Genomic DNA, 72,089 nt, shown 5'->3' on the forward strand with positions numbered 1-72,089 from the left:
GATGCTTACCAATTACAGAGTTGACTTTATGGAAACATGCATCATTGTTTCATGGGTTATCGGGGCGATTGATTTCTGAAATATTTGCGCCAGTAACTAGCACACTACAGAAGCAAACGCGCCACGAAGTCTGCAGCTGCGTTGAAGAGCTAAACACATAAGCATCCGATTAGCACATGTAAATCTTCAGCTCACTGTTTAGAACTCCCTTTGTCCGCCAGAAGTACAGTATTCACGTTGTATGGGTAGGTCGATAAATTCCCACATAGCCATGATATTCAAATACATAAATTTCAAGAGCACCGACTTTTGGGCGAGTTAGTTCTGCACAACAGAACACTGCCAAGCGCACGCGAACAAGGACAGAGGGCTTGACAGTGTTCTGCTGTATTCAAACAAACTCTCCCACACTGAATATGAAGTTTTTGTTAGGGTTAAATCAAAGATTTAGTGCTCAGTATACTGAGCACTAAATCTTTGATTTAGTGCTCCTAAAGGTATTAATGCTTCAAAAAAAAAAAAAGTGCAACGCACGGATGCGCAAAAGAACACGAACACACAAAACCTTTGAATTTTTCGTCATTCTCTCTCCCTGGTAATGCGCTGCACTCAATGCTTTTTTGCAAAATTCGTGATGAACAAGCTAGTCGAAAAAGCTTTTGGCAAGTAATAAATGGCGCCGATGATATCGCACCTTATTTCCTTATTTCACTTCCCTCATCGCTGTGTTGAACTGTGACCTTTCTTGTAGCCATGCTTGGCGCAGATCACGGGCTCTGAGACTGTACGTCCCACAAAGAATGTGTGTGCGTGGCGCAAATGGTCCTTGACGCCGCCTACGTAGACTGGAAAGGAAAAAAAAAAGATCACTCCGTTCCATTTTAGTTTCTTCTCTGCCACATGCACTGACGCATGTGAGACCCGGCTACCTTGTCGTTCAAACTTGGCTGAAAAGCGCACCAAGGAGCCGTAACACATTTTTAATATGAACACAGCTGGGCTTCGAACGCCTGCAACTGAACCTCGCGTATGCGCACCGATCCTTGTACAGAGTTCATCGATAGGCGGACTCGGTAATGTGGTCTTGAAAATGTGTCAGTGTTTCGCAGTGCGCCATGGCGAGCCTCTTACAGGAGATCTCAAAGAGAAATTTTGCTTCTACTTCCTTTAACACGGATCGACACACTCGCAGAACACCCACGCACGCAAGCACGCCTCCATCATGATCGTATAGTCATAAAAGCGCCGGAATATAAACTTTTCTGGGCGCTCCTTGACACCATATAGTAAAACCGTCGTGCGTTTACTTTTTTCTTGAACCCTGCCTGGTAAAGGTGCGTGGCTAAATCTACGATCTCTCAGGGGGATGAAACTATTGTTTTATTTTGTTGTGTACGGTGAAACGACCCGTAATTTGAGTTTCGCAATACTGCGTTTTGCTTTTTTAACGGAGAAACAGCGCTAGAACAGGACGAAGACGAGAGGACACAAACACAGCGCCGTGTTTGTGTCCTCTCGTCTTCGTCCTGTTCTAGCGCTGTTTCTCCGTTAAAAAAGCAGCATGTACCAACCAGCCCAATTCATGACGTTGATAATATATTTTGCTCTTCTCCATTACTTGGATTCACCTTTTCAAGGAAAGAGAAAGAAAATAAAATAAAGAGCAGAATATCCTGAATGCCGCGAGCAGCTAAGCTCCTCAACCAGCAAAGCCTTGCTTTAGTTCCGTGAATGTTCCCTTCATTTTCAATGACCTTGTTGATGCGCCTAAGGACGGAATTTACAGACGTGCACCGGTGATTAGGTATTTCCTTCTTTTCTTTTTTCGTATTGCATAGAAAATTCGAACGGCGAGTTCCAGATACATTTTTGCTTTGAGTTCGCTTCTCCACAAATTGTAAAACCGGCAGGCAGTGTATTTGACGATGTGTATAGATTGGAGCGAAATATTTGCACTCTTTTCCATATCATTTCCACCTTCTAAAATGACCATATCTAAACCGTGCGTCGCATTGTTTACGTGCTCTGTTTGAATAAATTATTCAGTTTTAAAAGGCGCGCTAAGCTGTTTGTCTTACGAACCCTTACGGCTCTCAATATAAACATATAAACAGACTTCGAGAAGATTACAGATGTGCTTTCACTGAACGCGAGAAATCTCTGCTCGCGTGGTACTACTTGGACGAACGTTTTAGGACGCACCGAACGCTTACCAGATTACAATGACGTTTTCTTGACATTTTTTAAGTACTTCTTTATATCTGCCTTAAGTAGGCTTAAGCCTTGCTGCAGAAATTTAGGGAATAGGGATTAAGGTGGTCGGGGAGGGGGGGGGGACCCCAGTTTTCATTGATGTCTGTTGGCCCTGTCGTGCTTTCGGGGAAGTACCGGCAAGCCCCTGTGGTTCCTGGAAGAACTCCACGAAAGACTGCCAATATCTCTGAACAGCGGTTGGTCCAAGGTCTAGAGGAGGATCGGTCCAGTAACGTAGTGTCTGAGGTCTTTGTGCACCGAGGGAACGAAGCGCCCTCTCCCGCACGGCCTGAAACGCCGGGCACGACCATAGAAGATGTTCGGCTGTACCTTTAGACGGACAAGCTGGACATTGGGGACTCGAATAGGTCTCCCGGTTGATATGGTGAAGACTGGCTGGTGAGAGCAGCGTACCAGTTTGAGCGCGGCGGAGAACTGCCTCTGCCCTGCGTAATTTGCTTATTGGTTTACGATAACGTCCTTCGGGGTTACAAAGATGCGTGAGCGTGCGGCGGCGGTAGTAATGCGCTCGCTGCCACGTCTCCGCCACATCCATTACGGGCAAGTTAGGCTGGTGGAGCGCAGTGGACATCCATGCATGGAAAGCGAGTTTGGCCCCAGGCAAAGATGCGGAAAGAGCATCGCTTGAGGGAATCGCGGCTTTGGCGCGCTGTTCAGCGCTTATGCTCGCGCCTTGTCCGTCGGCGGCGTGTACACTAGTTCTCATTGGTCCCGCCAAAAGTTGATAGGCGCAGCTGCTCTCTCTCCGGTGATTTCAAGAATGCTCACTACATGGCGCGTTGCCGCTCAAGGCGGCGCACCGGCGCACACCCCCCTCGGCGCGTGCGCTAGTTAGATAGGGGACCTTGAGGGCCGCGCCTCTTGTTTGGCGCTCGTGTTTGGCGCGCTTCCTTTCTCTTCGCCGAAGCTCACTCAGTGAACACTCATCGTTGCCGCTCCGCTGCATGAGCACCCCAGCCAAGGCAGCAGCGCGGCGGGCTCGCAACGCAGCTGCAGCTCGGGCTCGCCGCCAAGACCCTGCGGTGAGAGCCCGGGAGGCCGAAGGGAAGAGGGTTCGCCGTCAAGCAAACCCGGAGCTGCGGGCCAGCGAAGCAGAAGAGAAGCGGGCGCGCCGTCAAGCGGACCCTGCGGGGAGAGCTCGCGAAGCAGAAGCAGCACGGAAGCGGCGGCAAGAGAACCCCGAAAAAGTGCGGGCGCGGGATGCCGCGGCTAAGCATCAAAAGCGGTCGCTACCTGAGGTTGGCGGTGCCGACGCGCGCTTCAAGCGCGATTTCCTCGACCACACGTTCGGCCACAGCTGCACAACGTTGTCACGTCTATATATGATGGTAGAGGAATGCGTACGGACGTTTCTCGGGTTACCCGATGACCTCCGAGCAAGCTCCTCTAATATCATTCACTTCGTGGATATGGCGGTGATTTTTAAAACACTGCGGGATTAAACTTGACGACATTCAGTATGCTAAGCTGAATGGAGAAGCAGCATTTGCTGAGCTAACTGCATGTTCTTAGTGTGATATCTAGCTAGGCACGCAGTGCAAGTTTTGCAAGCACTTGACCGTCTTTCTTCTTTAACTTATTGCTTATTATAATACAGTGAAACCTCGGTGATACGAATCTCACGGGGCTACCAAAAATATTCGTATCAACTGAAATTCGTATCACCATAAAGCATGGAAAATTAGCATGCGACAAAAGAAAGCTGGTGTACATTTTCATTTATTGCTTTTCAGAGCCGCAACAACGTCAGGAAGAACCCTGAATGATTGTCAGTTAAGATTTTAGATGTCGGCAATCATACCAGCCCTCGTAAATATACGGCTCATACGCACGTATTTAATTAATGAACATGGTGCATTGTGACCCGCGACAGCAGTAGCCCCTTCCAAATTTTAGTATGCTTTTTTGCATGACACTATAGTACTGCAGCGAAACTAACGAACGAAGCGCTTTGACGCGATGGATCAAGGCCACAAATTTACAGAGCCACGGTCCTGTGTTACGATTTTGCTATTGCGGAGATGTTGGGGATGTTTCTTGGGACATTTACGGCCGTGTCCGCGCAAGTGCGACCTCAACGGTCGCGCATGTTGACGTTGTGAGGCCTGACTCCTTCGCCAAGACCGTCCTCGCCTCTTTCGGTCCTCGTCCACCTTTCGTAGGATGTCTGACGCACGAGGCAGGCACGTGTAAACACAGTACAACGACAGCAGCCCGCGTCGACGCGTTAGAAAAAGAAACATGGCGCTAATGTCCTCTGTAATCTAAACGCGAAGGCACACGAAGGCACATAAGAGCCTCAAAGATTCGCGGACACAATCTCGGAGGCCGTGACGCGTCTCTGAAGGTTTATTCTGACCGTAAGAAAAGTGTTTTTCTTACACCGTGATTCTGACGATTTGGCGGTGCGGCGTGCATGCCCACTCTTGCGTTCCCGCGCTCGCACGTGCTTGGCGCGTCTTCCGCGACAGCGCGGACAGCACCTCCTCGTATCTGGGCGGTAGCGTACGTTCGTATCAAACGTCGCTGGGTGAAAATCGGTTCGCAACAACCGTACTCCATTACATTGCAGGCCAATGGGCCTTGGCCGGGACCAACGAAAAATTCGTATCACCCCGAAATTCGTATGAGCTGTGGTCTATCACCGAGGTTTCACTGTATGTAGAGTTCTAGGCTGCCTGTTTTCCGTCCTCGGTCCGCTTCGGGGGCACAGCGGTTACGATGCTCGGCTTCTGACCGAAAAGTCGCGGGTTTCGATCCCAGCCGCGGCGGTCGCATTTCGATGGAGCGAAATGCTAGACGCATCTAGAGGCCCATGTACTGTGCGATGCCCTTAAAGAACACCAGATGGCCTCAATTTCCGCAGCTCTTCACTACGGCGTGCCTCATAATCGTAAGAACCTAAATATTATCATTATTGTTATTATTTTCCGTCCTTAGTTAACCTCTAAATGACACAAAATAAAATAAAAAGACGTCATCCGCAATCCTTGCAAGATAGTGTAAAGAGAAACTTCCCCCTTACGAAACTGTAGTGAACGCAGACATACGTTTGGGATCAATACAAGATTGGCAAGATACGGCGCAGAATTTATAACGCGGATACAAGAAAGAGGAAATAACACAAAATAACGCAGGATGAGCGCTGTTTCTTTTCGGAAGAATGACGGAGACAGGCCATGTTCTTCCGGGAGTGCCTCAGAGCTCACTGCTTTGGTCGTTTCCATGACCGGATGTACTTGGTCAGCCTTCGCACTGTGTTATTTCATCTTTCTTGGGCGCGCGTTATCAATTCCGCGCTGTATCTTGCCATCGTTTTCCATTACCTACTCGCCCAACTGTGCATCCTTCTGTAAATAGAAGGTTGTCGGACGATGTTCACATTCTGCCCATAATTGACAGGCTGTCAATGAAGCGTATGAGCTACCACTCTCTTTACAACCTGTCCAGAAGCTGCCTTCATTAAAGTGAACGTTTTTATTTGATTCATTCGTTACTCACTGATGTCTGCAAATGCCTGCAAAATAATAGCACGGAACCGCGCGTAACAAGGTGTTGCGAAGCCTCGTCGCCTATGAAAATAATCAATCGAAATAAGAGAGCGCAATATTACGCCATAGCCGTTATTTCCACTTTTCTTGCGTGTAAAGCCTTCAAGTCCAGGCTGACTGAACGGAATAATCATGGTAGCGAAGCTTCCATAGAAGCCTATAAGTTCAGAAAATGGCTGCTCATCAGCTGCTCATGGGGCTTAGCGCCATCTGTGTGAGGAGGGAACACTTCCGGCGGAACAAAAAAATAAAACGGATGTGACGCAATATCCGGTAAAAAAGTGACGTCATTTTGTTGGCACTAGCGCGAAATTTGACCTCAAAATATTTTTCTTAGGCCCCTGATCGCTAAGGACTCGCGCTACGGCGAGCCGACAAGCCCTTGGCGAATGCGCTTGAAGCCAACGCTAGCTAAACTAATATCGACCCGTGACTAAACAGCGGTGTTTAAGTGTACCGTCGTGTAATTCGCCTTGGTTTTACCAGGAAATTTTATTCTCTGAGCTTTTATTCTGCGTTCGTGTAATCTTCCACGGCGTGAATAAAGTAGGCAACAGCGTACCTCTCATGTTTGTAGCGTTGCTTATTTGCTTCGCACATGCGCAGGGGACTTAAGAGCGCATTGCATGTGTCCTTCAGTCCTAACGAGAAGAAATGACGCCTGGTCACGACAAAATAATGATAGTTCAGTTTTATTCAATGATCGCAATAACGCAATTTAACACACCCTACACAATGAGCAACAAATGTCATAATAAGTACAAAAAGTGCGTACACTACGTGCACTATGTTTTGCCTTTTGTTCCGATAAATTAACCTTACGTGTAACGTATCAAGACATGCGAAATGTAGTGATTGTAGCGGGACAGATAACTTAGCGATCTGCTCACCGATAACAGGAAATATAGTAGGCACCGCGTGTTCACGGAGGAAGCCGGGCAGCAGGAATACTGGTCCATGAAAATCCAGCAAGCACACTACTCCGAACCGTTGCCCCGCTGTCTTATCTAGAAGAGAGGGCTCGCCAGGCGTACGCGTGTTGCTATTGCATCCTTGGAACACCACATCGTATCCGCGAGTACCGAGGAAAGCGTTCGGCGTGAAATGTCAGCCGCGTTGTCCCGTTGCCCGTTCAACACCGTAGCCAACAAGTTCACCAACGATGAAACGCACCTCGCAACTGCGTGCACACCAAAATCAAATTCTCACCACAATAATTCACAGAACGCATGCAAGTGCGAAACACCAGAACACCTGAGGGGGTGTGTCGCCGCAGACGAACTTACGAGCGCGCCTTTCCATGCACCGCAAGAACTGCACTGAATGACAATGACGTGTGCCTCTCTTCAGGGGGTGCTAAGAAAATGTTTTTCGTAAGAATTAAACACTGTCGTACATTCTTGGCACATTGCGCCTACATAATATTGTTCGGGAAATAAATGTAATTTGTAAAACATAAAGATTGCTATACGTTTGAATAAAACTTGGTTTTTCGCTATTAGTGTTTGTTCCCTCCAAACATAGTCGCACTTCAATCGCAGCACCCATAATTCCCCTTGCTGGTGTCGTTGGCAATAGGTTCTGAACCGTTTTTCGCCTGAAGCTTCGCGACCTATTTGGAATAATCGCGCCAGATACCGTGCGCACGTATCTTTACTGAGGGCATGACGTCACTCGTTTTAGGTTTGTCTTCGTTTATATTACTTCCGTTCGGTCACCATCTTCTGCCTCTTAAAAACAGATATCCTTTTCCTCTCACTATGCAAGCGCTACGCTTTCGCCTCATAGGCCGACTTCACCATATGCTCCTGACGTGAATACAACGCGCTCCCTCGTCACCGACTGTCGTGAGAACGGGGGGTAGTACGCCGATTGCGGACGTTTTAGACTGGGTCCGCTTTGGCAGAGAGCTCGTCTCCTGGGGAACTGTTAACAGGGTAGTTTCTTCTAACTTGTCCAGTTACGAGTCGATGAGAAAAAATTATTTCGGTAAAGCTCACCCTTGACGGCGCCTTGCAACTTTCATTGCGTGATCGAAATTTCCAACGGATCCTCTCCATTACTATATAGTTCAGACACGTTGTGGCTTTCGCTGAATCTTGCGCTCCGAGAATTCAATGATGCTCGTCTGCAGTGCCTTTCTTTAAATGCTAAAATGGTTGTTTCGGCATGATCGCTTCTATCGCTCGCGTTTCATTGCAAAAACTGACGTATATTTATTACCCCAACGGCAATCTATACGGTTATCCGACAGCACTCTCAAACATAACTATGTCCGTTACCTTAATTATGTGATACAAGCAACTTAATTACACTATTTGCAACTAACTCAGTGTAGTAAATAGACATGTGGGAAGTATTCGTTTATAGGCGCTATTGCCCAAGAAGAAAATATGATCTCACTGCCGAATTGCGTACATTTTTTAGACTATGCAAGTCTCAAATTTGTGTGTCGACTTTGCCAGGGAAAAAAAGTTTGCACGTATGCGGCGCCTTATGAAGAATAACATATGCACTTTACGCAAGGATCTCAGCTGAGAACGTTAGCTCACATATATGCACGCAAAACGCTGCGCACGTGTAAGAACGATGTTTGTGCTCCCGCAATGCCACCTGCGCCTCACACTTCTCTTGTCCAACAACGCTAGCGTCTTCGCCAACCAGGCTTCTAAACCTTTCAGGCGTATATTTGCTCATCTGTATTGCGTTTTTAATACCTGGAGGTAAATCTTCCGTTTGTGCCGACCAAGCATCCGAGGCTCGCAGACACGTATTTCCTCGCTTGCTTGCGCTTCTTTTTATGCTTATATAGGTCGAACTTACATTTTGGAATGCACAATTTCGGCGTTATAAATTAAATTATAGGGCTTTACATGCCAAAACCACTGCAGGTTACGAGGGACGTTATAGTGAAGCCCCTGGTTTAATTTGGATGACCTAATGTTTACTTTTTTCCTTTCTTAGCGCGAACCCAAAGCACGACACCACAGCGCCGTGTCGAAGCTGTGACCCGCTGCGTGCTCTCAGTAGAAAGTCAAAGCGACTGAGGCACCGCCCGGCGGGCACAGTCCTAGTCCCTCGACAAAAAGGTATAGGGCGTACAGATTCGTTGCATGCGTGGAGTGGGGTAGAAAGCACTCCTTTGCTAAGATGTCGCACTCAAAAATGCAATCGTCCCACTTACTCGTATGTCAAGCCCACACGCAAGCCCACACGTGGAAGCCCGGGCTTACACGTATTCGCAACTATACAGCTAACGGTCCTCACGGTCCGTTAGCTATATTATGTGCAGATTTTAGTTTTTTAAGAACGCATGTGTATGGACTCGGCATGCTGAGTTGAGAGATGGTCATTAATTATTACACAACGTTATCTGCGAAAACTATAGTGCGCGGGTTGATTGGCAGTTATAGCTGATGAGACGTACGTTAGGAATTCTATGGCGCAGACACATGTGCACAAGCACAGGAAGTAGGGATGGTTATGTCCATTGCGTACCAGTAAAAATGGCATCATGTAGATAAGATTTTTTTTAGAAAAATAGCCGTCATCTTCCCTTATTACAGATATATTCTTCATGACAAGACACTCTCTTTTCTCACATTTTTTTTAGGCATTTCTTAAAATGAAAGTAATGGAATCTCATCTTCGTAACATGTAAGATTTCGAATGTTTGCACATTGAAATACGTTTTCGATGACAATCTCAAGGATAGTTTTGCTACGGTATACCTTTATTCCTGTCGTTATACAGACAGTGCTTCTTGAAACGCTCTGGTCGTGAGCTTTCCGAACGGCATTGCGCACTGGGCTTTGAGACTTCCCTATGCAACGGCCTGCCAGGTAACTCACGCCTATGGAGTTGTGCTGCTGGTTTCTAGGTCACGGGTTAGGTTAAATTGTGGTGACCGCTTTCCTACGGGTGTGTGATGATAAACCCTCATTTACTTCTATACATAATATGCGTAATAGTGCCCATTTGGCTCAAATGAATCCCGATTCTTTCACAGCGGCATGACTCATAACTAGAGGCCGGATTTTTAGGCACTAAAAAAGCTCGTTTTAGGCGCCAAAAATAGGCAGGCAGAACAATGTTTTAGGCTTCCAAAATTGTAAATATAGGCACAATAAATTTTCACATAAATGCAAGTAATTTCAAATGAAGACGTGCACGACCTTTATCTACGACAGGAAAACAAAAATGTTATTGCTTAAGATGACACAAAGGCGCCAACAGTTGAACATAGCCGTACAATTGTCCCGCACGGTGCGCCCGTGTTCTGCACGATGAGTCAAGCGTCCAATGTCGATTCAACACACTCCTCAGTATCATTCCGGCATGACTGAGAAGTGCAGAGCAGGAGCAGATTGCTAAAAGACCAGAAGGGAGGGATTCCTCCCACTGGCCGGGTCAAATTGCGTAAAGCCAATTTCTCCCCTGGCAGTGAACCACTGGCGTAGCCAGGAAGGGAAGGGGGGTGTTCAACGTCCCCCTCCCCCTAAACGTTTCAGCTTTGCGTGCATGTATACACGCACATACAAACGCATGCACGAACATATATAAAGTATGGTTGTCCACCCCCCCCCTAAAAAATTTCTGGCTACGCTGCCGCGGTGGAACACCTTTAAGAGTAAATTACAAACAAAAGAAAAGCTGCGCGCGCATCACATTTTTCTTTCTTTTTTTGCTCTTTACCCTCCTTTCCGCTGACGGCTCTTCGCATTCGCCAACCGATGGGGCCATGTCGGCGCGGCGGCGGATGCTCGCCGGCGTGTCCCGCTTCACTTCTGCTAGCTGTTGTTGGTTGAACTAGAGGACTAGGTTGAACCCCATAGTTCCTAACGGTCAATCTTACGCGATAACATGAATAACGGTCTCAAGCAGCACCCGGGATAAAAAATCGAGGCTAAATAGCGTTCATATAAGCGCATATTTGAAAAATAGGCATTTATGGGCATTTGTAAGCATTTAGGCACGAACGCCAAAAATAGGCATTTATAGGCACTATAAAAACACTATAAAAGCCCTTCTTAACCTCTAATTTACGCTCATATATCAAAATGGCGCGATAGGAGCGCGAGGAACAAAATAGGCATTTGCCTAAAATCCGGTCTCTACTTATAACCTTACTTCGCGGTTTTCGCACGAAGAACTGCGGGTTATTTTACATGTAATTCGATAACAAAAAGAAGTCGAGAGGCACAACACCGGCGAGCGCAAGTACGCATACGTCCCCATGCAGAACTGACTACGGTGAAAATTCGCTACTTTTAGCTCCAGTTGATGCCTCCAGTTGCTGCCTTGACGATGATTGTCGAAATGTTGGCTCCAGTGACATTCCCTTTTCAACGAGTTTGCATCGCTTCAAGCCTCCACCTTCCCCTCAACTTCTGTTTTGTTTAGATAGCTCCATCAAGGTTTCACATGTCTCGGCTTTAGAATGGCTGGGCATCATTCAGCAAGTATATTGTGCATTGAGGATCCTGTGTGATGTACAAGAGCTCACAGAATATTTCGGAACGCCGGACAGGCGGCAGCTCACCGGTAGAGCGCGCCAGTGGAACAAGATAGCCATAGTGCCATATTCTGAGTCTGAGATATCGCCACGCGATCGCTTTCAGTGCGCACTGATTGGCTGCTTGAGAAAAGGCGGGCAAACAATCGCTCCAGCCATCGGACAAGCGAGATTTTACGTCGCGCAAAGCGGCATTGTCGCCGAAAGAGATCGTCACAGAAAACGGCCCCATGGTCCGCGCTTGCGCGGTCTCCCCAGGAAACAAGCCTCGCTTCGTAATCTAGAATGGCGTTGCTTGGCGCAAAGAGGGTTGCGTTGTGACAGGTGGGCTGGGCGGATGATGTCTGTGACACACTGTGTGTGCGCGTTCGTGTGCTTGGGCACCTTTTATTCTTTGTTAGGCAGGGCGCCAATTATCTTTCCGATACCACTTGCCTGATTGGTCAGTATATTTACGGTGCGCGACTGTGACTAGCGCTGGAAAAGCCCCGCGTTTTGACTAGCGTTAAGTGGCACCTAACGCTAGCTTTGACGCAAGGCAACGCCAATCTAAGAGCGAGGTTTACTCTCTAGGGATGCCGTGCACGCGCAGACCATGGCACTATTTTTCCACCGCACTCTGCCGGTGAGCGGCCGCCTGGCCGGCGTTCCGTATTATTCTGTGAGCGCCTATACGAAATAATATAAAATTTACCCTGCGATTGAAACATGTCCGGTTTAAACATGTGTCCGGTTGATGCTCGGTTGAAACACGTGCACTTGTTGCTAGCTGTTTCCCTCTTGAAGGCTGACCTTCGTGCAACATATAGACGCTTAGTGGAGACGTAATGCTAACTTTGCCTCTTCTGAATCGGATTGGCACATGCCATGATGTTCATGACCATTTTACTTTCTTACATTCTTGGCACGTAATTGGTTCGAGTGTTATCTATGTAGGTTCGAGTGTTATCTATGGTGTCAGGTACGCACATGGAGCTGTTACCTAAACGTTTCCTTCTTAACAAGCGGGAAAGTCTTCACTGTAGCACGCTTAAAAGCACCGCTCAAGTGAAAAGAAAAAGCATAAGAAATGGTAGTTTCTCAACGTAAGTCTTTGCGATATTTTCAACAGCCCGTTTGAGAACATAGAATGCAATTCATCCTGCTGCACACGACAAACCGTAGGTTTTATATGTATTTATTGAATAGCAAGAGGTAAAAAAGCGGTAAAAAAGAAAAAAAGAAAGACATGCAAGCGTTTCGCACTTGTTCAGATGTCGCAAGCGTTTGGTTCATCTATGACTGCTTGCGGAGCCGGCAGCCAACTTTTTTTTGGCCATTCGTGCACGTGATTTCCAGTTTTCATATATTTTGAATAACCCTCCAAAATTTCTGTACAAGAGGAAGTGGTGTCTGGCTGGACCTAAATGCCGACATCGATATTGATGCATAGGTCGACGAAGTCAGCCTTCGTGGATGAAAGGCTCAAGAAAGCTGACGGCCATCTTCACCTCATCGCTGTCGTCGGGCAGTTCACTTTCGTCCTCTTCCGGGAGAACCTCGTCGCCGAACACCGTCTCGTCCACCACTCCCGTCGTGTCCCACACAAAAAGGCTGCCGTCGAACGAGCCGGTGAACAGCTTGCCCTTCACCACCTGCGAATGCCCGCTGCACTCAAGCTCACGCTCGTATTCCGAAATGCGTTTACTCTTCAACATGGGCATAGAATGAAAGGCGGGCGGTAGATCGATTGGGACGCGAAGTTTGGAGGCTTCGCATGTTTTTAGGAAACGCTTACCCTGGGATGAATTTCTGCCGGCGTACAGTTGTTAATAAAGGTCGACAACGATAGCGCCAGGTCCGCTTAGAACTCGACGCTAGTCAGTTGGTGCTCATAAATCTTGTGGCCCAGGGTCTTCCCCCCTCCGCACAGTAAACGAAATAGAACTGCGGCCGTTACGCTAAGGCTCTTACAAACAAGAACCTACCCGAACTCGCTGTGAATCAACACGGCCTGTCCGGAGTTTCTTATACTACAACATACGATAAATGTAACGACACCATAAATCTTAGTTACATGCTCTTGCGTTGCTCCACGTTACGCAGCAACAAGGACAACACTGAAGAGCGGTGGGACGCAGCTCTCCGCAATCTGACGTTTGAGAAACAGATATGCATTCCAACGGGCCCGCGAAGCTAACGCGACCTAGTGGACCTCAACAAAGTTTTTCCATCCATCCATCCATCCATCCATCCATCCATCCATCCATCCATCCATCCATCCATCCATCCATCCATCCATCCATCCATCCATCCATCCATCCGTCCGTGCATCCATCCATCCATCCATCCATCCATCCATCCATCCATCCATCCATCCATCCATCCATCCATCCATCCATCCATCCATCCATCCATCCATCCAGCGCACACGTATCACCACAGATTACCAACAAGTCAGCATTGCCAAAAGCAGTGTGGCTGGCGTACACAGACTGAAGCATCAATGCGGCGCTATAGCACTGCTTCCTCGATAGCACTAACCCACTTATATAATACGGGAACGTGCGTCGGCACGCCCGCTGCTGCTTCTGAAGGTCATGCCTTTGGATGCAGCTAACGAACGCGGATTTGAGGGTTGCGGAAGAAATGCTCGCGCTTTAACTGACCACCGGTTATCTGTCTTGCGTATTATGCGGCAAGGCCAGTTTCTTTTGCAAAATGTGAACTGGAACATCGGCTACACCTATTTGTGCGCTGACGAAGTTTGCTGTCTTCCGATGTCTTATTTATTTATTTATTTATTTATTTATTTATTTATTTATTTATTTATTTATTTACAGTACCTGCAGCGCCCGAAGGCATTATTGCAGGGGGCAATACGCAGGGTAACATATGCTTCAATAAAGGGATAACCATGAAAACAAGATTAACACAAGAACAGAAAAAAGAAAGAGATGTAGCTATGAGCGTAACAGTATGTCTCTGAATGATGTTTTAGTGCGACAGTCAACAATCTCCTGTGGAAGCTGGTTCCACTGGAAGATTGTGTGTGAAAAAAAAACGAGTGTATGCGTATACGTTTGTTCCGCAAAAACTTTCTCATATTTTTAGAGAGTGGTCACTTTTGTGAGACGAGAAATGGGGAGGTGAAATGTTAGATTCTTTATCTATTTTAACCAAGCCATGAAAGATTTTGAAAATCATTTCTAATCTAATGTTTTTTCTACGTGTATTTAGTAATTCCCGCCCCAACATATCCTTTATTGCGCTAACACTAAACGTGAAGTCATAGTTAGAACTGACAAAACGGGCTGCACGGTTTTGTACCAGCTCGAGCATATTAGATAGGGTTTTACTTTGCGGGTCCCAAGCCACACATGCATACTCTAATATAGGTCTGACGTTCGAAAACTAAAGTAATTCTCTGACTTTGGGAGGAGCTAAGCGGAAGTTTCGTTTAACAAAATTTAACATTCTACAATATTTCGCTGTAACAGACTCAACGTGTTTAGTCTAAGTAAGGTTTGATGAAAAATGGACACCAAGGTATTTATAATCAGTTACTCGCGTTAGATGGACCGAGTCTAATGTGTAATCAAACAGGTATGGATCGTGTTTACGAGTGAAGGAGACGCATTGACACTTACTAGGGTTCAGCGACATACGCCACCTAACACACCAGTGCATGATACTATCTGAATTGCGTTGCAAGTACTCATGGTCAGAGACAGATCTAATGCAATGGTATATCACACAATCATCTGCATACAGGCGCACTTTGCATGAAACATCTTGAGCAATATCATTGATGTACGCCTATCATTGCCCGTTCCATCGCACGCTGCGTGATCCTTAACCTTTTCTGGAGTTTGTTATCCTTCAAGTTTCAGCTCCACATGTTAGCACTGGCTATATGCAAAGATTGCCAACGACTGAGCCCGGTTAGGTCACGTTGCGGGCCTAAGTGACGGGCTTGGAACTATCTTACGTCCTTGAATTCAAGACTGTGGGAGAGTTACGTTACTAATCAGCTTGTCATCTTCATTCCCCTTTTTGTTAACACAACTTCGTATTGTATTTTCCGTTTTTAAAGTAATTTTTCTTCGTCTATACCTCGAGGTAATGTTTAATTAAAAATTAAGGTGAACCAAGAGATTTCGAAACCCTATTCCCGAGCTCCAAAACCCAGCATACGCAGCTATAAAATGCTTCACAATAAAGGTAGCGTCTCTTTTGGTGTTGACCGTCAAGTCAACTTCATGCAAATTTATTCTTAATAACCGTGACGAAAGTTCATTGTCAAGAACGTTCCATTGCTGGATATAAAGTATACGGCGTGTCGAATTTTTATCTTCACAAGCTACCTTTCCATGGCAAAATTTGCGAAGAGAAATAGAAAAGAGAAGGGCTTGTAATGAGATTTTTTGGCGCATATTAAGAATGCCACGTCGTTCAATTAAATTCGGGGACTTGCTCTTTTTAGGGCGTTACTCACGGCACCGGTGCAGCCCCTGTTATGAAAAAAAGTTGACGCAGATGTTTAATTCAGATAGAAAACATATACGGTAAAATGAACTAGCTTCTTAGTTTTTTTCCTTGACAGTTATGTATGGATGATGGATGATTAAAACCTTAAGATGACGCACGGCGGTATGCAAGAAACTGCGGTGGCCAGTAAATTTGCCCTTGTTCATAAAGTTAGACGCGAAATTTTTTTATCAAGATAGTATCGTACCACCGCTGAATTATGTTCGGTGTTTTATCAAATATAGAAAATAAAAAGAGAAAGTGAAGTGAGGTTGCTTGAAAAAAATATATATATCTATATATATACGCGCATGTAGCAGGCGGTCGAGAGATCAATCAAGCAAGGCTGTTTCTTCTCCAAAGAAAGTGCGACCGCAAGAACACCACGAAATCGCTCGCGTCTTGTGCACGTACGTTGAGTTATACGCCTTGCTTTGATCAGCGGAGACTAAGGCGCTTGGGAGCGTTTCCACCAACACGGCACAAAAAGCTGCTTTGCCGGCACAACGTACGCCAGCTGTGCCCTAAGGCGGTAGTCGTGAGCGGGGCCGTAGATCTCGCAAGAGGGCTAGTATTGTTTACCTTCTTCAGCTGCAAGAACGAAACAAACGTGCACTCCATTTATTTCTGCAGTGCAGACGTTTCGCATGAACGTGCTGAACAACACACGTATACAGGAAAACAAACACCGTTGGGGTTGTTGACTTACCACAAAACATTTCTATCGTATCGCTGATCTAGCTTTTTCTCATGCATGTATTATTCTAAAGCAATGCCGATGATGTTCACTCGCAGATAAGGCATTTCGAAAAAAAATCTCGTTATCACGCCTCCGACACAAGTGTTGGCAATCAGAAATTTTGTTGCGTTGAATTGAGATAGTAGCAGAATCAATCAATCAATCAATCAATCAATCAATCAATCAATCAATCAATCAATCAATCAATCAATCAATCAATCAATCAATCAATCAATCAATCAATCAATCAATCAATCAATCAATCAATCAATCAGCTCGGCGGCCTGCTTGTTCAACCCGTCCGCTTATTCGCATTTTGCTGCTGATTTTTCTATTTAACATGTTCTTAAATATGTATTCACGTCATTTGCCTAATTTACCGCTCTGCTCAATTTGTTGTACCCGTGCTGTTCCAGTAGGATGCAGGCATGCTTCATTTAGCGTCCTCTATGCTTGCACCAATCTGTGCCGCTACTTTCTTGAAGCGTTTGCTGCCACATTTTCAGTTTTGCGAATATGAATAAAGCGCTATCGTTAATATATAAAGTCAAATGATAAATTGTCCGTTTGGAAGAAGGGCAACCTTTAGATTCTACCAAAATGCAAGACTTAGAACCAGCTTTCCTTGATCCGAGAGCCTGTGGTACTGGCCGCACAGACTTACGCTGTTTCTTAATAGCAATAACAGACAATAATTCCATTGCGGCGTGGGGCTAGCGGTTAAAGTTTTATGTTTAGCTGACGCGGTCATCGTCCACACACACACACACACACACACACACACACACACACACACACACACACACACACACACACACACACACACACACACACACACACACACACACACACACACACACACACACACACACACACACACACACACACACACACACACACACACACACACACACACACACACACACACTGAATTAGAGAAATTGTGACGGAATATGATTGGCACGTTAAACTTATCGCAGCTATTTTATACGCGCAACGTGGTATCTTGCAATTGTTAGCAAAATTCAACAATAAACGAAGTTATAAAGCAACCAGCACTAATGCGAAGGATTCTACAGCTACGCGTATGTAGCTCATACCGTATAGTTCTCCCCTTATATATTAAATGTAAGATCAAAATGCATGAAAAATGACTCTGTCTGTGCCTTCTAATTTCTTCCTGTGAATTAAATCTTGCGCCATATGATCCTTCGTAAGGTATACCAATGAAGTATGTGTTGCCGGTGATCAGCCGTTTATGTACTAAACATTCTATCACATCGTCGAAGCAGCGCGAAAAGACGTAGACAAGGAAGCCACGAGCACGCAGGACGGGCGCTCATTCTGTGTGCTCAACCCTTCCTTGTCTACGTCTTTTCGCACTGCTTCGACGATGCATTTGTACCAAGTGGCCCAACTTTCTAGCCTGTTCTATCACCCTCGCGAAAAACGCTGAGCGCGTGGCTATACGGTATCTGTCGACTCGGTGCAGTGGCATGGCCAGAAGGGGGGAGGGGGTTGAAACACCCCCGAAATTTTTCAATTTTTCATGTGCATATAAAAATGCACACATACAAACGCACACACAAGCACACATAAAGTATGGTTGAACGCACCCCCCCCCCCCCCTCCCCAGAAAAAGTTTCTGGCTACGCCACTGACTCGCTGTGTGAGTCTGCGTCGCAGAACCGCAACGGCCAAATGGCATGATTCGCTACGCGAACGAAAAAACTCTTCACGTTCACGCGTATACTCACGGGCTGCAGCTTTTTGATAGCAGTTATATTTCTCTAGCACTGCCTGATACCACGAACTTTTGTAGTCCATAATCTGATTAAAATATGTTTGTTGTGTGTCCAAAGTGACTCTGATTAGGATACTGCCCACAAAAGGCAGTAGGGCGGAACAAACGCGCGAGAAACGTTGCGAGGATTTACATGTAAGTCTGTCACACTACAGGGTTTCATTTAGCCACTTGTGACTCCAAGGGAAAGTGCAGCGTTTGTGACGGTAAGCACACATGCGGATAGTAGAGCACCAAGTCGGGCTAGTTGGTTCACAATAATTTTAAAGGCCATTAACTGCGCTAGTAAACCCGGAGTGTCTTTCCTCGTCTTTTTCCGTGTTTACTAGCGCACTTAACATGCGGATAGTTCACTCCGTACTCGTACGTACTTGCAGAGAACGACAGAAAGGGATGTAGTTTGCATGGTTTCATCGTAGAATAAAGTAAGGTGCATCGAGTCCTCTGCAAGGGGACGCATACTTGCTGGGCTGCAAATGCGTCCCCGTATAGAGAGAAGGCTCTTGCAGCGAACGAGCGGACAAACCCTGACGGGAGCCCTAGCCACGTCCCCTGTGTCGTCACTACTTGTCATCGAATAATGTATGTGTAGGTTTCAGTGGCAAATGACCGCAATGCGTTGGGAGAGCTATACCGTGACACTTAGCTATGTAAGGGAACTTAGTCGTGACTGGGTGTTCGACGCTTTGTATGGAGACAATGAACACCGCATTAAATATACACGGTACGTTTTTATTATGCTGTCTCCCCTAACAAGAGGCAAACAACGGGGCCAGCGAAGGCAGAAAACTATTTTCTTTAATTTCACGGACTCGTGGAAGCAGCTTTCAGACGTTTAGAGACAATTATAGCAGTGCGATAATGTCGAAACACTGCGTTAACGAGTAATAAATGTAACTGTACTAACACGGCAGAGACCTTTAAAATTGGACAAAATCCTTTTTTTTTCTTTTCTGCGAATACCTAAATAAAAGAAAAGAACCGAAAGCGCAGTCGATCATTGGGGATGGGCAGTCTACGCTGTTGTAGCTGAGAAAACCTTTCACAACCGTCAGCTTTCGTTGTGCTCCTAATAGGACGCACGAAGGACGTGTCTGCGCTCGCGCTGCTTGAATGATAGAACAAAACAAGCAACGCACCGAGCCCAAGTAAAAGCTTCGCCACCAACGCAGCCGTTGAGAAACGCACTTGGTCGGACGGAGGATCAGCGGACATGCGCTTTCCTCTGCCATTACGCGTGCCTGACAATCGCAACTGAGACACTTCGTTTTACTGAGTTCAATGCCTGTGCGCTATTTCAGTGCACGCACTCTATCCCGCGGCGAAGTAGTGTTTTATCCACAGGGAGCCCGAGGAAAGATCCGATTACGGAGGAGAAACTTTTTATATGCGACGGCATCTCTCGAGCATTCAGGTTCATTCCTTGATATCTCCATAGGAAATGCCAAGTAGGCCTGTGCTTGGCGCTGAACGAGAGAAATCTTTCAAGACGTGTGCGTAGGTGCGAACGGGGACTGTTCTCGAGAAAAAAAAAGAAAAAAAGGAAAGACTTGCCAGCGTCTTTTTTTTTCATTTTTTTTCTCCTTCATAGAGCGGGATCACTTCACCTGAAAAGATCTTACGCTATAACTGTTCGAAGGATGAAATTTTCAGCCAACTACATACATTAGCGAGGGTGAACGGGCAGTAGCAAACATTACTTACAAACACACATGTTTTGTGAATTCTGCCCTTAAAGGGGTGCTGAACCACTTTTCCGTCGAATGATCTCAGCATCGGAGTTTATTGGCTCACGAAGTAGTTGCCGCAACAAAAATTTCGGACCCGTCAAGAACGGCAGGAGTTACAGGGATTCGTTTTCAGTCCTGTAACGTCCTCTATTCTTCGTCCCGACGAGCGCGTTGGAAGCTACACAAGAGGAAGGCGGGGAGGGGATGACAAAACGGCAAGGTGCTACGTCAGCCGCATCATGAACTTGAGCGCGCGTCATGGAACGCCTTCGCCCACTCACAGTTTTATTCCGGTGCGCGCTAGTGCTGCTAGTGTAATTGTAACACACTAGAATGCGGCGCCGGCATGTAGCGGCACGTCGTGGCCAGAAGGGCATCTAATCCAAACGCCGCTCTTGATTTTTGTCACCTATGCTTCGAAGAGAGGGATGACCGGCATCTGTATGAAGAGAAGGTACTTGAGAAAGGGGCAACTTTGCGCTCGGCTTGTAACCTCTACGTGCCGCACACGACCACAAAATTTGGCGCAGCTGTTCATTGTGGGTGTTTTCTGTTCATAGAATGTGTTTTTTCACCAAGCCCGATGTGTAGTTCAGGACCCCTTTAAATATACATAAGTCAGCTTACGTAAAAACAGGGTAGCCGACAGTGTGAGGAGGATTTCAAGGTGCACCGATCTCAAGTTGACGAGTGAAAGCGTAAGAAACGGCACAAGAAATTGCTTACTATTGATTGATGGAAACCTGTTTGTTATACTTCTGTGATTTGACTTATATTTAGAAACGGAAAGAATGGATAACGACAAAAGCAAACATTTTATTAAGTTGCAAGTTGGGATTGTTCGTGAGTCAGACTATCATTGGCGTAGCGCATCCAAGATGGGAAGCACGCACGCACGCACGCACGCACGCACGCACGCACGCACGCACGCACGCACGCACACACACACACACACACACACACACACACACACACACACACACACACACACACACACACACACACACACACACACACACACACACACACACACACACACACACACACACACACACACACACACACACACACACACACACACACACACACACACACACACACGGGTTCGCGTTCTACTCTGGTGCAGGAAAGGAAGGACATAAAAAAGATGAGAAGGAGCGAAGAAAATTAACGGTAGAAAGACTTTTCCGACTTTTCTGTCCACCTTGATAGGACTGGCGAATTTCACCAGAACAGTGACATTGCGGTAAACATAACGACAGACGAGGTAATGAAATGAAGGGTTACACAATCGAATGCCAGTGTGTGTTCTGCCCCTTAAAGGAATCAAGAGTAGCGTTACAGCCACTCGGATCGAGGCAGAATTATACATGTCAAAATGTCCCTATTCCTCCATCGCCACTTGGCTGTATATGGACCATGAGACAAAACTTACCCTACAAAATGGTGCAATTAGGTTATTGGAAAAGAAATTCTTGCGAAGCTGTGTAATGACTGAGCATGAGGAGCACGTTTATTGCGTAGAGACGACGCCTATCGCACTTGAAAGCCATTGTTTCTTGTTAATGCGCTCTGATGGTGCACTTGCAAGCGCCGCGTTTCTTTAGTTCCTTCCTCTGAAATTCTTGCCTGAAAATTTTGGGCGCAGTCTTTTTTATAATGTCGAGATAATAATACGCGAGAATAGTGTAAATGAAACTTTCGAATTTACGCTTTTTGAATTTATACCTGGCGCAGGTGAATGCTCAATGTTTGTTTTGATGCAACATCGGTTTAGTGGTAGATTAGATACTTACCTGAATACAGACAACGCCATGCTCATGGCCTCGAAAAGACCGCTTCAGCGTGCCCGATTTGGCTTCGAACATGCGGGCAACCTTGTCTCCGGAGCCCGTGTACACTGTGATAGGTGGTGAAAAAGAAAAGAAGGCGCAGAAGATTAAAAAGAAAAAAACGAAGTTATGCTTGACTTGTACCTTTTTGTTTCGGAAGGCTTCATTTATTAGCGTTGAACTATTGCTCATTAATCGACAAAAGTGCAATTAGGCGCCGAATAACCCTTGATTCTTTTCTATCACGTAAAAACGACGGCGCCCCTTACGCAACAGTGTGTCATTGAAGGCGGGCTACCTTATTTCGAACGGAGTGGGCCGTCCGGAAGTAGCGCGCAAGAATGCCCCTCATTACAGGTTCTTTTCTAAATCACGGTATTTTCTTTTTTTTTTTCTCTTGCTCGACAAGACATCGTTTCACCTATGTCGCAACAGCTGCGCGGATTATCTCAGCGTTACATGACGTCACCATCTGGCATGCCAGGCTCACGCGTCGTCGGTTAATTACCACCAACGTTTGTGAAAAGTGACACATGAACTCTGATACACATCAGACGTCATTTATAACGAGGGTACCGACTTTATTCGTTAGCATCAGGAAGGCCTTATGACATTCTCAAGAAATCACACTTGGGCGACGCCACGATGATTGGACGAAACGGCGGCCCAGGGTGCCCCGGTACACACCGCTGCGATTTGTCTAAGATGCCATTAGTCGCAGCTTGAACAAGATACACGGGCAAAAAAAAGGCACACTATGAAACAGACGCGGCGCTACCATTAATATCATTCTTTATTTTCAAAACGCGAGGAGACTATATACCGCATGCGCCATAGCGAACACAGATAACGTGGATGCACCGAGACATACGCGAGGAAAACTACACTTAGTAGGTCTAAACACCACGATCACCAGCGATAACAGCACCGTAACAGACTGTCACCGCTTCCGCAGAAAATATAACTCTTTATAGGCGACAACGCGATCGACGGCTTGGTTATTGCACTTGTAACCAAGTACGTCAATAAGCTCAGCCTCAACAATCAAGCGAGTAATCTCTTCCTTACATCGATCTAAGATGACGGTTCAATTTAAACAATGACCGGCAACCAGACGTCGGAGTGTGGTAGGCGAGGAATCCGTCAGGCGGGAGCTTTCTTGCATTGTTGATGTGCTCTCTTACCATTCACTTAAACATCTGCTAGTTTGGCTGACGTAGTATTTCCCAAGGGAGTGCGCTCTCCAGTGGGAAATACTCGTCGGCCAAACTAGCAGATGTTTAAATCAATGGTTAAGAGAGCACAAGAACAATGCCAGGAAGCTGCCGCCTGACGCCATCTTAGATCGATACAGGGAAGAAATTACCCGCTTAATTATTGATGTTGAGCTTATTGACGTACTTGGCGACAAGTGCATAAACAAGCTATCGATGGCGTTGTTGCCTAAAGAGTTACATTTTCTGCGTAAGCGGTGACAATATGTTAAGGTGTGGTTATCGCTGCATGGTGACCATGGTGTTTTCTAAGTGTAGTTTTTCTCGCGCTTGTTTCCTGGTGCATCCACGGTATCTGTGTTCCCTATGCCGCACATCGTATATACACTAGTCGGGTTTGGAAAATAATGAATGTTGCCGCTAGTAGCGCCACGTGTGTGTTTTTTTCTAGTGTGCCGTGCGTCGTGTTCGGGCTGCAACTTATACCCCTGTTACACAGGCGACCTCAACCGCGGTTAACGTGACTGCGGTTATCGCTAAACGCGGTAGCACAGATGCACAGCTGGAGAAACGGTGGTTGGGTCGCTAGCCGCGGTTGAACCACCAACTGAGCTTGGCAACCTCGGTTTAGTGCAACGGACATTCGAACGGGCAAAATGGCGGACTGTACATCTCTGAACAGTAGCGTTGGAGCTTCGCAGATATCTTCACAAAAGCGTATAATTTGACCTGACGTGAAAACGGAGATCCTGATACACATTTGGGAAGATAATCTGATCGCTGTGCGCTCGTGCAGTCGAAATGTGCGCCTCTGTACCGAGATCACGGCTGGTCTGAACGCGACTCTTCATGCCGGCGAAGGATCATACTCGACCACAGCCTCAGTCAGGGCGCCTGAAGCGCGACAGCATGAACAAGCGTTATCGGCAAGTGAATATTGGGAGAAACGCCGTGCAAGAAAATCTGCACAGCTCAGAGGACGCGGCATACGCTTACTGGTTCTATTGAGATACCACCCGCTTAGGTCTATAGATAAGGAAGAAATTCAAACAGAAAAAGACGCGCGTTGAGACAAGTCTTTAACGACCAGCAACGCGTGAACGCAATTGAACGCGTCCGAGCTTTGCTGCACGGACCGGGTAGCCCGTGTAACTCCGGCAGACTAAACGATTGACGTTAACCATGGTTGACCGAGTTAACCATGGTTAAGCCTAATCGCAGTCACGCTGCCTGTGTAACTAGGCTACAAGGAATTCTTGATTCATTTATAAGCCAGGCTACGCAAAGACGAGAAGCACCGTGAAGTGTCTGTTGGAAGATGAAAAAAAAAAGAAGAAAACGCAGTTACTATACAAAAAAAAAAGAGAAAGAAACAAAAGACAACACTAAAAATGGGAGAAGAGGGAGAGAGACAAACATAACGCTGACTTGTAACTAATGATTTGTTTGCGCGGCGCAAGGTACGCATACGAAGTGTCTGGATTGGTAAATAAATCTGCAGTTGCAAACACTTCTTGGGATTGTTGCTTTCAGTTCCCCTGTTTTCCGCGTTGTCTTTTTCTTGATAACATTTTTAGGCCTGACAACTAGCCTAACAGCAAACCCGGCTGATGTAATTCCCTGGCACAGTGGTAGACATCTGAATCGCATCGTCACAAGGGAGTGCGGAAAAACAAGAACAAATGACGACGAGGGAAGTCCACACTGGCGAGCATAACTTAAACATGGGATTAACTGTTCATGAGGCAACGAGTCGCTTGCGGCGCATTTGCGCGCCAACATTTTGTATTGCGTCGATAAAAAAAACCAATTCATGATATGCATAGTTCCTATAAAGGTACGTATACATGTAATACGCGTACGCAGCCACTCCCTTTATCCTCCATAAAAATATGTGCACAAAAAGAAAACAATAAAATTGAAATGCCCATCGGTATTGGAATGTTGAGTTATACTAGCCAACGAGAAATTTATATATATTTGGCGGCACCGTTCGTGCGAAATACTCATTTACGAAATACTCTTTTTTTTTTTTTCGTTTTTGGAAGCGTAAGCATTTCCCTGCCGACTTAACGAGAAACTTGCGCGTGCGTCCGTCCGTCTGTCACGCAGGACGAACCGCTGTAAGAAAATAAAAGTGTAAACCAGAGTAAAATTTCTTGGCGGCGCTACGTTTCGAACCCCTACGCACTGAATCCGAGTGTCTTGCCCACCGCACTAAACACCCACGCTTCTTGCAGAACGCCAAAATATCTGAACCACATGTACGCGTGTGCCGAAGGCACAAAACAAACGTTAAAGGATAATATTTTCCATATGAAGGCTTCGTTGAAATATTTCATGGTGTTGGGATAAAAGCCCTCTCTAGGACAAGATGTAAAGCCGCCATGGAGGATAGTTACATACCGGGAAAATTTCGACTTTGCGAAACTGTAATGCCAAACGCGCGTTTCGGTGGTCGCGAGATGCGCTTTTCGTGGGGCTATTCCAGACGCTGGAGAACGCTATAAAAAGATGATGAAAGAGTCCGTGCCAATGCCACCCGACTACAACGTTCCAGGGAATGCCGCAACCATGGAGTTTAGTGCTACAATAAAACACTACGCTTACGGATCACTTACGCAACTTCCTAAGAAGATTCTGCGAGGTGTATTTTTTTTCTCGTATATATGCACACGGGTTTTCTAGTCCGAGCTTAGCACGAACGGTTGATTAACATTTCGTTGCCTCTTCGCCTTATTGGGCGTCCTTGTTGGATATTTCGCAAGGCTTGAAGTGCTCCTTTCTGCAAGCGCGAGAATAAATTAGAACAAGGGAATGGGCCAGCATTTGTACCGTGGTCCTGCGAACTCTGGTTGACAAAGAATGAAATTAGGCCTTAAGTCTACTGGAAACCCGAAGTTGCCTGAACACAGCAGCCCTCAACCGGCTGCCCACCCACGCTCCGAAAGTGGCCAATGGATAGCGTACGAACGTTGTAGTTATGCCGCTGTTCGAAAGACTCAAGTCCATGCGTGGATAATTACGCTTAAGTCGGAATGAATCTATATATATATATATATATATATATATATATATATATATATATATATATATATATATATATGATTACACGTGTAACGGACCAGTTACATAAACATAGCAAAAAAAGCAATAGCAATATATATATAGCAATATACACATAGCAATATATATATATATATATATATATATATATATATATATATATATATATATATATATATATATATATATATATATATATATATATATGTATGTATATATATATTGCCACGCTCGCTTTTTTTGCTATGTTTATGTAACTGGTCCGTTACACGTGTAATCACTGTCTTGCGCAAAGCCCGCCCGAATGTCTGGGAACCTTCCAGATTATTCCGGAATTTTCTTATAGGCTTGAGCGCGCAAACGCGAACAGTTGAGTTCATTCTACAACTAACGCGGCCACCAGCGATAAGGCTCGAATTTTCGATGCCGCATGTATAAATGCCGACACGCCTTACCGCTGAGCAGTTTATCGACGGCCGACGCCCTGTTCGCCGATCATTGTACAGCGAGTATTGCTGTAGTTTGAGTTTTCATTTCCCGGCCACAAGTTCGGCCAAATAAAGAGTTTCATCTTGAACACGCGAACTGCTGTCTTCGTCGACGTCACGCGAGTCCGTGACAATCTATATATATATATATATATATATATATATATATATATATATATATATATATATATATATATATATATATATATATATATATATATATATATATATATATATATATATATAATTACTTGAAACAGCTGCTACAGCTGCTAGCAGCTCTTTCAAGTTGTACAAATAAATGCTCATTTCTCAATAACGCTCCTTCCCTAATGTATTGACTTTCTTCGTGAATAAAATTTCCTGCACACCTACGGCTACTGAGCATATTGTTATTATGAAATCAGTGTATATTCAATTGCAAAATTAAACTTCACTTTGTTTCAGGTCTTGCTTGAGACTGCAGTAGTCTGTCAGATTCTACAGCCGTTTGTATAGCTCTACACCTAAGCATAATATAATAATTGCTGGGGTTTTTACGAGCGAAAACAACGACATGATTATGAGGCGCACCGTGATGGGGACTCCGGGTTAATTTCAACCACCTGGAGTTCTCTAACGTGCAAATCTAACCACACGGGTGTTCTTCTGCATTTCGCCCCCGTCGAAATTTGGCCGCCTTGGCCGGTAATCGAACCCGCGCCGTCGAGCTTACGTTTAAAAAGAAAGGTAACCCGACATTATTGCAATGCTCGATAATACACTAAATTTATAAAGTTCCGTCAAGGGAGCATCTTCCGGCAAGACTTATCCAGATCGGTTCATTGTTAAAGGAGAGGGAGAAATTGAAGTGATGCGTTGCCATACTGCAGGGAGATGAGCTTCCCTTCTCCCTCGACTAGCGTCCACAAACTCTCTACTTTCGCACTTGCTATAGAGCAGATCTAGGGAACGTGGCACGCTCTCATCGGTAGCCCGCAGCATGCTTTAATATTCTTTTTTTCATGCGCCGTGCACTCATAGTGGCAGTACGTACTTAGTGCATCGGATTATCTACCGAGGCCGCATGCCATAATAGGTGACGCAGCATGGAGGCCGTCTTGCGCTGAGGCATTTGTGCCTGTGACATTGACTATATGACAGGCTTTACAAATAGCACTGAAAGAGTACTAGAGTTACCTTATTCAATGTTGACTGTTTGTATATTGACAGCCCATTTCCTGAAATTGTTATTGAGGTAGGAGTGTTGAGAGATCTTTTATATTGGCCACTAAAATTTTACCGGAAGTGCATTGGGCTATTAACTTCTTTTATCCACCACCTAGACAGCGTTAAAAGGAGAAATATGTTAACAAGACCAATATTTCTTTAAAATGAGCCAATACATATGCACGATAGCTCCCTCAATGCGCTTTGTATATCAGTGGCGATGTATAAAAGGCGATGTTTTCTTCTTGGTGTCGGGTGGAAGTAATGTTGCAGTGGTTGCACCCACCTGCGTACACGGAGGCTATACTTGGTAACGTTTTTGTGCGGGTACTGCTGAGGTTAACTAAACTTTCTTTTCTGCGTCCGAGGGTCTTAGGTGCTGCGGTCGGTTCTGCACTTCGACTTAATTAGAAAAACAAAGGCAAAGAGCAGAATATAGAGGCGCTGGTCAGCTGCTTTGTGTAGTGTACGCTTGAAGGTGTCATTGTCCGCTCCTTTTGTGCAGTTGTGACAAAAAAGCCAACCTCTCGGTTCGGCTATCCCGCGCTCATTCGCACTTATATACACCGATACTCAATAAGAAGCGAGAGTAAGTCAACGTGATTTCTTCGGATATAATGACCTTATGTCGTGCAGTGCTGAACATCAACACGCTAGAGAATTCGGTAATTATTGGGATATTTCTGCAAAATTGTGCTTCCAACTTACTCGACGATACGTCAAGAAAAAAGTGACCCGTCATTTTTGTACAGGACGCGCGCCAGGGCCGTACTTCCACGAGAGGAAGTGCGCATGTGATTCTGTTTGAAATTAGAGCTCTTTTTGTGGAGTGTGAGACCGATTGATACTTTTGCAGACACGATCAGCACAACGTGATCAGCGTACCGTGCTTGTCGGTTTGCAATCCCCGATGCTAGTGAGAGGGCTCTTAAATATGATGTCTTTGCATTTAGTTTGTGTCTTCTAACGAAGAGACAAATGATTAACTGCAGAAAACAGATAGCTCATGTCATTGGTATCGAACACTCACTATACCGCAAGCGTCAGATCAAGTGATCAGTCAAGTAACCACAAATTAATGATATGCACGATTCTAATTAAAGGAAGGCATGATTGGTACTTATTTTACCATAGATTACCTTGTTCTGCACTAAAAACAATGGACGGCCAGCACACCTCCGCCTCCACAAAAACTGAAGTTACGCATCTTCAAAGTGAGGAAGCCTTGCAAGACAATTTCGCCATATTACTCCGCACATATCTGATCGTGGAGCGGAGTCTGCCCACAATTCGATATCGTAAGACAGTCCGCGTACTCTGCGCTATCCGCTAATATGGTTTACAGACGTTTGCAGAAAAAAATGCAACGAAAATATTTCATATGAGCTTTCTCATAACACTGGTCTCCGCAATAACGTTTTATCATTGTTCTGGCAGAAGACAGATTCGTCTTTTACATCTTCAGAAGGTGCAGTTGCTTCGCATCTAACATCTTTACAAGGCGCATGGTTTTACTTTCGTCTATGTTCGGTCATCAGTGAAATATTCGCACTGCCATGATAAGTGACATGTTTGTTCATCAGAAATTGCGCAGTTCAAAGCGAAATGTTAACACTGAAGAGAAGATGCCGTTTAGCCTGAATAGTGCAGCCTAAAAAAAAGAGGAGCTAAAAAAAAAAGAGGAGCTAGAGAAAAGCGAAGCGATGACGCGTTACTGCTGCATTATGATATCAAAGAGAATAGGATCAATCACTTTTACGGGGAGAAATAAATTTTTGGCCACTTATGGCACCCCTAATATTGCGTCTGACTTCCCTTATATTCAGCATAGCATAGTTTGATGTCAGTAAAATATGCAAGCATGAGAAGGGCACTGGGCCATGCCGGCTTTCAACCACTTAGTCGGAGCCATATTTTGTCAGGCTTTTCCCTTAAGACTCAACGCGATGTAATATGTGGCGTTTTTTCTTTTCTAAAAGATCCAAGTCCGCTTTAACTGAAACTGAGAAAAACACGGTTTTTTGCCAGTGTGCTCACGTCACCAAAATGCATCAAATCTATATTGCGGCTAAAATATATATAGCCCACTATCGTCGGTAGTCAGGAGTAAAATTTGGACTTGGCTCTTATAGATTGAAACATTTCATTCGGACTTGAATTAGCGTAAAACAAGTCCAAATCGCAGCGAATGAACGAAATAGCAATATTTTGTGACAAGATTAACACCATCCTTGTGCTTCCGTCGGTGCCGTTCTTTGTTGCATGGGAGTAATGGCGATGACTAGGCTTGTAGAGCGAGTGGTTCTTCCAGGCAAAAGGCGCACCATTCTGGACTGTCGGCAGCGTTTTTCTTGTTCTTGGCATCTATTGAAGGCCTTCAAGATATGCTTCAGCTCTTCTTATTCTTTTTAGCTCCTTTTATGCAGCGCCGTTTAAGATCACTTCTTCTTCAAGGAATAGATCGGTGCCCAATATCTTCATTTCAGTTGTCTTCTATTTCAAATATACCGTCTTGGAGCGAAAGAAGGACATGATGCTGTAGCGCAAAATTCGAAAAGAAACACCAAGAGGCAGAAAGAAATAGGAAAGTCGGCCTCTTACTCTTCATGTTCGAGTTTTGCCCAACGATATCATGTCCTTCAATAGGTACCAACTCGGCCAAGAAAAACTAACTCTGGAACGAAAGCACGATAGCAAAGAAACTAGGAGACAAATGAAGCACATTGGACGCGGTCATGTTGGTTGTTTTGGTCACGATTGTTGAAGCAGCGCTGATTTAATGGATCTGGCTCATTTTGATTCAAACAAATGCAGGATGTGGCTAATTTTTTCATTGGAAACTGACTTTTTGAGTTCACGTTACAATCAGGAATTGCTCCATTTTGATTACAATTGTTATTAAAGTGAAAGATACTTAGGCGCGCTTTTTTAGCCCAGTTTCAGTTTCTGGATTTGGCCCTTTTAGAAAAATAAACGCCACATATAATCTGTGTCCACCGGTGGCTTATACTTCGCCATGCTCCTTACCATGGCTTCGCGGGAGCCAATGGTAAGGAGCAAAAATAATGGAACACCAAAGGAATGCTTATTAAACACGGCTTCTGTTACTACGATGGGCCTCGGGTTATTTCAGGAATTCGATTATTTTTGGTAGCAAAACGGACGTGCGTCTGGGTAACCTGCCTGCCTTTCCTTGCTTCTTTTTCAGTTATTTTTCTCCATGACTGACCGACAAAACTGCAGTGTGCCAGAGCCACACCGTTGTTTTAAACGCTCTTTCGTCATATTTAGGGGATATATGGCAGTTGCTCTTGCTTTATTCGATTTCTTGTTGTTTCACTTTTGTGCGTTTTTTTTTTGTTTAAGTCAGTAGGCCGATCAAGGTTTGTTTGCGCGGTAACATTTGCTTCCATAACCAAGATTACCTAAGCACCGTGGCACGTTTGAAATCACTTTACTAGCGTTAGTCGATAGGGTAAAAGAGAAATACTGCTGTATCTTTACTTAAAGTTTTGTATCAGTTCTCGCTATCCCAGGTAAAGTTCTTGGAGGAGGAGGAGGAAAAACATTTATTAACAGAAAGGGGTTTGTGATGCTCGGTCCGCAAGTACCATCTAGCAGTGCTGGCTGCCCTCAGTCCAGGACGCCACAGGCAGTTGCCGCCCTGCGTGCCCTGTCGATCAAACTGATCTGATCATCAAGGTTATCGCTGGCCAGCAACTCCTCCCACCGCTCCACACTAGCTTGGTCAATGGGGGGCAGGGCGGGGATGGCCCGGCAAGTCCATATAATGTGTATTAATGTGGGTTTCTCAGAGCACCATGGGCAGCGCGCAGGGTATTCTATTGGGTGCATTTTGTTGAGAAAATGTAAGTTCGGATACGTTCCGGTCTGGATTAAGCGCCAGCTGGTAGCTTCCTCCTTTGTGAGCTTCTTATGGGGGAGGGAGTAGATACGTCTGAGTCCCTTGTAGTGATTTAGGATGGCCGCATACTCACACGGGACCGGGATAGGCTCCTCGGAGGCCGGGTCATGAGGTGCTCGGTCTGTTGTGTACCCTCGAGCCACCCTGTCTGCCTCCTGGTTCCCCTCCAGCCCCATGTGACCAGGCGTCCATATTATCCTGTGCCGGATGATGGGGTTTCGTGTGTCAAGAGTGTCGTTGGGATCTGGTGCACCACGGAGAATGCTAATCACCGCTTGACCGACTCGCCCTCGTCGTCAGCAGAGTGACCTACAGCCTTCCTTATCAGCGTCTCACTAAAGCGGAGGTAGACCAGATAGACGCTATGTTACGACGGGCTTACAAGGCAGCCCTTAAGCTCCCTATAGGAACCTCTAACAACAAACTTTTAAGTCTCGGCGTTCACAACACATTTGAAGAGTTACGGGAAGCGCAACTGGCCACCCAACTCTCCCGGCTCGCGCAGACTTCTACCGGCAGGGACCTACTGCGGCGCCTTGGGCATATGGGCCTCCTTCGAGATATCGCTAAACAACAGCCTATTCCATCAAACCTCCAAGCAACCTACAAGGTTGCCCCCATACCCCGTAAAGTTCTTGGAGCTGGGTAGTTGCCGGCCGATTTGACATCATATACATTTTGCAGGGAACTGTGCGTCGCGATTTTGACTGCGCAGAATGGTATGAGGCCATCGAGAGGATGATTTTAATAGTTTCGGGAACAATAAATTCCTTTCGAGGATGCCGGTGTAGAAACTCTTGAATGGACCCAAAGGTCCAAGCCTCGAACAGGCCTGCTCCTGACAAAGGAATCACGGCTGGTGCGGACAATGGAAGGTTCATGGCCTTATCTTTGTTTCTGCACGCGAGCCAGTCGGCAGCAGGCGGACAAAGAAGTTGAGTCCCCTGGGGGAAGTGCGAACAAAAACGTGGGCGTGCTTCCAGGAACGGTTCGCAAGGGGCAAATAATATGTGGAAGAGGGGCCCACTATTTTTCCTCCAGGAGAGAACTGTGAGAGTTCCGCAATTTATCAACGTGGCGCAAGGCAGCAGCGGCGGAAGGCCCGCAGTATTAATTGACGCCGTCTTCTTATTTGTACTTTTCGCCGTTTGTAGATCCGCCTGTCGCAGCCAAAGCGACGTACACAGACGCACGCAAATAAGCGTGCTTGACCAATCACGCAATTGACGGACAGGCGCGCTAGGTTGAGCTGGGGCACCCTATAGCGCTGCATGGTTAAAGAGCGCCTATCGAGCGGTACTTAATCAGATAAAGCAAAACTGATTATTTGCCTCCCACTTTGTTTCACTTTTTCGAATCTAGACGTTATGTGCTGGGAAAAATAAAGCTGACAGAGATCCGAAACACAATAGCATGCGAACAGGCAAAAACAACGCACCGTAATAAAAAAAAATGCTGAGCTGGCAGGAAGAGTGGGTGAATGGCACTTAAGGGAACCGCGCTGATGCTCTGTAAGTCGGATATTCGGGCGCGAACAGCCCCGATAGGAGCGGTGCTGGCGGCAACGACACTTTTTTTTCTTATTTAGCAGTACGTTAAGCTTACTTTACAACTGTTGCCTTTCGTAGTTGGGAGCGCAGTACACAAGATGCATTTTAACTTACGAAGAAAGGGCCGAAAAGTGAAAGAAAGGTAGTACACGTTTAGTCTTATATCGTCCAGTGCAAAATTCCGCAACGACTTTTATCTAGAATGTTTCTAAATCAGGACGCGTATTAACAAAAGTTTCTTAAGCTAGACTAGTTCGTAAGAAAATATCCCGGTGAGTGCTAGTGCTGGAAATGGTATTAGCGAAGTCCCAACCATCCGGAACCCTCCACTACGGCGTGTCTCATAGCCTGAGTCGCTTTGGGACGTTAAACATTTCACCCCGTGGCAAGGCGCACTTTACAAATGAGGGACCACATTCATAAAGATATATTTTGGCAAGTGCTATATGCCTCTGGCTGGCCCTTATCGATTATAATGTACCCAGTAGCCGCCGCAGTGGTTACGGTGCGCGGCTGCTAACCCGGAAGACGCTTGTTCGATCCCGGATGCGGCGGTTGCATTCCGATGAAGGCAAAATTATAGAGTCCCGTGTGCTGTTCAATGTCAGTGCATATTAAAGAACCCCGGGTGGTTGAAATTATCCGGAACCCTCCACTACGGCGTGTCTCATAGCCTGATTCGCTTTGGGACGTTAAACATTACAAACCAACCAACAATGCACACAGTACAAGGAGTGACTCAAACTTCCTGCGGGGAAAATTCGAACGTAAGGTTGTTTTTTTTGTGCGTATGCGGGCCCAGGTAACTTACGGGGACATGTTTTCCGAAACAATAATTTCGTTGGAATAACTTCGTGGAACAAAAATATCTCCATCCACCCGACTATAGCGCGATGCCACAGAAGAAACCCATGCGGTATTCAATGAATGAAAGCTTTCTCACGATTGAACAGAACAATCGTCCAGGTCATGAACTTGGAACCACTGTCGTTCCGGAGGCGGTAGTTCTACCATCTGAGCTAACCTAGATCGCAATCAGGATATCGGATAACGAGCACGAATGAATGAGAACTCGAAGCACTGGGACACTTAATATGGCAAATAAGTGCATTAAAGCCCGCAAGAAGCAGGAAAGCCCACGAAACTGAATAATTTCTCAGCTGCCTTTCGGTTTTCTGTATGCTGTTGATGGAGTACGCTTAGAGCTGTGGCACGTCTGCAGTGCTTGCTCCAATTCCTCCTGTATGTCGGTTTTTTTTTTTGCATGCACGTTCCTTGTGCTTATTCTCAGAACTTACACGGCGCGTGCGATCGAGTCATCTTGGAACGGACAAATCGGAATGCTGTTTTTTTTTTCAAACCGGAGGAAGGAAACAGAAACAGAAAGAGAGAAGGACGGGAGGTTAACCAGAAAAACTTTCGGTTTTGTATACCCTACCCTGGGGGGTTGGGGAAGGGGAGTAGAAAGATGAGAGAGAGAGCGAGGAGGGATGAGAAAAAAGAACAGAAGCAGAATAGAAGAAAAAAAAAAAGAGAGAAGCAGTGAATTCATTGCAGCGTGCGGGACTGCACCATAAGTCACAAGCGCTTCTTCAAAATGCACAAGAGTGCCTTCACTGCATTGTGACCCATCGTGAGATGACCCGAAGGTCCCCGTATCGAATCCCGACCGCGGCAGCCGCATTTCGATGGAGGCGAAATCTTAGATGCCCGTGTACTTAGATTTAGGTGCACGTCGAAGAACCCCAGGTGGTCGAAATTTCCGGAGCCCTCCACTACAGAGTTCCTTATAATCATATTGGGGTTTTGGGGCGTAAGAACCCGACAATTATTGTATATCGTATGTTCTGGAACTTACGCGAAGACCAACGATAACGCTTCAGTGGACCATGACGCATGAGTAAAAGCCGACTCGTATCTCCCGAGGGGCCCATTTTGGACGATCGACGACTGTGCTCGCTGCTATCGTTGTCTGCTGGTTTTCTGGCATGTCTGGCAAAATAAAGCTCGATTCACGCGGTAGACCAATTTTCGTGCACGAGCATCACGTGGCTTAGTGCCACCGAATCATGTCGCTGACGAGGATGCCGCAGGCGAGGTTACGCAATTTGTTGAAGCTGAACCGCTTAATTCCCGCCTGTGATTTGAATCACTTATCCGGGCCTGTTTTATGAATTGGGTTGCTATGCAGGATGACCCGAGTTTGGCGAAACTCGGGATCTTTCCGAGCTCTGGCGACACCTCCTTCTGAATGAGCTAACAGTACGCGAAGGTGAAATCCATCCCTCAGCGCGCGCTCCGTTCCATTGGATACGATGGAACGCGGCGTCACGCCAAGGGCGGTCGAGAAGGTTGGGTGGTGTCTTCAAACTAGAGGCACCTTTGTTCATTTGTTTGTCGTTCCACTGAGTGCAGAAGTGCACCCATGCAAGAAAAGTGACAGAAAGTTCTACTAACTATATTTTTTATGTGTGCGCGGGCCGTTTGAATTTATTTTCAAGCGTTTAATGTCTGCACTAAGTACCCTTTAGAATAATCAGCACCGTGGCCTCCGAGATTAGTTCCGACCGAGCGCCTTACAACACCGCGGCTAGAGCTAATCGCCGAGGCCTCGTGTATAATCACCATTGTCGGCCTCTACATTCTAGCGCGTTGCTAGAATCGCCCTCTTCGTCTTCTTATTAATCGTCTGCTCACTCCCCGAGCACATGCGCCCGGCTGGGCGGTATACCTAGCTAAGTCAGGACATGCTATGACGAAGCTGATTAAGCCAAATCATGCTAAGGCCGAGCTAATTAAGCCACGTCTTACTAAGACAATGCTAATGAACAGCGTAAAGCTAAGGACGCGTAAAATTTTCCGTTTTCGCAATGTAACCAAGGAAGAAAAACGTACGCATCCGGTCGTGGTAGCAGAGACAGTCGACCGTGTGCTGGTGGCCCCGGTAGACGCGGGTGCATTCGCCGAACTCCATGACCCATGCTCGGGCGGTGTTGTCCGAACTGCCCGAGTAGAGCATCTTGCTGTGCGCCTGCACACAAGTTCAGTTCTGTGCCGCTCTTACAGAAATATTCGAGCCATCACGCCAAGGTGCAATGCGGGCCGCACTCCTGCGAATGCTGCGAGAGGCAATCAGAACGCTAAGATGCAGTGCGGCCACGGCATTCTGCCATGCGTTCCTAAAATGCCGAGAAGTATAACTTATCTATAACTGCTACATGCATAGGAAGGTTTACGGTTAACGAAGATTACGGGACACCAAACTGCTGTTTTATTAATGGAGACTTGAACTATGTAGTGAATAATACACCATTGCTATGACTGTCTGAACAGCGAAGCTGTTTAACAAATCGTTCGTGGTTCACCCCGTACCAAAAAAACTATCGGAAATGGCAACGGCGGCTGCGAGAAGACCCCGAAGAGGTGGAAGGCCTACGCCAACGACGACGTGCCCGTAGATCTATATGAGAGGTGCGAATGCTTGGTTTCAGCGCGACGTTCTGTCTCTGGAGTTTGGACATCAGTGTCGTGTCTGTGACTGTCTGTGGTTTAACTCGAACAGCGCTGAGACTCCACGTAGAATCAATCTAACATCAACTCGCTAAAGCCCAGCTACGACCTAGAAGCAACCTAGAAGCAACCGAAGGTTACTTTTAAGGGCTCTTTGTTAGCCACAATATTAATGAGAACTAACTGACAATAATGCCAAGGAAAGTATAGGAAACGTTATTTGTAGTAATTAGAATATAAATGTGAAGAAAGTAAAGTGGAAGAAACGATAACTTGCCGCCGGCAGGGACCGAACCTGCAACCTTCGAATAACGCGTCCGATGCTCTACCACTGAGCTTCGGCGGCGGTCATCCTCCCGTCCACTTTGTGGGGTATATATGTGCATTTAAACCTAGGCGTGTTAGCGCCGATCGCAGCCACGTTGGCGTGTGTGGAACACTTTTTTTTCTGCCTGTTGGAGCCACGTAGTACGTGATCTTTTTACGAGCTGGCCACTAACCAATAATCCCTTGCATACTACCTGAAGGTAGTAGTGGCATTATTGTCTGTTAGTTCTCATTAATATTGTGTCTAGAAGAAACCTGTGTCACCTATAGCTAAGGCCTAGAAACAACCTATAGAAGCAACCAGATTAGTCTTCAAAATCGTCCAGTTTCGCCGTTTCCAGCCTTGCGTGGCTTAGTGGAAGCTTCGCCTGATTTTTTTATTGTTACAGATAACGAACAAAGTTGCGATGGGAAAAAATAACTAGGCATCCGTCTTTCTGTGTCGACCCATCATGTTCACATCGTAGGTATCGTACGCCATCCTAGTAGCGTTGACACATTCCAAAGAGCCAGAGGTGGTGAACATGAATCCAAAGTGCACTCATGCTCAGGGTGTTGTTTGGAAAGTCAAAATCAATCAATCAATCAATCAATCAATCAATCAATCAATCAATCAATCAATCAATCAATCAATCAATCAATCAATCAATCAATCAATCAATCAATCAATCAATCAATCAATCAATCAATCAATCAATCAATCAATCCCGTCTGTTCTCTCCATGTTACAGTGGCGCGATTTGTCAGAAAAGCAGTTTTGCGGTTTTCATCGTTAGTGGTTGCACTCACGAGCAGGCAAACAATGGGTCCCTGGTGTCCTGTGAGCACGTGCTGGCATTCGCCGCTGCGAACGTGCCAGCTCCTGATTACACCGTCGCCGCCTCCCGTGAACACGTAGACTCCTTCAGCGTCCACCTCCATGGCGTTGATGGGCGCTGTGTGGCCACGTAGAATCTGCAATGCGGCCGCGACTTGACTGTGGGTGAACTGCAGCCTGCACAGATTGAGTTCAAGGACCAAGTCTACGGCCCGGTAATGAAATGGTTCAACAAGTGATCAAAAAGAAACCGTATAACTTTTATTGCGTAAGCATTTCCATGCCTACCGAACAAGAAAACAGTGTGTCCGTCCGTCCCTCTGTCACGTAAAACGGATCGCTATAAAAAAATACACGTGTAAGACAAGACAATTTTTTTTTTGGTGGCACTGGGCTTTTTAAACCTAGTGTCCCACGCTCAGAAGCCGAATTCACCGGCTTACAGTATCCACCGGGCTAAACACCGACGCTCGCAGAACGTGAATATATCTGAATCATGTGTATAATTCGTATGGCTGGTACAAAACAAATGTAAAAGGGTAAGGCTTTCTATGAAGGCTTCATTGAAATATTTCGTGGCGCTGGAACAAAAGCCCTACACAGGACAAAATGTAAAACCGACGTGGAGGATTGCACGTATCGGAAAAATTCCGACTTTGCGAGAATGTAATGCAAAACCGCGATTCGGTGCTTCCGCGATGCACCTTCCGTGGGGTTGTTGCAGACGCTGACGACCACTATAGAAAGAAGGTGAAAGGCACCGTGCCGATTCCGCTCGACAACAACAACGTTCTAGGGATTGTCGCCGCCATAGAGTTTCTCCCAATAAAGCGCTGCGCGTATACGCATCACTCAGACAAATTCCAAAGGAGATTCTGCGACGAGTTTTCTTCTGTTTTTTTAACGATCAGCTGTGCAACGTGATAGAGTGAAATCATATGGAGGAAAACCCAGCCTCGCCGCCACTGAGAGTTCACTGTGCTTCATCCCCTTCGGATCCCTCCCTCCCCCCACAAAAGAAAGCAACCGACAAAGCTGCATTGTAAATGAACCCTGCAGATTCAGTGCAGTGCAAGTACTACAACAGGAGCATTGAAACAGCAGCAAATTTATATTATTATAAAAATGGTTTGAATTGATTATTTGAATTAATCACACCGTATCTTGGCATCTGTTGATGGAGAGCGGTACTTTGTCTCTTTGAAAAAAAAATTCTGCATCTTGAACCCGATGTGTTCCACAAGCAAAGAGACTTAATTTAGGAATAAACCGTGGATTCAGCCGTGATATAGATAAATCGCTGTACGAAGAGCTAAAGAGGTTATCAGAAAATGGTATAATATGCTCGCGACCGCTACGCGAGTTCAATGCTATTCATCGCTATAATTCCAACGGGTCGATGCTATACACTGTAGCTGATAGCGAAAATGTTTAGTTTGTTCTTTTCTCGAGAGACCCGCGGCTAACGGTGACCCAAATCCTTGCCAGCTTCCCTATTTGGTGCTTGCTATCAGTGTGGCGAAGCCCAAGAGCTCTGCAAAGCGACCTAGTAGCGTCGGATCGGTGGAGCGTGGTGTTAGCCGTCGCAGTAATTGCTCGCGTCGTTTTGCCCACTGCGACGAGCCCTGGAGGGAGCGCGGAAGAAAAGGGCGTCCATCTGGCGTTCCGCGAACGCCTTTGGGAAGCTCGCGTGTCCGGCGACCTCATCCGGCCATTCGCAACTGTCTTCCGCAGGAAGCTGCGATCCCGTACTTGGCCACCAGGCTGTTTCCGCCTGTGCGAAGCAACGCTGATTTGCACGCGGGCCGCACTCTGCCTTCTACATGGCAGCGTCTGCGTTATACTGCTGACGACTGGCGCGTCGCGGCAATTGATCTCACAGCGAACAGTGCGGACAGCTGTGGTGAAAAGGATTGCGATCGGCGACATCGCCACGTTTTCGCTTAATGTTTCGACGTAAATTTAACTGCTCAGTCCTCGTTGCGCCATCATCCCACAAGTCTGTAGCAGATGACTCACGTCCCGACGTGTCAGGAGGGAATTTTAGGAAGGGAGGGGCCAGGAGAGAGCTGCTGATTTGTGGCTGCCTGTCTGAAAGAGGTATTCAACCCCGGGAATCCGGGTCATCGCCACAGTCATCTTCCTGCCATGAATAACGTGCCCTGACCACCGTGAAATATTGCCGCCCCGTGGTGTCAAGGGCGCTGTGGGCAATCTGCGGTAACGCGACTCGCAAAAGGCTATCGCGCGCATATGGGAAAGTTTCACGTTGCCCGCGGCAAGAACGGTTCAACAGTTCCCATGGGATATAGAGCAGGCTAAAAACATATACAATACACGAAGTGGCGGGCATGTCATGTATGTCTTTATGTATACGTATATTGTAAAGACGACGTATAGCACATGTTGTAGTAAGACTATTTTCGAAGTACTGGTTCCTTTAAAGCAAGCGTGTCCAGAAACATTAAGGCAGCTTCGCAGTAGTGGTGCCAAGCCTGAAGGAAGTGCGGAGCTGGGCAGCCTTCTTTGTTATTCTCTTCGGTTTTGTCTTCCTTTCTGTTTCTCTTTTCCAGTTTTTTTCTGCCTTTATTTCTATTTTTTCCTATTTTTTTCCGTTTATTTCTCTCTCTCTTTATATTTCTCGCTTGCTTCCTCTTTTCTTCTATTTTTATGCGTGGTTTTGCCTGCGTTACGCAAAACGACGACAGCTTACCACAGCCCGGGCCCCTAAAGTGCCCCGCACTTAATATCATCAAGGCGCTCGAATAACAAGAGGAACAAGACTTCTCCTTGGCGCGAGCGCGCGCTCAATATGCTACGGAATACGGATGGCTATGCTATATATGGTTTTGCCTGCGTTACGCCAAGCGATGACAGCATACGACGGCATACGACAACCCAGGCCCCTAAAGTGCTCTGCACTTAAAGAAAAAAACAGTCTGTCACCTCATATAATATTCTCAAATGTGTCGATAACGATCATTGGTTCATGACACGTAATGTGGAAGATGCGGAAATTTGTCTACCACTGGTGGCCAGTTGTTTAATAAAACTTGTGTCACGTGGTTGTAAAGGAAACAATCGAGCCTTTGGGATTCCCTTAATCTTTTTTATTAACATATAATTAAAATAGACGTTACACCTTTTTTGGTGCCGATATACTCCTTTTCGCAGGAGAAGCGAAACTAAAACCCCAAGATGACTTACCAGAATCAACAGGCAATCGGGTATCACGAAAAATTAAACGTTCCGCGCACGAATATAGGACAGTGTAGATAAAAGTAAAATGTCAGTAAAAGACATGCACATTTCCACGAACAAGTAAAAGCGCATAAGCACGAATGAGCCCAAAAACACGCACATAAGTTGAGCGTATCGCCCATTAGACGGTTGGTGTATGTACGCATATCTACATAGCACCACACATACCGACATAAAACATTATCAGAAGTGCGGTACACATGTATAAGACTCATGGTATAAAAAACGACGATAGTGGTTGTAATCACGATTGATTAGTACGGACATATTTTCCTATTTGAAAAATCCAAAAGCCGCAAGGGATGTTATCTGTGGCTGTATCCTTAGCCATATTGCATATTTTGCGTTAGAAGCGCCTATTTCTTAGGGTCCTTTATACTAGAGAGCTTTAGAACAGGAGCCCCAAAACTCTTTACGTGTGCTGGCTTTGGGTCGCGTAGGAGCTACGAATTTTAGAATAAGGTCTAACGCTCACACTTTGGGTCTTGCGGTTGCAGCGCTACGGCAGTTGGAAAGGTAAGCTACTACGAACAATAATTAACGCTGATACAGGAATTCGCCTTCGGAATACGCATTATTGAGAAGTGTAATTCAAAAGGCGTAGTGGTAATAAATTCTCTCGTGGGGTCAGGCGGCGCAAATTGAGACACGGGGCAAGACGCAACATTTTGACTTTGTGGCAATCTACATCTTAAAAAAGAAAGTGCTCGTTTTGTTCTTGCCGGTAGTCGTCCATTTATTTCGTTAAAGAGTTCCTGCGGGAAAAAAAGCGTGATTGTTGTCAATGAGATTGTGACTCGCCAAAACTGGGGCGAAATTCTGTTCGCTGAAGTTTTTGGAGTCCTGCATGAAGGTAACCCGTCATCAGTACAGCAAGGTAAATGTTTATCTTGTTGCTCTGTACGGCTAGATACACGCTGCCAAAAGCTTAGTTCTGTAAGTGCTGCGGGCTAAAGGGGGAGTTTCTTTAAGTTATGGCATTTGAAACGGGTTAAAAAACGACAAAAAGGCATTGAATCGACATAAAAAGTGTCTTGCTAAGCGAATGATTTGTTTACACGCATTATATATATATCGGGTGTCAAGCTTTATGGTTTTCTTAAAATTCAGCACTGGGAAGAACGTGAAAACCACCTTTTCAGATAAGTTATGTATCCAGGGGGACACAAAGTGATACAATAAATATCGCTGTCAGCCGCCAAATTAACTAAGATTGAATAATGAGCTTTTTAATGAGTGCAGCAAGCGGGCATCTTCGTGCGGAAAAGTTGGAGGCAGTCTCGTTTCTACACAGTTCCACTTGGAAGAATTCTTCTAGCATATCTGTGCCCCAAGATATCCTGCTGCAAAGTTTAATGGTGGTTTGCATAATTAGGCATGCAAATCAGTGAGCACTGTCACGGACTGAGCTTCAAGTGCTTATCCTGCACGAACTAGCTACATAAATTTTTTACACTGTCTCTTTTTGCCACGCAGGCTGGGGCGAAATGAGACATTTAAGACCTTTCTTATTTCTTTTTTTTTTTAACTTTGAACAGCGGGAACATTGCATCCTTATGTACCACATGTCTTGTACCGAAAAGAAAGTTCCTGTTTTGTTCTTTTATGGTAACGAATAGAATATTAAAAAAATGACCATTAGCAAGTTTATGTAGCATTTTGCCCCGCCTTACTCTAAGTTAGATCACTGTAACGTAAGTCAACATTACTTGCCGTCATCAGCCAAGACAATCTAACTTTGAGTCACCAGCTGTACGTATATCCTATGAGCTCTTGTATCGACAACCGATGTTATAAACACTGGCTATTTTTTTCGGTCAATCTTTGCTGTATGCGTGAGATGGGAAAAAACGGTAGCATAAACCCTTATTTACTTAATAATAACGTCATCTGTTACTCCGAAATCGGGCCAGTTTGGTCTTAACAGAGAGCCGCCGCTTTGATAGGTGACGCAAAGCTTCTGGGGCAAGGGGTACGTACCTTTAAGCAATCGCCGGAGAAAAGGCCCCAGGTTCGAGCCGTGCAGTCGTGGGAGCCCGTGACAACGATATCCTCGGTGTCAGACTCCGAGAGCCCATCAGACGGCACGAAGATCACTGGGAAGACGCTCTTCGTGTGACCCTAGAGCGAAACACATTTACGCGAGAAACTGCAGGCAATGTTGGAAACTTTCAGTGTTCAATTCACATCTTCATTCCTTGGAATCTCGTTCGTCTTTGTGTTTTTGGGGAGAAAACCGTTAATTAGCCAAGAAACAGAGCTCGAGCATCCGTAGCGACGCCTTTAGAGCACGCAGATGTGCAGAGATATCATTTGGCAAGTAGTGTAAAAAAACTGAAGATGAGATTCTGCGTAATAGGTATTATTAATCATTCAATCGGGAAACGCTGTCGTCTAACACTCAAAGCGCGCACGTGAAACTGTTCTCATAGGCAACTTAAGAAATCGAAACGTCGTTTTTCAGCTGGGGCAACGCACGCAACGGAAACTGAAGGTATCTACTTGTCTCTTGCGGTCTTCCCGAAAAAAGTGCAGCTCTTCACCCGAAAGATTTAGGATTCAGTTTCGAACGGCTGCACCTTTAAGTGCTACTGCAGCATCACTGACAAAACCAGCCTTCCTGGTGAAATGTGGCGCCCCGCTGTACTGTCTCTTTCCGGATGATGCCGGACCCACTCTGACGGTGCCGTGACAACCGGTGAGAAGGGGGGGGGGGGGTAGAACGGAACCAAAAAAAAAAAGGCAGCTTCGCATTAGTGGTGCCAAGCCTGAAGGAAGTGCGGAGCTGAGCGGTCTTCTTTGTTTTTCTCTTTAGTTTTCTCTTCCTTTCGCTTACTCTCTTCTCTCTATACTATAGTATACAAGGCTATGCCATCCTCTGCTAGCGTGTCTGGATAGCCGAGTAGTTAGACACTCGCTTTCGGATCGTGGGTACGCGGGTTCGAATCCCACCTCGTAAAGAATCGGTTTCTCCTTCTATCTCTCTCTCTGTACTCGCCCTCTCGCCCACCAGAGTTATTGCATCCCACGCTGGTCAAATCGGCATGCGTGTTCTGGGAGCAACGCAGAAGAGGACGACGAGAGCGCGTGCCGGTTCATGATGATGATGATTTCTGGTCACCCGTCAAGGACCAATGCTTAAACAGCTCTGCTGTTAAAAGCTTCTATTTGTCTCACCAGGCCTTAATTTTTCCGATTCCTCGCTCAGTATTTGATATTACGTCCTGCTGCCCAGACTACCGGATATAATTAGGACTAGAGATTAGGACAATAATGTTTGTGCTCGAGATTTTTCTTCTTGGGTTACTTGCACTGTAGAAATATCTAAGAAGGTGCCTGGAACATAACTTTCTGGTATGACGCACAACCCTCCTCCTTCTCTTCAGCCCTTTTCCTAAGCACAAACACAGAAAAAAAAATCTCTAAAGTGCCATGGAATAGCGCTACGAGTATTTCCGGAGGTATTGAAATAATACTAAAACCTTCAGATTAAAAGGCTGTTCTAGACACCATTATGAGCTACAGTAAATTGAATAGGATGGAGAGTGCGTGTTCTGCCTTAGCGCGTGCGACTTTTTTCATAATCAATGTGGCAAAAAGAAAGCCAATGTTTCATTAGTCTGCTAGATGTTACAATGCACAGTAAAATCGAGGAGGCAACCTTCAAGCGGAGCATAATTGAGCAACCTAGTTACCAGAAAAATGATGGCTTCAGCTGTAATGACGTCTGCCTCAAATGCGGACACCTCCTTGTTTTCTTAGCCATGCCTCCCATTCCTACACCATGCTTTCGCTCTCCATGTCTTCCCCGTCGAGAGATGAGCTGTTTGCTCTGGGAATAACGGACAGCTGTTGTTGTAGTCTACCCCGATAGCCCGTATAATGGACCTCAAGAGCTATCAGGTTAGAAGCCGCCGGTATAAGAAGATGTTTCAGAAACTAAGACGCTTCTTTCTGTGGTATGCAGCGCAAACTCAGAGTCCAAATTACTTGCGTGAAGTAACATATCTATAGCTTATTTTTTATTTCCATTTTTTTGCACATTATTTAGTTTTTACGCGGTGTCCACATATTAACCAGGAGTAGTTTCTATAACGTACTGATCAATGCAGTAAACAGCGCAGGACCCGGACGCTCAATGCTATAGACTCGCGAAAGTCCAAGAAGAACTCGTCGCGTTGCGACACTTTGTTATGTTCTCTCGTACGTGCGATGCAAGCAGGAAGAAAACGGCAGCGTGAGGGTTCTTCTCTTGTTTGTGGTGGTTCAGAGAGTGTGCGTGTCAATACTCCAGTGTAAACAGTGGATATCAAGTGCTGCGAATGCTCCCTTGTTTTTGAAACCAGTTGTTATTGCTATGGTTGGAGATATTTATTGGCACGTGGGCAGTTGGGATGTGGTCACCTTATTGACCAGCGAATCGCCAATGTCCCCAGGCTCTTGCTGTAGAAAAGGCATCGAGCAAGTGTCATTGTTGCTTACTCGAAAGACGGTGATGCGGTCATCGACTTTGTGAGTTCGCGATCTGGAGTCGGCCCCCTCCGAGAATCCTGAGGACGTCGAAGTGTCGTCCCCTGCGGGGTCTTTCTGCACGGTGCTTGCCTGGCTGTCTGACCGCTTCTTGGTGGCGCTGCTGCGCCTACTGCTGCGGCCACTACTTGCAACTTGACGCAGCAGCCGTTGTTCTTCCATTTCCTGCAGTGAGAAAAAAAAATTCTGCTCACTTCAGTAATTCCTATTGGTCTGAGCGTTCTGACGCAACAGAAGGCTGTCACAACGGAGACCGTTACATAAAAAAAAAAAAAAAACTTTAGGATTAGTGTTTTTGCAACAAAACTAGAAAACAACCTAGTATTTTCGAAGTGCATGAGATTGGCGCTTGCAATATTTCTGGCAGTAACTCCGAAATAAACGCACCGATTCTGCCGTTTTGAAAAATCAGCGGGCAGCACGAAGCTTCACCGTGAAACTCGGAAGTCGCTTGATAGCAATATGGTTAGAACGTTTTGCTCTTAAAAGCACATTATCGATTCGGTGTGAGTTCGATGCTGTGGCTGTGGCAGACTTTTTTTTTATTTCAGCGAGTGTTGAGGTCAAATGGAAGAATGAGGAGGTAGTATGACAAAGACGGCACAATAGCTGCCTAATGTGAAAGTGTCCTCATCAACAACGCAGCGTGACTACCACTGATGGCGGAAAATATCTCAGAATGACAGCTAGTTTATGACACACGCCGTAGTGGGGGACTTCGGATAAATTTTGGCTAGCTGGCATTATTTAACGTGCACCTAAATCTAAGTATACAGGTGTTCTTGTATTTCTCCCCTTAGATACGCGGCCGCTGTAGCCGGGACTCGAACCAGGGTCCTGGAGCTGGCGACACGTCACCTGCGGAGCTACCACGGCGGATAGCGCGGGCCTATACCGTACCACGGAATACTAGTCGGAAAAGTGCTTGTAGAGCGCTTTTCCTACAGTATTCCGCAAACAAACATTTTCATGAGCACGTATAGTTGTGAGCGCCCTAGTGTGAACAGGGTAGCGTGTGCCGCACGGCGCTATCAGCGACGCGTATACCTGCCTGCACCAACGCGAAGCTCGGCACATGCGCAGTGCGTTAGCGCAGATACTATTTTATAGACCCTTTCGCTGTTTACAAACACAGCTGCTAGACGGCTTCCGGTTTTGTGCGCCGGCGTTGCTTAGTATCATATTCGGGGAACAAAAGCCTTAGCGAGTAGCCCGCACATTTTCAACACTTTTATCCCTGTGTATGGACAAATATTTTAAATAAATATTATTCTAAGCTGCACACGCAACATTACAAGAGTTAAGGCTTCACTTTAAGCGCCTTCGTTTTACCTGAAAGCGGAAAAAGAGTCTTTCCTTATTCTGGCACTACATAAAAAAATCCGCTTTCTGCTTCGGCGTTAGAGAGTGATAACTGATGTGACAGGAAGTTTCTTGGGTGCAACACGTGCTGCTTCTATCGAAATATTGAAACCGGCCGAAAAGGCGAATAATCGCGCGCACCGCGCCATCTGAGCGCACCTTCGATGAAGGCGCTCGACGACGACTCGACGCCCACGATAATAAAATAACCACGCCGCAAATAAACTGCGCATGTGCCGAGATTCGTGTTGGTGCAGGTAGGCGTCGCTGATTGCCACGTGCGGCACACGCTCCCCTGTTCACGCTAAGCGTGCTCGTGACTGTGCAATCTTATTTCCGAACACAGTTTAACGACTACCTCATGCTCAGCAGAACTACCGTGAAGCAACAGTGAGCAACCGCGGTGATCGAATCCCGCTATAGATGATTTTTATGAGCGGGAGTCCGAGTGAACTCGTCAATGCCTGACCGCTACAGATTCTTAGCCCGACTGAGTTTCATTTTCGTGAGTCCAAGTAAGTTTTGTATATTCCTGACTGAAGTATATCAGTAGGGATGTTTCAGTAAATAGTAAAATGATTTAAATAATGAAACGGCTCATGATCCGTCAATGTTGCCTACTCAGAGGAGAAGCAGTGATATTGAGACACGTATCAGTCACATGGCGCTGAAAAAAAAAAAAAGACACGTGGTGTGCTTTCAACGAGCTCACATGTCGTTGAAGAAAGACTCCGTCTCAGGGATCCCTGCACGGAGCATGTAGGATTTTCAACAATGAAAAATTTGGGGGACTCTTGACCTTCGCCTTCGAGAGTAGAACGCGATAGCGTAATCGGGCCCCGTGCGTATCACCTTCTGAATCGCTAGCTTGGCTTCGCTTCTAGGTGGACACCTCAACTGTGCTGCTAGGAAAGGAACGTTTGTGCGCTTGTAAACTGGCCCTTTCAAACTATCGTAGAATGCCTACTGCAAGTACAGTTGCGAAGTGCCCACTACGTCGTAATTCTTAATTTTGCAAATTGGCGAAGTGCCCACTATGCGTCTGCATGGCACCACGCGCACCTGCACACGTTGATGATGCTGTTGCTGATAAAGATGATCAATTATACCTAAGAGTTTTGTCATGGGTAGGCCTTCTTATGCTTGTATACGTTTTGTCATATGTAGGCAGTTCATATGTTTTGCTGCCTGGTGAATTTTAACGCTTCTGCCACGCATTATTAGATGCGTTAAGGAGACACCTCGCACTACATCACCTTCGTATATAGTTTTTTTCCGAAACAGTTTCGAGTACTGGCGTAGCCATGTGGTAGAACACCTGCTTGCCACGCAAAATGCCTAGGTTCGATTTTCACTCGAACCGGAGATTTGTATAACTTTATTTATTTGCATCTATCTCGATTTTTCGCTCGCTGACAACGCTGATTTTAACGCCATAACGTTAAAGTGCTCGATCGCAGAAATTGCGGTGTCGACGTCATAGGTTGAGAGCGAAAAATTGGCGTTGTCCGTGAGCGAAAATTCTAGATAGATGCAAATAAATAAATAATAATTATGTTCATTCCGAGTTAGAACCGAACCCAGGCCTTTTGCGTGTCAAGCAGGTGTTCTACCACGGAGCCACGCCAGTGCTAGGAACTGCTTCGTAAAAAAAGCTATAAGAATGCCATGAAGTGAGAACAGTCTCCTTAAAGCATGTAATATTGCGCGGTGGACTCGTAGAATCGCATCAGGCATCAAAACGTGTGAATTGCGAAACTGATGCCCACCCATTAGAAAGTGTGCAGGTGCGCGTGCCTTACGGACGCCATAGTGGGTACTTCGCAAATTTGCTAAAGGAATAATTATGGCGTAGTGGGCACTTCGCAACTGCAGTTGCAGTAAGCATTATACTATAGTTTGAAACGGCCAATGTTACGCGCACATTCGTTCATTTCCTTGTGCCACGGTTGAAGACGATGCGCACGGGGCCTGACCACGCTATCCCGTTATACTTTTGAAGGCGATCGCTCAAGCGTCGACCTCCAAGTTTTTTCGCTCCCAACGAACGACACCGGAGTTTCTGCGAAACGAGCTCTTTACGCTATCGCGTTAAAATGCTTGCAAAGCAAGACTAGAAGCAATGCGGACATTTAACACCATAGTAGTGATCTAGGTAGACCTATATTCATACTATTACGACGTTAGTTGTTCTGCCTTCCTGTTTCCTAATTATTTCTAATAAAATAAGCTTTGCCCTTCAGGCGCACTGAGTATGCCACTCTTATCTTCACAGTGTGTTCACAGCGGCAAACAATAAGGTTTAGGTTAAAGAATACCGATGGCCCGTCTACGCCTGTCTGCCTCATACGCTTCTGTCTCTCAGATTCGCAGAAGTTAGGCGAGAATGTCAATTTAAAAATGCCTAGCACGCGTGCACTGGCATTGTTATCACGAACATTGTTGAAAAGACTCCATAATTTGACTTTGTATGGTAGTGAGTCAAAAAGAAAGCTAATCCTTCCCCTCTTTTTTTTTTCTGCGCAGTCGGCACCTGTGCCTAACCGAAGGAAAGAAACGTCCAGAGCTCCAGCGTTCTGCGTAGCGGCCAACAGGGTAGACACACCTGTTCATCCAGGTCAGCGTTAAAGCGCCAGGCGCGCGCTGTCTTGTCATGTGACGTGCTGAGTACGAGGTCGCCCGTGCACAGCACCCGGTTGACTCGGGCGCCGTGGCCAACGAAGACGTGCACGCATTTTGCGTCCACGATGGACCACTTGCGCAGCGTGCCGTCGGCTGAGCCGGTGAGCACAAAATTTCCGTGGACCGTGCAGTGCGTGACGTAGCCCGCATGGCCGCTCAGCGTGCCGAGGAGTTCGACGGGCGTCGACTGGCTGCTCCACATGAGCACACGGCCGTCTTCGCTTCCGGACACGAGCAAGGAGTGGTCCTCGCTCAGCGACAGGCAATTGATACCGCCCTGGTGCTGCTCCAGCCGCTCGGTCAGGTAAGGCCAGCGCACGCCTGCCGGGTCCGTGCTGTCAGCCGTCGTAGAGACCCTCTTACCGCTTCGGCGGACGCTGCAAGCGCTGCCCATCAGCCGAAGCCGCCAGGGCCACGCAGGTTGTCGATGCCTCTGGCAACCCTGCAATGCGTACACGTTGTAATCATGCACTGAACCAACTTTTGACAACAGCAGTTTCGAAGAACTCTGTGATGCGCACATGTTAAAAAGAGCGTGTGCGTATGCATGCATATTCGTGACGGTTGAGGACAGGAAAGCCAATTGAAAGTTATTCAGTTTTGAAGGTAGTTAGTATTAAACTTTATTCAGTAATTACGCTGCGACACTGGCATGCGTGCCCTTTATCTCACGAGTCGCCGAGCGCTGCGCATAGCAGCAAAGGGTGATATGCGCTTACTACGGAGGCTTTTAAATCATGTAGTTCGCATAGAGATAATTAGGATGTTTTCTACCTGCTCGTTTCTTATAGACCTTAAGTAAGGTGTCTTGCGCAATTTAAAATATTTGCGACTGACGAAAAAAAAAGGCCATGCAACGGGCCATTTTGTCAACCCGGAGATCAAAGGAATGCGCAGAGAACAGTGCAAAAGATAAATTGAGAATCAATCGTTAGAGTATAGAATATGGAATCCCAATATGGGGTTTAACTCCGATGTCTTATACTTGCATTCTTGTATTCTCTTCTCAGTCTTAACTGGATTAACGTTATGACAGTCATTAAGCTTGTGATTCTGGCAACCGAAGGACGACAAATGCGTGAGATCGACAGAAATATAACTTAAACTAACTTAAACCATAATCCCAATTTAACGTATGCTTCATGTGTGTTTGTATAAGAGACAATGAGCAAGGACAATTCAACACATTGAATGCTTCCGCTCTCACGGCATCGAGTAATCGAAGGGTACAATAAGTTTCCGAGGCAATGAATGTAATTTACGATAGCAATTACTTTTACGCTATCTAATGTAGTAAGGACAGACGCGATCTAGTTGACGCAAAGGTGATCAGACAATACTAAACAGCGCTTGCGGACAAAAAGCTTTGTCGATTCATCCCCAGGTCTCTTCTGCCTGGCAAGACGTCACGGCCAGTTTTGTCCATTGTGGAGGAGGAGGAATAAACGTTTATTTTCGAAACAGTACACCAGGGCAAGCCCCCGGTTCTACCCTTGGTGGGAGGTTTCTTCATTCCAGGAACCTTCTGCCCATCGTGGAGACACATTTATTTGTTCGAAATCGAATGAAGCAGGAATAGTTTAGCTGAGATGCACTAAAAGTCCACCGCGGGCCGTGTAGAGCAAACATGGACTGACGCCTCAGAATCGCTCCGTCGGTGGCCGAACCGTATGTTACGTGCGCCAAAGGGACATGGACAGACCACTCAAGCATAAAGAATGCTGCGTACCGTACATTCCTGCCGCCGCGCGCCTATAATCACGGTTCTCCTGTGATTATAGCGCAGCTGTTAAAGTGACGGCCCTCTGAGCGTAGTGAATGCCCACGTGTAGAATTGTATGGTATACGTTGCAGCAGCGAACAGCACAAAACGAAACGTAAATGCTCATCTGGAAGCTCAAAAACTAGTCTTTTTTTTTTGCTACCACTAACATATGTGCATGTAAAAACAAGAAGAAGATAACGTCAAGCTTAGTGTTCTTTTGGACAGGCTAAACTGCAGTTGACACTAGTTCTCGAAACACAACAGGGGTGTAATATTGCGTTGATGCCATCAGGTAATGCTTTCCGCTTGATTTTGTGTCTCTCATCCATAGGGCGGAAAACTCACTCATGAGTCGATTCACTCAGACTCAGATCGAGCCGGGAGCTTGCGTCTGAGTGAGTCCAGCTGAGTAATATTTTGGCGAGTTTGAGTCCGAGTGAGCCCTGAGAGCAAAATATATTTCTTCAGTTGGTCTGAGTGAGCTCCACATTTTTTATGCCGACCTATAGTCTCATCATCCACCGTTCACGGCCGGTCGACATCAATGATAACGCGCGTGGCCCCTGTCACTCTGAGTTCTGATGAACTGAGGAAAGCGCGAAAATGAATAGCATCGAAAAAGGCTTGCATCGCTACGAAATTGCAGCATCGGCCTAGTTTGCCCTTGGGTGGTTGCCATCTTCAATTAATCGAGCAATTTACTTGACTGCACAACTTTTATGCACACAATGTTACTGCATCGGCTAATTGCTACATTAATTTCTTGGCCCATGTCGCCTTCTTCTCCTTCCCCGTGCTTCGCGGACCATTTGCGATGTGGATTGCTACACTTCCCATTGCAGCTGTCATTGCCCATACACGCTTGCAAAAGTGGTATCACATTGCCAATAAATGCCTCTTCAATTCTACCACTCGGTGCATTATATTATTCTTCAAAGATTCTTGCTACTTAGTGGTTTTAATAAACTAAGAACCAGTGAGGGCAGCTTTTGAGCGCAATCATTTCCTAACGAATATCATAGAACCATGGCCGATCTCTGGCACATTTTTGCACCGGCGACGGTTAGAGTTCCTCTTCATTGTCCTTCTGTATTTCTGTCATTGTAGTTGGATCTCGGGGACAGTAGCATAGCCAGAATTTTTTTTTGGGGGGGGGGGATGGGGGGTGGGAGGGGTGCAACCATATTTTACGTATTTTCGCGTGTGTGTTTGTATGTGTGCGTGTATATATACACATGTAAAATCTAAAACTTTTGGGGGGGCAGGTGTTGAACCCCTCCCCCCCCCCTTCCGCCCTGGCTACGCCCCTGCTCGGGGTGTTCCTCTAAACAGTCCTGTCAACTAAGCCCAGCTCTTTATCAGCTGGCAACCAAGGAACAGTACCGGATACAGCAAAATTAGAACTGCTCCCAATACCGGCGGTGTAGGACCTGTACGAGACTGCCGTCTCGAAGGGGATTTTCGAGCCTCCCTTGAATCCCGGTATATTAATTTAGGGTAAATTTTGAGTTCTCTAATTGTGCATCGGAGACAGGCTTAGCCTCAGGATGTGGACGAATCTTTGGGCGTACTGAGATGCTTTTATGTATTCGGCTGAAAGCTTACAGATTAATAAATAGTTCGACGTAAGGAAGAATGAAAAATAAAATGAAAGGAGGCCACGTGTTAGAACCTTGTGTTTCGCCATGTTTCTCCGGTGAAGCCGCTGTAACAGCGTTACAATAATGAATGAACTCATTACTTTTCACCTTTGAAGGTGAACCTTTGAAGCAGTGTTTTCAGCACGAGAAGCAAAATAGAGAAAGCGGAACCTTCTAATCTGTTTCCTGTGTAGCAGTATATAGCACACCTGCAGTGCATTTCTATAGACTTTCCCATCTTTCGTGTGCCTCCTTCCTCGTTTCCGAGCGTAGTTACGTAAATCCCGATTTTTCAGTCTGCTTAATTTCCTTTTGTCTTCCTTTTGTTTATCTCTTCTTCATAAATCTCACTGCGCAAATAGATTCTTCCAGGCGATTAACATTTCAGATCAACTCAACATACGCATGCGTGATTGCTGCAAGAGTGCTGAAGTGAAAATTCCATTTGCAGGCATTAACGAACCAGTGTGCGCTCTACGCTGACCAGCCCGCCGGCAATACTGTAACAGGCTTTGATGTGAAGGGAGTTTTCAGGAACAGCTCATCTAGTTCGTTTTCAAGAAACACTTTCTTTTTCTTTATTTACTATTGTTTCATCTCATTGGCGGTGATAAGCTTTTTATGCGCAATAGAGGGGCTCAGAAGGGAAATGACGTCACCATGGCGTAGCTCCATAAACGTCTGTAGGAACTATGTAATGTAATATAGGTAAGTCCCTAAATGACATGAATGGGCACTTTAAAATTAGTTTCTCTGGTGCCATAAAAGAGTCGTAGTTTGGGTGGAAAGCGGTTCATTCTTGAAGCAGGAAAACACCCCCACGTAGGCGCGCACGGCCAGACAAGCTTGCTAATAATTGTTGCCCATACCCATTGTGTAATGGGTATTACGCTGCTACGGCAGGCGAAACGTGTTTGGGTATCGCATTTGCTACGCATTTGTTTTATAATGTGGCGCTCGTAGTATACAATCCGCGCCCACTTTATGCCTGCAAAAGTTTCTGCGCTATGCTGACGAGTGTAGTTTTCTGAATTTAATCCAAGATTTCGGAAAACTTGAAAACAATATTTAATTGGCGCACCTTATTATTTGTTATGAAAGTAAACTACGCGTCATAGCGAGCAGACGTCTTAGAATGGCTTGACGACGGCGGAGGTAGCGCAACTTAACGTTCACATCGCGAAGGTCAACCTGCGAGTCACTGTCGCTCTCGCATGGAACAACGAATAATAAAACTCACAGTGTCCCTTATGCATTCGCCTAAGACGACTCGAAGCCGAAAGCCGCCTTTTTTTTTTCTTCTCGGTCGATGTACTGATCCTGCCCTGCCACACTCCGAAAGATTTGTGCACCTAGCGTGGTTTTGTACCTCCGTGATGGGACCACCTTTGACCAAGCTACGACATCATGTGACGTTACATCACGTGACGCCACGCCCAAACTAGTGACGTCATTTAGCGATTTGTGACGTCATCACGTGATGATTTTTCGCACCGCTCGTGTTGTCCCCGACGTGGCGGGACGCCGACGGTCAATTTTCGCTTTTGATGAGGCATCTAAGGCTTTCGCCTTAATAATAATTCACGTTGTTGATGTTTCCTTTAAATTTTGAGCGAGTTCCTGTTTTCGTGAGCAAGTATAAGCCATTTGAAAATACCGAGACGTTGAGCCAACTTTCATTTTGTGCTGCCTTCCTGTAAGTATAATCTGACCTTGCATTCGTACCAACAAACATTTCAAGTCAAATGAGCGAGTTTCCGTCCCCATTTTACCACCTCATTAGTCACTTGTTGCCCTCTTATTTTCTGTTATTATGGCGTTCTGTGTATTTCTATGATAATCTTTTTGGAAGCGTCCTATCGCATAACTTTTCTCTTTGTCATGTAGCGCAGAGAGATATATAATAATACCTGGTTTTTACCTGCCAAAACTACGATATGATTATGAGGCACGCTGTAATGGATGGCTCCGGAAATTTTGACCACCTGGGGTTCTCTAATGTGCACCTGAATCTAAGTACACGGACCTCTAGCATTTCGTCTCCATCGAAATGCGACCGCCGCCGCCGGGATCCAACCCGGGACCTTCATTGGGGTCAGCAGCCATGCGCCGTACTGTACTACTGCGGCGGCTGTAGAGAGAGATAGATAGAGAAAAGGAGCTTTAAATGGAACAACAAGCAAGCGAAGTGAGCCTGGGTAGACGCCCCGTTCTGTATTGCGTGGAAATCAGGCACCGTCATCATTTCGTATCGTCAGCTACATATTGGACTCAACTGCCTTTCTCCCTCGGTCGAAGAGCTTGAGCTTGTCAAGGGAGTCGGAGCTGAACAGCGTTGCTTCCGATGTGGTGCGATGTGCTTGTGCATGCTACAACATGTGACAATGCCATACGATTCGATAGAGAAATCTCTGATTTGGGATTTTTTTTTACGCTTCAGGTCAATAGCAGGATTTCGAGCACATTAGTGAGCGCTTCTCGATTATCCGAAGCTTTGACCTCTCCGGCACGCACTGGCGTTTTCTTCTCTTCTACCTTGCCACCACGTTTGCTGCCTTTTCAAGTAGAGTCTCTTGTTGCTCTCCTGTGAACCGTTAGGTAATTAATGTGCTGATGTCGTTTGTCTCGAACAGGTGTAGAAGTTACATCGTGACCACGTCGAAGGATGTCGGCGACAGCAACGCTCGTTGCTACGCTCTTCTATTTGGCGTGTCTAGTCGAGGCAACTTCACGTTTACCAGCCCTATTTGGGCCCTGCGATCCCTCAGCAAATTCTTGACTGTTCGAAAACCGGAATTCGTATTGCTCAGATTGGCTAGTACAGCTTCGTGCCCTACGTTGTCTTGACCTCGGTGTGCCTAAATCATTCTGGTGGAGTCCCTTTGAACCAGTGTGTGTTCTAATATTGCCTGCACGATTGCACCAGCTAAGTATGTCACGCAGTGATTTGTTGATTCCATCACTGCCCGGAATGGTGTTTCGAGTAAATATAGCGATTGCTTGAGTCAGCCCTGGGTACGCCATGTCTCGATCGAGCCCATTTTTTTCGGTTCCGGCGCAGAGCGGGGCACTGGTTTTGGTTAGAGTACCGCTGGCCGATATATCTACTCTCAAGGTCACGCAAAAAACACATCTGGGCCGCCGTAGTTGAGTAGTATTCGGCTCAACTTATGCTTACTTTCTTTTTCTCCCCGTGCCAGATGTAATCTGTCGGGTTCTGGCCAACTCTTCGCGATGCTAAACGTTTTTTGGAGGAAGCTCCAGAAGTTGTCTAAGTTTTGTCGTGCCACTTGCTCTGCGTAGCCATGTCTCGTCTGTTTGCTTCACGGTGCAATGCATGGCTTGCGGTTGTACCGCGGCCTCCGCCATCTTTCGAGCACACTGTGGCCTACTGTCAACATACCTTGGTGGTGTGGATCCACCGTACGAATATCCCTGGTGAGCGCCAATTTCTTGATGTGCTTGGTCATCGATTTCTGCGGGTCTTTGATTCAGCGTTAAACATTGCTTATTGCTTTGGTTTGTTCTGGCCATCTTTCACACTAGAACGTCGCTCAATCGGTGATGTAGGCGGACATGCCGTTGTAAGGAGCTGGGACTCCAGTCTCCAAAGCTTCAATATTGATGCGCTTCCCACTTGATAGAAATTTTTCAATTAACGATGACAACTTCGATTGTTTATAATCATGCTGTTTCGCTAATTTAGAACTTGGAAACGTCATCTTGTTCAGTTACTGATGGCATCAACTCGAAATTGTTAGACTATGCAATCTTATTCTCATCTTTCGTTCTCTGGGAAAATTTCTCGCACACATTTCAATCCGACAGCATAGCAAGTGATCGGAAGGTGGGAAGGGTGCTTGCTGTGCATAAGTCCGGCAGTCGTCACTCACCTGCTAAATGTCATCCAATATCGTTAACCAGTGTTCCGTCTAAACAAATGGAACGTATTATATAGCCACATTTGGCCGAACTTCTCTTAGCTCCTTCATTTTTCACTTCTTGTCAGCGTAATTTTCCCAACTTTTCCTCGTGCAAAATGCAGCTCTTATCCTTTACTGATGATTTTTTTAGGCCCTTGATTCTGACCTAATAAAACACTATATTTGCTCGGTTTGGCTAAGGCTTCTGAAGTTTTCCATGACTTACTTTTCTGTAAACTAAGTCAACCAAATATGAATTTCAACGTACTCAACTGGATCTAATGCTTCTTTTATTATCGTTCACAATACATGTTTGCTAATAACAACGATGCCTGATTTCAGTAAGGAGGTCGTTTACAAAGATTAGAGAGAGAGAGAAATAGATGAAAAGGAAGAGGCAGGGAGGTTAACCTGGTGCGAGCGACCGGTTTGCTACCCTGCACAGGGGTGGGGATATAGGGGTCGGAAAGAGGACAGAGAGAAAGGGAGATAAAATAAAAACAAAACAAAACATGCACACATGCACATACATGCAGGATGTCCTATCACAGCCGTTCTGATAGCCCGGTTGAACGCAGAAAGCGCATTAGCGCCTGCACAGCCTTCTTCTGAGACGTAAGGTCCTGTCGGTGGCGCAGGATTCTTTCTTCTGAAAGAGTTCGGTTGTCCAATTTGTCAAGCGCGTTGCAAAGTGACTGTCTCTGCGAACAGTACTGTGGACAGTCGCACAGAATATGCTTAATTGTTTCATCACTTCCGCAGTGGTCACAAGCTGCGGTGTCGGCCATTCCTATGCGGAACGCGTACGCACAGGTAAATGCGACACCCAACCATAACCTGCACAGAAGGGTAGCGTCACCTCGACGAAGTCCTGGGGGAATTCGAAGGCTGAGTGTTGGGTCTAGGCCATATAGTCGTGCGTGCTGGAAGTGTGGCTCGTTCCACTGCGACATGGTGAGTTGGCGAGCAAGCACGCTGAGCTTCCGTGCAGCGTCAGTTCTGGAGAGCGGTATTAAGAGTTGATTGTTTTCAGTATGGGCGGAACGGGCAGCTTGATCGGCCCGTTCATTGCCGATAATTCCACAGTGACTTGGAAGCCACTGAAAAGTTATTTCGTGCTCTTTCTCAGTTAAATGGTGCGTCTCTTCTGCAATCTCAAATACAAGTTGTTCGTGCGGGCCGCGTCGTAAAGGTGACAGAAGAGACTGCAGTGCCGCCTTGGAGTCGCTGAACATAGTCCATTTTTGTGCCCGTTCATCACTTATGAAATGTAATGCGACACGAAGCGCTGCGAGCTCTGCTGCCGTCGATGTCGTAAGGTGGGAGGTCTTGAATTTGAGTGTTGTGGCTTTGATCGGTATCACAACTGCTGCAGTTGAGCTGTTTGGCAAAACGGAGCCGTCAGTGTATACGTGTACATAGCCTTGGTACTTCTCATATAGCAGAAGTAAAGCGAGCTGTTTAAGGGCAGGTGACGACATATCCGCTTTTTTCCGGATGCCAGGTATTGTTAGGCTGATGTTGGGCTGAGTCAGGCACCACGGAGGAATCGAAGGTCTCGCGGCGGGCATGAAACATGTTGGTAAAGACTCGCGGTAAGCGGTTACCGTTTGGCGAAAAGATGCGCGTGGTCTGTCTGCTGGTAAGGAGGCTAGGTGGTGGCGGGGAGTCCGAGCCAGATGCCTTATATGTGTCCTGAGTGTTTCAACGTCAATGTGTGTCTTGATGAGATGGTCTCCGGCGATCGCTATAGAAGCCGCCGTCGATGCACTAAGAGGCAAGCCTAGACAAATCCGGAGTGCCTGGGCCTGAACACTTTGTAACGTTCGTAGGCTTGTTTTGCTTGCGTTGGTTAATGCAGGCAAGCTGTACCGCAGGAAGCCGAGAAAAAGTACCCTGTACAGCTGTAGCATGGCACTTGGGGACATTCCCCAAGTCTTCCCAGCGAAAAACTTCAACAGATGACAGACGCCAATCAACCGCTTTTTTAGGTACGATACGTGATGGCTCCATGATATGTCTCTGTCAATTATGACACCCAGAAACTTGTGTGATCGAATATACGGTATAGCTTGACCGTTGATTATTACGCTGTAGTTATTCATAGGCTTGCGCGTAAACGCCACGAGAGCGCACTTCTCGGAAGAAATTTCCAAGCCTCTGTTACGGAGGTAATGGGCAGTTTGAGTGGCAGCTCTTTGAATTCTCGCTCGCAACTGTAGGCGTGTTACGGCGGACGTCCAAATGCAGAGATCATCCGCGTACATTGATAGCCTAACTGTGCTTGGCAGGTGCTCAAGGAGGGCAATCAGCGTAAGATTGAACAGCACAGGACTGAGTACGCCGCCCTGAGGAACGCCACGGTAGCTATAATGTGGAGATGTTTGGCCGTCCTCGGTGCTCACAAAAAAGGATCGCATTGAGAGATAGCTACGTATCCAACGTAACATCCGACCGCCTATTCCTACCTCTTCGTGAGCGGTGAGGATGGCTTCATGCGTAACGTTGTCATACGCCCCTTTGACGTCGAGGAACAAAGAAGCGCAGAGACGCTTGCGGCCTTTCTCGTGTTGAACGTAGGTGACCAGGTCGACTACGTTGTCAATTGATGATCGACCACGTCGAAATCCTGCCATGGCATCTGGGTAGGTATTGTTGCACTCCAAGTACCACTCCAGGCGTCCGAGGATCATCCTCTCCATAACTTTGCCTACACAACTGGCCAATGCGATGGGGCGGTAGGATGAGAGCTCCAACGGTGACTTGCCCGGCTTCAGCAGTGGAACCAGGCGACTAGTCTTCCAGCTTGTCGGGAGCGTGCCATCCTGCCAGGATTTGTTGTACAACTCCAGGAGACAAGTTCTCGCGCGTTCGCCCAGATGACACAGGGCTCTGTAGGAAATTCCGTCTGGCCCTGGTGCCGACGCGTGTCCACACAAAGCTAGCGCTGCCTTGAGTTCATGGATGAAAAATGGCAAATCCACGCGGGGATCTCGTGGTTGTGGACAGATGCTCGAGGGTAATAGGCTGTTTGGTGCTGTGAGTTGCCCAGATAATCTGGCACAATATTCTTCTGCCACGTCAATATCTGGTCGCTTTTGAGAGAGAGCTAGCGCCTTGAATGGTGACCGCTGAATGGGTTTTGTGCGCAGACCTCGTACCGTCCTCCAGAATAGCGATAAAGGTTTACGAGGGTCAAGGGACTCGCAAAAAACAGTCCAACGTTGTAATTCGAGTTTATCTATGCGGCGCTGAATCTTCTTCTGTAGACGTCGAGCGGTCCGTAAGTCTTCCATTGCCTCCGTGCGTCGGTATCTTCGTTCAGCACGTTGTCGGATTGCTCGAAGTCGCTCTAACTCGATGTCAAATTCCGTTAATTTCGAAGAGCATGTGAGAGTACACGTAGTATCGTGTATCGTGCTCTTGATTATCTCCTCTAAGGCAAGTGAGCTATTCGCTTGACATTGCTCTTCCATGCGAGACTGAAATTTTGTCCAGTCCACTCTTTGAATGTTATTGCGTATCTTAGAAGGGGAGAATCCTTCAATCTTAACATATGTGGGAATGTGGTCACTCCCATGCGTTTCTATGTCCGGGAACCACCCAGCACGCCTGGCGAGGCTTCGTGACACAAACGCCAAGTCAAGACAGCTGCTATACGTTGAACCACGCAGAAATGTTGGACTGCCGTCATTTAGCAAGAATAGTTCATTGTCGGAAGCGAAGGACACCAAATTTCTGCCTTTAGCATTGATCTTGCTACTTCCCCAGAGTGTATGGTGAGCGTTGAAGTCCCCGATGATAACGCACGGGTGGGGAGATGATGACAGGATGCCTTGCAGTCTTTTATCGTCAAATCGACTTGATGGAGATAGGTAGGCGCCCACAACCGTGACGGTAAGCCTCTTCTTCACTGTTACACATATATATTGATTGTCGTCATGAGGTGATACCGGTAGATGAATGTAAGTAAGGTCGCGGCGAATAAACATCAGAACCTTGCTGTTTTCAGCAGTTGTTGAAGACATGAATGGTTCATATCCGGAGAGTCTGATTGCGTTCAGCAAGTCTGGCTCGCAGATGATGATAGGGCCACTGCTATGTACAAAGATTAGACATAGCAGTGGCCCTATAACAGATGCCTTTGCCCCCTTGCCTCTGGCGTGACACAGGATTCTGTTATAGGGCCACTGCTATGTCTAATCTTTGTAAACGACCTCCTTACTGGAATTAAACGTACTGTCAAACTATTTACTGACGCTAGCGTTGTTTATCGAACTATTACTGACTCCTCTGACAACGCAATACTACGAAAAGACCTGTGCAACGTTTCTTTTTGGTGGGACTAGAAACGCTTAACGTAAGTAAGTGCGAAAGCATGCGTACCTCGTGATATTCAAATAACTCTAACCCCCGCAGAGTATGTTCTCAAGCATATACATCTAATGACTGTCACTTCATCGAAATACCTTGGTATTGAGACAACAAAAAACCTTTCGTGGTCTTTCCATTTGGAATTCATATCTAACAACGCCAATCGCATGCGCGGTTCCTAAGACGCAATTTGTCACCTGCTACGGTCTCTACGAAATCATCAGCATACGAAGCGCTAATGCGACCTAAACTCGAATGTGCATGTTTCATATGGGATCCACGACATTCTTTTTTCTAACGGAAATGCTTCAGTCAAATCATAACCGCGCCACCTGTTACGTCAACTCCAATTATTCTCATCACGTTAGTGACTAATGCAGTCATAAAATTCACTTTCGGTCTACCTGAGCTTTCTCCGCAACTCAAGTATATTTTCCGGGTCTGTGTGTGTCTATCTGTTTAACAAGATTTGCTAATAACCCGAAACTTAAGGAGGAACACCTTGTACTTCGTCCGTCATTACCATAGGCAGGCGCAGGGTTCTCCATTAGAGGGTCCAAAGTTTCCCCACAGCGCTCTCCCCCCTCCCGTTGGTCGAGTCCGAAAGAAAACGATCTCCGCAATGGATTCAAAAATGAAAATGAAGCGATGGCGTGCTTCTCACAAAGGCCTACCATTGGTCCTCTGCCTTGCGGGGGTAAAGGTGGGAAGTAAACACTTTTTAGAATGTAACATCAGGTGTCCTGGGCCGCCATTATCGTCGAAAGCCCGCATGGCCATAACCTTGCACTTCAAATAATGACGGGACAGGTCCGAGTGTGTAAAGGCATGGGAAAGGCTTCACGCCCCCCTTGGATGACTGAGTGGGGCGACCCCTCCGCCTCCCTGTGCGCACGCCTATGTTCATTGCAGGATGATCGAAATTAAGTTTTATGGCTTTCTTTAAACTAGGCGCTGGGAGGAATGTGAAGACACCTCTGGAAATACGCTTTATGGCCAAGGGGACACAAAATGAGGTGATAGTTTTTGCTGCGAGCTGCCCAAATGGGTAAAATTGAATAATGAACTTCTCAATGACTGCAGCGAGCGGGCATGCTTGTACTGAAAAGTTAGAGCCAGTCGTGTTGCACCATGGGGTAGTTCTCGCTGGAGCCGTGTGACGGAAGGTGCGCACAGTAGGACAGGATTGTGTGACAAAAAGAGGCACGTGGTCGGTTTTTTGGCAGTGAGGCTAAATGGTAGGCAGGGGCGCGAGCAAGATGCAGTTACGTGTGCTCTAAGCACTTCCGTCGCAATATGCGTCTTGGCTGGGTAGTCGTTTGCGATCGCTATGGTCTCAGGGTGTTGTGTCTTTTCTTTGCTTATATGTGTTTCGTACTTTGAGGGGGGCGCATAGAGAAAGCGGGCTAGCAAGAAAGAAAGAACGAAGAAAAGAAGAAAGAATTATGGCGTCTCGGTCGGACCCACCTTCGGCTATCCTGTTACCGCGACGGTGCAAGTGTTCTTGGCGCCGCCGCCGCGGTTTCTCGACTCCGGGAAAAAGATGCCGAGATGCGGGGTGAAGACAGACATTTAGCAGACAGTGAACGGGACTGTGAGAATATCGCCAGACAGTGAACCAGACAGACGCTACGCCGAAAGTGAACGGAAAGGACACGAGTTTATTCTCTCTGTATCTGTGTGTTCGTGTAACTTTATGTAATACAGTTTGTGTTCTCGTTATTGTTAAACGTTGTCGACGTGTCTTTAATTGCTCACGAACTTGCTGTACGATAGTCACAACACAGGGTTTGACGAGCATTGCGGCCATCCAAGACAAACTCTAAGCGCCTGGACCTGAACGCTTTCAAGTGTGCGGATATTAGTTCTGCAGGTATTGATCATCACAAGCAGGCAAGCTGTATCGCAAATACCCGAAAAAGAACGCCCTGTATACTTGCATCAGTACGTGTACTGAAGTCCCCCAGGTATTTTCTTCCCCAAGAATTTGAAAGAAATTCGAAATATCCGTCAGGCGCTTTTTTAGCTGGACCACGTGAGAACTCCGGCAGATGTTCCGATCGATGATTACGCCTACGAATCTGTGCGTGCCCCAGCTAACTCTGGTCAGAGTTTAAGTCGGACGTTTTGCAAACCAATCTACAACTTTCTCAGTGGCATTTTTTGCCCAGCTTCATCACTTCAAAAGCTGGTTCATAATAATCTTGCCTAATTAATCAATTAAACAGAGCACAAAACAAAAGAGCATGACACACTCCATGCAGTAGTCAGAATGACATGCATTTGGCCACGTCGTCATAGAACGCTTGGACAATTTTGAAACTTTGGCTAGAGTTGGCTGGGGCAACCTTATATATTGTATGGTCTCATTGGCTTACGGCTAAACGCGATCAATGTGCATTTTCCTGGGGAAACCTTGTTCATTAAGGTACATCGATACTAACGTCGCATCTTCGTTAAGCCTTCCGCGTACCTGAGGCCATGCCACACCAATGCCCGGACGAAGGTGTCATCTTCATATATTTATACCTGGATGACATTCGGTAGTCGTTCCGCAGGAACGCTGAGTACGAGTTTGAAGAGTGTGGGACTAAAGACACCACTTTGCGGAACTCCATTGTGCCTGTAATGTTCGAAAGTTGGACCATGTGATAGTGGCTGGACAGTCGTTGAGCTGTTTGGAAGGACCGAGTCGTTGGCATATATGTGCGCGGATATATGTGCCGTAACGTTCATAGAATAGCAAAATGGCTACCTGCTGAGAACGGATTTGACAATTCGGTGTGCTTTCTTCAAGCCACAAGGTATATTGAGGAAGTGGCATGAGACACTAAGGAGCCGTCGAGTTGTGCTACTCGCGTGACGCCGCATAGTCATGTGTCTGAGAGGATCCATTTCGCAGAAAGAGGCACGGGGTCTCTTCGTACGCCGAGAATGATGGTGATTCCGGGACACACGACCGAAGTGGGCCCTTAGCGCTTCAACTGCAAGGTGCGTCATGATGAGGCAATCCCGAGTGGTTGATGCACTTTGAGGGAGTCCGAGATAAAACGAAGAACCTGAGCCTGAATGCTTTTAATCATGCGTGGCTACTTTTGCTTGTTTTAGTTTTGGTGGGCAAGCTGTACGCAGCAAAAATTGGAGGCAACCCTAATCCTTAACTTAGTTGTCTGGTGGTGGCGTTCGTCTTCCTTGGTGTATCCCTTTCTGCTTCGTCGCGCTGCCGAAGCGGATCCCAGAGGCCAAGCTGAAAGAAACTGGTGGTTCAGATTAGCTCCGCCAGCAGCCGCAACGATCCCAGCTGCTTACAAGACAACCGTCTGCTCTTTCAATGAACTCATTTGAATTCATTTTCATTAATTATCCTGACAGTTGTCGGTCTTCACCTTAAGCACATTTATGTTCTGATATCATATGCTTCCAATATAACTCTTAACTTGAACCAGAAGCATCTGTTTTGTGCTAGGTTTATTTTTTATAAGACTATTTTATGATTCCTGAAGTAAGGGCTCGACTGAAAGTGCTTTTATAAGAAGATATGTCAACTACTTCTTTTGTGTATGCATGCACACGAAGACTTCACGAGAAGTCTCTGCCAATGACGTGACATAACAATTTGCCGCATATAGCGTATTTTGCTTATTTATTGATTAGAATAGAGCGGCAAAAAGCGCCCTTATTTAGTTACAGGTTGAACTTTACATCGGTCCCCTGCTTGACTTTTCCTATTAAAAACATCTCGCGTAAACTTTCTGCCGACACCTTAAGTGCTCAAACTAGATAGCTCGAGAAATCGATCAGTGCCGTATGGCGTAAATTCTAGAGTGCGAGCTTGTGACAGCGAAATAATAATTATCGCGTCCTGGCAAATGTTAGGGTACATGAACTTATTTTTTTTTTCAACGTGTGAGGTGTGGACTTTTAACGCCAGTGAGCGGCATCAGAGTATCCCTCATCAGTGCCTCCTCTATAACTTTCAGTGCCTGGTAGAACACCCTCCCGCGGCCGTCGGCGCTTGCGTTTCCCCCGCTCGCCGCGACTGCGTGGTGGCGCTGTGCAAACAGGGTCGGGCGGTCGGGCGCTGAGCCGGTAGTGCTGGTGCGGGCGCGGCCTAGAGCGCTTGTTTGCTTTGCTCTGCCTTGCACGTGCGGTTGGGTTTAGCGAGTTGAATGCGATGGAAGATTTTTTTATCCTTTGTCGTGACCACGTAGCTTGCATGAATTGCGATGTCGTACTGCTGCGTGCCGCTGTGCAAGTCGGACGAAAAAAAGAAAGTGCCTGGACTGTATCCATCTGACCAGCTCCTTTTTGTCCTTGATACTTTGCGAGCTTTTGCAGACGGTGCGCTCAAAGGCAACCCAACTTCGGCAAAGCCATTCAGTACCTTGACAAAGTACACAGTTCCAGCCCTCTGTGCATCAAGGCTCCTTAAATGCCAGAGTGATGGCAGCTATGACCACAGGGTGCGACACGTGAACCTCATATGTATTTACTTCCTCAAGCCACTCCTCTCGAACTATGCGTTTAAAGGGACACTAAAGAGAAACAATGAATCGGTTTAGATCGATAAATTGTGCTCCGAGAACTAATGTCGTTGACTTCGCCATCACTATAGGTTTATTAATAGAGGAGAAAATCGAGTTCAAAGTTTTATTAGGGCGATTCCACGTAAGACCTCTCAAATTTATTTCAAAATTTTATATATTATTGCCTGATGAGTGGAAAAAAGAGATCCGCAATTTGTTTTGCCGCCAAAAATTTTTTCGGAGCACAGGAAATCAATAATGACGAAGAGGTGGAGTAGAGCGCTCATCCGCTCTGCTGTTTTGGCCAACTTTCGTTATGAATTGCACAAAATATATTAAAGTTAGGTAGCTGAAATTTCTTTAACTAAATATATGCATGTTTTTGCTTCTGCTCAGGTATTTTTAGTTTTGATGTGTAGTGTAGATCTTTTTATAAAAAACCTCAAAATAGTTCCAGGAGACGTTATTTTCTTCACTTTGAAGGTCTTTATCTCGAAAAATCCTTGTAGCAGAGCGACAAAAATTGCGCGTTACGTTCTTCGCATCCTTATCTACCACACTGCCGAATCTTATATTTATATAACTTTTCAGTAAAGAGACATGATCGGGCTAAGTTAAAGAAAACACCAGACAATGAAAATTTCCGACGACAATTAAAAAAAAAACAATTTTTCATATTTCTTAAACTTTGTCCACTTATTGTCCTCCACATCAGCTTTCATAATCATTGAAAACATGTAGCATAATGTCGTTGCACTAATAGTTACGACCCCTCCAATGAGACCCTTGGGCAAGGATTGGCAATTCCGACTTCTTGCCCAGCAAGTGTATAAAATGCAGGCAGGATTGAATTGCTTTTTTATTAAAAGGCCAGCAGGTACCGAAAAAGGTGTCGCCGGTACTGAAGACGTTAATTTTGAAATTATTTGGTCACTGCAGCAGCCACGAGCGCGGGGCTACCGAGCAGGCGCGCGCGCACCCGAGATGCTCGTTGTAAGAGACGGCGCAGTGAGAGCTCGTTTCCGCGTCCTCAGACCGATTGAGTTCGAAACAGCAACACCTCCCGGCTGACTTGAACGCACGTGCACTGGAGCTTCGCTATTCTATCCGCCCTCTGTTCGCATCGCAGCTAGGCGCTGATAACAAGGCAGAGATGGAAGCAAGAGCTATGAGCGCTCGCTTCACGCACGCTGCTGCCAGAAAAACTGCGCTGCGCCAGTTGCGATCAGTGGAAAGCATTAACGTGGCGCTCCATTGGCAAAGCAAAATATGGAATGTGAAAGGAAAGAAAAGCAAAACTATCGGTAACCGGACGCGCTTGCCTATTTTAGATGTCGGCAGCAGACGGCCTGAACTAGCCGCGCGTTCAGAGCGCTGTTCACACTTCATTCGGCGCGGATAGTTCTTGTGCTTTGCTCTTACTCTACTCCTCCTGTGCGTCTCATGGCGAGGAAGTATAGCTCGGAATGAGTGTATTGTGGAGACTACCTTTCGAAGCACAAGAAGCTTAAAGGAGTACTGACACGAAATTCGTCGTGTGCTCGTGGTGCACATAAACAACGATGAGTGAATTGTCGTCCTGTGACCCTGGCAGTGATTTCTGCGATTTAGGCTGCATGCAGGACGCAGCTAGAACTCGCATACTCGGGGGAACTGTCTTGACTCGTCGGGATAATGTCCTTGCAGTGGACCTCAGATGCTCAGCGACGAAAACTTCAAAGTAAAATTAAAATATTTTATACGTGTTCTCCGACTCCAGTGTGTGGACAGCGTTGACACTGCAAACCAACGAAACAAAAAATGTCCCTTTTTCGATGTCTCAAAATCGTGTCAGTACTCCTTTAATTATTGCAAAGAAGCCAAAATTTCGTAGAGTTACCGACCTAGGCATATACGCTTTGAAGAAACGTTTAACGCCCGAAAGGTCAGTGACTGCCAGTGAGACGGACTACTTGTGCTACGCGTGCTTTTGCTACCACTGCAATGAAAGATCTTCACGGAACGCACAGTTTAACGATGACATTCTTATGCCCCCTGAAAAAGAAATCGACGTCATTAACCAGATCACTGCGACTACCGGTGTACGTGCGTTCCAGTCACCCGAGAGGTGTTGCTGTTTCGAACTCAATCGGTCTCAAGAGCTCAAGAGCTTAGCGGTCGAGTAGGCCTTGCTTCTACCGATCATTGTCAGCATCTCAAGATATCCTGAAGTCGAGAAAATCGGGAAACGAAACTAGCAGCCGCACCTGCGCAAGTGATGCGCGGGCAGCGAGCGAAAGACCGCGAAACCCTGTTTGGGTGGCGGCGCCTGGCGGTGACCGGTTGTACTCGCGCCGACGGTCGCGCCTTTTGTTCTCCTCCCCATCCACCAGGCACTGAAAGTTATAGAGGAGGCACTGCCCTCATCTGTAATTCAGATGTCTGCAGTACGTGGTCAAGGAAGCCCGTTGGGAACAATGTCTTTTTGTTTTTTTAAGTTTCCCTTACATTTGGAAAAAAAGACATGGCGCCCTTCGCCAGCGCTTTTCACTGAACACACAATGGAAGCTGGGACTTAGAGCCTGGAGCTTTAATATAGACGAATGCGCTGTCTGCGAATCAAGCGAATTCGTCACCGTCATGGTAGTTTTGAAATGGCTGATCTCCCACGTGAAGGTTGTCACTCGAATTCTAGGCTGTAGAGTGGGAGGGATAATAAGACCGAATTATATTCTTTATATGATCCCGTCCTACTTTTCTCTCGTTTAGCAATAACTCTATAGTCTTTATCTTTCACTTAGGTGAGAGAAAGCCACGAACTATACACGTGCTGCTCTAGCAACCTGAATGTCATTACGCAACAGCGTTCGTGAAACTTGTGTGTGCTTTTAGGCTGCTCGGTGCAAGTCCTACTTTGAGAATGCTTATAAAGGCCGTACAATATGCCGAGATTTGCGCGCCTTCGTATGCAAAAGACAGTTGTAACGCAACACGAACTTTGCTGCATCAATGATCCGACGTATCTCTGCTAGGTATCAAGCATAGATGCATCCATTTCACCTCGGCGTCTTGAGTGAAACGTGAAATCATATCTAGACATCGGATTACATTAAAGCGCCCGTGAGTTGAATCCACGAAGCTTTCCTTTTGTTAGCGTTCTTTTGCCACGGGCCAATAACCTTCGCTAATGATTTATGTTCATCGTTAGGATCGGCTGGCCGTTCTCCTTGTGGAAAATTCTAGGTCAGTATATTTGCGCGGATAACAGAAGCATGTGTTCCTGTGCATATGAATATCAAACTTGTTTAAAAACCTTTATAACTGGGAATTGCAAGCCTTTTGAGTGAGCGGGCCTGACGATCTTATGTACGCGGCGTTCCTATTTTGGCACAAAGCGCAAGCGCTTCCGCCTACCACGATGGTATGTCCCGCTTAAATGGGATTGCTTATTCAAAGAAGTTTTTACGATAGATACGTTCATAAGAGAGATTTCAAGGCCATTGCTGATGCTGGAGAAACTATTACCGAAAGTGTCTTATTTAAATTCGTGGGACAAAGTGTTATCAGCTGCGGTGACTTCATTACATAAAACGGCACGCTGAAATTGTCACGTTTGATTACAGCTATTCTGGGTATTCGGAGTAATAGTAATCTTCCTTCCCTTCTCTCTTGCCCTTTCATCTTCATATTCCCAATTTACCAATACCCCAGTGTAGGACGCTTTTTTGGCTAACCTCCTTGCCTTCTGCCTTTCTGTTTCCTTCCTCCTTTCTACCTGACCTCGTTATTATTGTTACCATATTCTTTACTCTGTGAAAATCGCGCTATTACGTTTGGTGTTATTACGAAAACTGGGAGTCATCAAATTCCATACTATGCTCAGAACGAAAGTTACCGTGAAATGAATGCAATAATTCGCCTTTTCTGACTGGGATACCCGGTAGTCAAGATGGACTTTATCTTGTTTGTTTGTTTCAGTTTATTTGTTTGCAACAATATAAACAAGTTGCGGGAGACCAGAGAAGAAAAGCTGAATAAACAGCTTGAGAGTGACCTAGCCATCTTACACACACGTCTGCTTAACGGCGAGAAGCGTACGTTGGGCGGCTAGTTGGTAAGACATAATTGAAGAAATTTATAACTGCGCTAAGGACGAGACACCAGAAACGAAGTGGACAGGACTGCGATCATCCTGTCCACTTCGTTTCTGGTGTCTCGTCCTTAGCGCAGTTATAAATTTTTTTTCAATTATGCTTAACGGCGGTTGCAAAAATAACAATAAAAACGATGGAAACAGTGCATTGTAAATGACTCACGTATACAAGTATGAAGCATGCTAGCGCATGTCGCGTATCTTGTATGTCGTTCATGACAATATCACAGTTTGATACAAAGTGCCATGAGCCTGGTGCCGTGCAATTACTTTGTCTTAAATCCAGCTGTATAAATGAAGTCCTTACAGTGCTTGACTGCTGACCGGAAGGTCGGGGGATGGTATCCCGGCCGCGGTGACTGCATTTCGATGGAGGTAAAATGCTAGAGGCCCGTGTGCTTAGATTTAGGCGCACGTTAAAGAACACCAGATGGTCGAAATTTCTGGAGCCCTCCACTACGGCGTCCCTCATATCATATCGTGGTTTTGGGACGTAAAACCCTAGCAGTTTTCATTATAAATGAAGTCTTGTTTCAGCAACTGCAATCTTCGTTGTCAAGTTGCACATCTTCTAGAATGCTGAGATTTTTGTCATTACGTTATCTACGAACACTCTTTCCCCATCTCTATCACTCCGTGTACGTATATAATATATATATATATATATATATATATATATATATATATATATACAAGGTGTTTTGTTTTTTAGAGAATACATAATTTTTAAAAATTACTAGGGGTGTGCGAATATTCGAAAGTTTCGAATATTCGTCGAATATTACATTCGAAATATTCGTATTCGATTCGAAAATCGTGTATTCGAAAAGTCTCGAATATTCGATAACTTCAAATATTCGAAAAATTCGAACATGCGATTCGATTATCATGCATAAAATAACTTGTCTTCCACATTTCTGCTGCGTTCGTATAGCTAAAAACGTTGCTGAGAGGAGCGATAAACATCGTAAGTGCACGGAGGACGATATCTGCCTGCGACGAGCACCCCAATACGTGTGATTTATTGCTGGCGCATCTCCGACGTGCAGCGCTGTTGGCGATCATGTAACCGTACGTTTTCAATATTATGCGGCCGTAACGTGCCGCACTACCACTCGCTCACTATGCGGGACCACTTCTGAAGAAAGACAGTGACCCATGTGACTGGTGGCGGACTGTAGGCACCTTCAGATACCCCAGTCTGGCAAAGCTTTGCCCCATGTAGCTCCCTATACCAGCCACTTCTGTTCTAAGCGAGCGTGCCTTTTCAGTCGCAGGGGGGGGGGGGGTGTTGTCTCTGTTAGAAGGGAGCGCCTGCTGCCTGATCATGTGGAGCAACTCATATTTCTTCATGATAACATCTAGTCATTACTTTGATTGTGCCGTGATATTTGATTGTGTTGTGATGTGCATTGTGCTAGCCTGGACATTGTGTTCCGGAGATAGCAGTGTATGTTGTGTTGCCAGTCAGGCTGTTAATGTTTTTTTTTCAAATAGCTACATGTTAAATAAAATATTGTTACTGTGGAGGCATTTTTCCTTTGATATTCGATATTCGATTCGATATTCGAAGGTGGATATTCGTATTCGATTCGTATTCGAAAATTTTGATATTCGCACACCCCTAAAAATTACCCATGAGAAATAGAATAATTGTGGTCCTTGATCTCAATTACTTGTGCAAGAGATCCAAAAACATAATCGGTCAATGAACAAAGCTTGTCTATTGAATTTTTAATTAATTAGGCTACGGCACATATTGCAATTGATGAATTGTAGCTGGTGAGTTTATTAGCTGTCCTAGATCAAGCCCAGCGAGCAGCCCGCGCCAGTG

At 46.1% G+C, this 72,089-nt stretch overlaps 1 protein-coding gene across 1 annotated transcript; it reads right to left on the bottom strand.

Moving 5' to 3' along the window:
* Positions 1 to 12,509: 12,509 nt before the first annotated feature.
* On the bottom strand, positions 12,510 to 50,428 carry LOC119379218 (WD repeat-containing protein 86-like). The gene is made up of 7 exons (XM_037648448.2): positions 49,819 to 50,428; positions 45,804 to 46,016; positions 43,302 to 43,442; positions 38,033 to 38,197; positions 36,302 to 36,437; positions 21,919 to 22,022; positions 12,510 to 12,974 (listed from the first exon to the last, which is right to left on the bottom strand). Exons 1-7 carry the CDS (start codon positions 50,416 to 50,418, stop codon positions 12,783 to 12,785), a joined length of 1,551 nt encoding a protein of 516 aa, XP_037504376.1. The 5' UTR covers positions 50,419 to 50,428; the 3' UTR covers positions 12,510 to 12,782.
* Positions 50,429 to 72,089: the final 21,661 nt, after the last annotated feature.

Source organism: Rhipicephalus sanguineus, chromosome 1 (assembly GCF_013339695.2).
Source record: "Rhipicephalus sanguineus isolate Rsan-2018 chromosome 1, BIME_Rsan_1.4, whole genome shotgun sequence".
In the NCBI taxonomy this organism is placed as follows: Eukaryota; Metazoa; Arthropoda; class Arachnida; order Ixodida; family Ixodidae; genus Rhipicephalus; species Rhipicephalus sanguineus.

Bases quoted from the DNA above. Each gene is read 5' to 3' on its own strand.
- LOC119379218 (XM_037648448.2), bottom strand. From the start codon at position 50,418: ATGTGCGCATCACAGAGTTCTTCGAAACTGCTGTTGTCAAAAGTTGGT. The intron at 43,443-45,803 runs GTAAGCAACAAT...GTTTCGCTCTAG, and splicing joins ACCGCATCACCGTCTTTCGA to GGTCACACGAAGAGCGTCTT. The intron at 22,023-36,301 runs GTACGTTTTTCT...CACCTATCACAG, and splicing joins CTGCTACCACGACCGGATGC to TGTACACGGGCTCCGGAGAC.